General features: G+C 49.6%; 1 protein-coding gene, 1 long non-coding RNA gene and 1 other non-coding gene across 5 annotated transcripts; 2 read left to right on the plus strand and 1 right to left on the minus strand.

Moving 5' to 3' along the window:
* Positions 1-24,314: 24,314 nt before the first annotated feature.
* On the plus strand, positions 24,315-24,387 carry TRNAG-CCC (transfer RNA glycine (anticodon CCC)). The gene has a single exon. It is a non-coding gene; the product is annotated as a tRNA-Gly (tRNA).
* A 5,493-nt stretch (positions 24,388-29,880) lies between these two features.
* KCTD15 (potassium channel tetramerization domain containing 15) lies at positions 29,881-44,884 on the minus strand. Of its 3 annotated transcripts, XM_060130680.1 has the most exons (6): positions 44,746-44,884; positions 43,010-43,105; positions 41,341-41,433; positions 40,516-40,691; positions 35,494-35,638; positions 31,465-32,856 (listed from the first exon to the last, which is right to left on the minus strand). In XM_060130680.1, the coding sequence occupies exons 3-6, from the start codon at positions 41,404-41,406 to the stop codon at positions 32,383-32,385; spliced, it is 861 nt and encodes a 286-aa protein (XP_059986663.1). In that variant the 5' UTR covers positions 41,407-41,433; positions 43,010-43,105; positions 44,746-44,884; the 3' UTR covers positions 31,465-32,382. The 3 variants fall into 3 exon arrangements, with proteins under 3 accessions (XP_059986662.1, XP_059986665.1, XP_059986663.1); XM_060130679.1 differs by lacking the exons at positions 43,010-43,105; positions 44,746-44,884 and adding an exon at positions 29,881-31,426 and having other exon boundaries at positions 32,551-32,856; positions 41,341-41,418; XM_060130682.1 differs by lacking the exon at positions 43,010-43,105 and having other exon boundaries at positions 31,463-32,856.
* A 4,153-nt stretch (positions 44,885-49,037) lies between these two features.
* On the plus strand, positions 49,038-53,076 carry LOC132509316 (uncharacterized). Its single transcript, XR_009536955.1, has 3 exons — positions 49,038-49,213; positions 49,930-50,090; positions 52,897-53,076. It is a non-coding gene; the product is annotated as an uncharacterized LOC132509316 (long non-coding RNA).
* Positions 53,077-65,782: the final 12,706 nt, after the last annotated feature.

The following is a 65,782-nucleotide window of genomic DNA, read 5'->3' on the forward strand; positions in this document are numbered from 1 at the left end:
TGAAGTTGTTTGTTTTGAATTTAATTCTTTCATTTTTCAAATGGAAAAGGCAGCTCTGCGTTGCGGTGAGGCTGGCTCACTGAAGTGTGCCCGTACTCATTCGGGGGTGGATATCTTTGCCATCCCCGGACCTCGGCAGAATTAGCCCTGATAGAACATGACCTATTTCTCTATTGGAAAGTCTGTAAGAATCCTGGGAGACGACTTTAAAAACTAGGAACTAGGGGTCGTCTCCATTTGTATGTCGAGGGAGAAACAGGATACGAGCTGGGTTTTAGCGGAATGTTATACATCCAATCTGTTATGCCTAATGCAGCCTGCATATAATTATTACTACTCTCTGTTTACGACAGCAGCAAAATCAGCTTCCATCCAACAAATGACCCAGCAGCAGTGGGCCAGCCGCCTCTGAAATGACATCTGTTAACTCTTTGTCAAATGCCCTCTCGTTGTCCCTTTCTCCTAAACAGCTCTGTGGTTAATTATGACCTGAGCATATGACACAGTCTTTTCGAGTGGAGAGAACTGCTTAGGGGCAAGGAGAAATCTAGCTCCAAGAAATTGTCTTCTCTCGCCCTTCAAAAAAAAAAAAAAAAAAAAAGCCATAGCAAATTGTTTTAAAATAAACATTCATTTATTGCACCAGAATAGGTTGTTGGACTACGTTTTGATTAAGCACTAAGATTACAGGGTTATTGTATAGCATTGTGTCGAGAGGCCCAGCCATTCATGGAAAAAAGAATCACATCAAATTCTTGTCAAACCATAAAAAAGTTTCCATCAGAGGAACTTGGGCGGCCTTGATGCCTGTGAGCGGGGAGCTGGTATACATTTGTGCCACTGTTATCAACTTCATTAATGGTGAAAGGCAGTTTCATCTTAATTGGTCACTGGAACTTGGAAAGACCAATCTGATAAACCAGAATTTAGGCCCAGCCCCAATGAAGGAAGTATAAAGTGCCTTCTATATCCGGCTGCCCGGGGTTCGTGTGGGCTGGGTTTTCTCCCTGGAGCCTGTGTGGGGTGGCTGGTTTCCGGTACTGGCACTGATGTCCCATCTGGGGGCCTCCTTGCCTTCACCTCCTATGAGATGAGCTCAAGGATGCGAGTCCTAGGCCTTCACTTTGGATCCATACATCAGCGCAGGGCTGAACATGTGCCGATCTGGGTCTCTACTCTCTGCCTGCTCACGGCCCTGGGTTCTTGCAAGTGTCTCCCGCTGTGGTAGCCCCCTAGCTTCTTTGTGTGGAGATCATCAAAGGATTGCCGGGAACTGGGCTGAGCTGCCCCGACACAGGGCCACAGGGCTCAAGCCTGCCCTGGACACCAGTCCTTGAGAAATCCAGAATGGCATCCCTAACCTTGCCTGGGAAGGGCACTCGGGGGTTGAGGGGGGTCCCACCGTGGCTCAGGAGGGTCTCCCAGGCCCTTCTAGCCTGGAGGAAGCTCCTGATAGCCGCCTCCCAGCTGGACCCCTGCCTTGAGATTGAGGGGCGAAGTTAGCAGCCTGGGAGATTCCACAGCTTTCCATCTAAGACCCCAGGGAGCCCTGCCCTGTGTTTGGCCAACCCTGACAAGATAGCCTGGCCACAGACGTGACCAGGGACTGTTCTACAATCTGGAGACAGTAAATGGAAACCCATTCCAGACTGATGTTCTCAGATACTGTTTTCATTTCCTTTGTTGCTTCTGAAGGAAACGCATTTTAGTATAATTCAAAAACCACATTATCTGCCCAAATCCCATCTTTCCAGCAGCATCCTCTGAGTTGCCGCCCACATGGGTTCTCAGGCCTGCTCCTGCCCCTTGCCAGCTGGAGGGTCTGTGGGCTCACCTCTTGGAAACCACAAGGGTGAGAGGGGTCCCTGAGGGTCCCAGGTGTAAGCTTGTGTGAACACAGCAGTGCTGCCTCAGACATCAGTTTCTTTTTACGCAGGCATTTAAATGTGTCTTTGCTTGGAAGCCAAGGCCAGACCAAGTAGATGGCGAGTTTTGGGGTAGAGGGAGCAAGTCCAGAGGTGGCCAGCTTGGGGAAGGAGGAGCGGCATTTCTGCGTGGATTTATTCATTCCCTAAGACCCTGACACGGAAGGTCCTAGACCTTGAATCAAAGTCGGACATTTCGGCTCTGTCCTTCCGTGCTGTGGCTCCAATCCCAATCGGGAATAAGCATCTGTGTGAGAGAGGTCCTGTTTCCTAATTTGTGGCAACTGGTTCCTCCAAGTAATATAATTATATTCAAAGTAAGTTATGTGATGGGAGCAGAATTTGAAGAGTATTGAAATGAATGCTTTGGCTTTGTTCCCTGCTGGCTTTCTGCCAGGGAGGGGGAGCTGCGAAATGAGTTTCCGAAACCATGCCCCACGATGCACAGCCAGATGCTGGGACAGATCTCATGTGGTCTTTTTTTTTTTAATTGAAATATAGTTGATTTACAATGAGTTAGTTTCAGGTGTACAGCAAAGTGATTCAGTTATTCATATACCATACACACACACACACACACATACATATATATATATATATATATATTCTTTTTTAGATTCCTTTCCATTATAGGTTATTACAAGATATTGAGTATAGTTCCCTGTGCTATACAGTAGGTCCTTGTTGGTTATCAATTTAATATATAGTATTGTGTATATTTTAATCCCAAACTCCTAATTTATTCCTCCCCCTTCCCCAACTTTCCCCTTTGGTAACCGTAAGTTTGTTTTCCATGTCTGTGAGTCTATTTCTGTTTTGTAAATACTTTCATTTGTATCATGTTTTCAGATTCCACATATATCTCATGTGGTCTTGTGCCACATCGCAGAACCTTGGCCCTGGCCATCCTGCAGACAGCATGGTCCATCCTGCAGACAGCATCCCTGGTCCATCCTGCACACAGCATCTCCCCTGCGTGATTGGATAAACTGCCTCGTGTCACCCCTGCTTGCTTCGCTCGAGTTTTAAGAACTTGATCCTGGGAAAGGGAGGAGAAGGAGCTGATTAGGAGTCAAACCCCTCATGCCCGGACCTTGTGCCCACGCTGCGTGATAAGGTGCAGGCCATAGAAGCTTCCTTGCAGGTCTCCTTTCCCAAGATGCTCCTCTCCTGCTCGCCCAGGACACAGGTGGGGTGTGGACTCGCTTCAGGAGGGGCCCTGAAAAGTGCATCCGGGTCAGTCCTGAGGCCAGGACCCTTCTCTGCCACATCCACAGGGCTGAGGCTTTGGGCCTGAGACTCAGGACCTGAAGTTTCCTGTTAGACTCTGTCCTGGGGATGCACATGTGGATTAAATTAGAGCAATATGTTTTTCTAACAGCATCTCGGCTGAAAAGCCAAGCAGATAAATGGAGACAAACCCAGCTTTATGTGAATGAAAAGCGGCTGATGGGGGAGCCACTTCTGCCTGAAGCACCACAGCTGGCAGGGCTGCCCTCCTGGGCTTGCGCACCCTCCCACCTCCCCCTCCAGCCGTGACCCCGGAAGCACTCACCGTAGGGCTTCTTCTGCCTCTGAACACCCCTCACCGGGCCTCTGCTCTGGCCAAACCGGCTTCCTGCCCATCTCCAAACCTGCTGTGTGCTGCCCACCCCTTGGCCATGGCCGTCACCCATGCTGTGCTCTCTGTGCAGGATTTTCCCTCAAGATCGTCTGGCACCGTGGTGAAGAGTACACAGTCCACCAGAGTCACCGTGGGCAGGTCGCTTACCTGCTTCGTCTTCAGTTTCCTCACCTGTCAGTGGGGATGATGATGTCTACCCCGCAGAGCTCAGGGAGGACTGAGGGAATGATTCACATGAAGCCCTTAGCACGGCACCTGGGACGCAGCTAACATTTGTTGATCGTCATCATCATCATTATTATTGTTACTACCACCTCTCCAAACACCACCTGGCCTCAGGGCATGGTTCTCTCTCTGCCCCACTGATCAGCTTCCTCGGAGGGATCATTTCCTCCTTAGGGAGGTTCCTTCTGCACCTCCGATGGATGGTTGCATGCTGGCTGAAGGTAGGGAACCCTCAGCGCAGGGGCCTCGTCAGGGTAGCGGCAGAGGTGGAGATGGCAGGTATTTGGGTAACATTTGTTGGTAGCTTGGTTTGTGATTATGGGTTTCGGTGCTGGTTTTAATGAGAAGGAAGAGTGGGCCAAGCTCTCCCACAAAGGCAGCCTGTATCCATCACTCCTGGGCTAGCTCACAGGTCTTTCTTATGGAGCTGGTCCCGAGGCCCCCGGGGGAAACAGGTGGTAACTTCCTAGCAGTTGAACGCTAGTCAGGAACTGATTAGTCCCTGGATGACTCAAGAGTTTAGGAGTAGTGTTTCGTATTATTTGAAGCTGCTCTCTTTTGCAAACACTTTCATGGACTTTCACTAAAGGAGCCCCTTCCTAGTATGACAAAAGCATAAGTGGAATCCCTCCTTCTCCCCCGCCAGTGCCCACTGGCTGCTTCCGCACCATAAATCCTTCCTCATCAGACAGCCCCACTCAGCTGACATCCCCTAGTAGACCGTAATCTTCAAGAGGGAAGGGAAGGGGTTGTTCTCCGATTCGTACACCTGCCCCCAATGCCGAGGCGCTTATACAAGTTACGGGTGAGGCAAGTGCTCCGTAAATCTCGAGTGCCTGATAGTACTACTTGGGAATGCCAAACCCTCCTCTCCTCTTGGCCCTCGCAGCTCTGTATCTGCACTCCTCTTCCGGACGCACAACGTTCTCCGGGAAGGCAGGGACTGCATCCAGCTCCTTACCGGCATCCTCCCAATGCTGAGAACATGGCAGGTATTGCATAAATAGTTGCTGTGAACGAATGAGTAGAAGGAGAGAGAGTGTGAGATAATAGAAAATACATACTAGTCTCTGCCTTCGGTTCCTGGCACGGGGCTCCTGAAACCCTGGTAATTTCCTGGGTGGTAAGAGTGTCTTTTTTTCTAGTGAGGTAACTCTGTGGGGCTCCTGGATGACGGCTGGTCCCCAGAAACACCAAGCCATGATTAGAAGCTTGGAGTTTTCAGTCCCACCCGCGATTCTCTTGAAAAGGAAGAAGGGCTGAAAATGGAGTTAATGATAGATCATGCCTACGTGGTGAGGCCTCCACAAAAATCCCAAAAGTACAGGGTTCAGAAACCTTCAGGTTGGTGAACACATTCACGTACCGGGAGGGTGAACCACCCTGACTCCACGGGCACAGAAGCTCCTGTGCTTGGGACCCTCCCAGACCTCGCCCTATGTATCTCTACATCTGGCTGCGCATCTGTATTCTTTATCGTATCCTTTTATAACGTGGTAAATGTAAGTAACTGTTTTCCTGACTTCTGTGAGCTGCTCTAGCAAATTAATCAAACCCAAGGAGAGGGTCGTGGGAGCCTCTGATTTATAGCTGATCCGTCAGAAGCACAGGTGACAACCTGGACTTGTAACTGGCATCTGAAGGTGGAGGGCAGCCTTGTGAGGCTGAGCCCTTAACCTATGGGATCTGACGAGATCTTCAGGGAGATAGTGGCAGAATTGAGTTAAATTGTGGGACGTCCAGCTGGTGTTGCAGAATTGCTTGCTGTGGGAACCCTCCCACACACATATGGTGACCAGAAGCGTTAGAAGTGAAGTGTTCCATGTGAAAAGTAAAGGAGAGGAAGAAGGAGGAAGGACTGAGTTTTCTTCCTAATACATAGAGAGGGATTGCTAAGAAAATGGCAATGCAGGTTATTGTCACAAGAAGATGGCTGTGAGTGTGAAAGAAAACAAGGGCCGTGTGAGACCCCTCTGGACAATGACCTTCACCGAAGGTGGCCCTGTAGGGAATAAATGCCCTCTCTTACTCTCCTCTCTCATTCCAATCTTGAGCTGGAGAAGCCTGGGGGCTTGACCCCCACTAGAAGCCAGAGGCAAAGAGCCCATTAATGTGGACCCCCTGGGCCAGCCCTGAGGGCGGAGAGGGATCTGGAAGTGCAAAAGGAGCATGCTTGGCTCTCCTGGGAAGCAGGGAAGTGGATCCCATTTCTCAGCACTGTTCTCTGACAGGTACAAAAATGGCCTTCGTCAGCTTTGCCGATTCCATCCAGCTCAGCTTCTGATGCATTTTAAATTCCCCACAGAAGACAGACAAAGATGGACTCAGGTAGGGTCCTGCTCAGAGACAAACCTCTGACATCCCCACCTCCAACCGACTACACCCCAGCCTCAGACAGGGGATCAGGAGTCAGGAGTTTAAAATCACAGCCACGCTCCATCCCCAAGCTGGTTTGGGATTATCCAGGTCAGAGAGCATGGGAAGGAAAAAAGCAGATTTCTTTTTTCTCTTTGAGTTAAAAGTCTGCAGCATATAAGCTACTCTTATATGCACGTCTTTTTGGAGACAAAGGGCAGTTGGAAAATTAGGAAGCAGTTTTTTTTCTTTTCCTTTTCTGATTTGATGCTGGTGTCTTAAGAATCTGAGTTTATATGAAAAATGTGAGAGTGCCAAACCTCAAAGCAAGTCCTTGGAGCCAAAGTGAGTGGAGTGCTAGCGAAGAAGAAAAACGAAGGCAAGGTCGTGATGCGGTGTGGCGCAGGAGGCCCCGTGGGCCCGCTCGTCTGGAATTCTGCAGCGCTCGGGTTGTGTGGGATCACGCTTCCCAGCGCTTGTTCATATCTTATTGCCACAGGTGAGATGGGCGGGCAGCAGCATCCCACACATTCAAATGACCTGTGTTACTGGTGGAGGGCTTGGATTGGGTCTCTGTTGGGAAGTCCGAATCTGGGAGACGCCTTATCACCCAGCAGGTCCCCCTTCTTTCTCCATAAAGTGGGGATGCCCTCTCAGGGTCCCACTAAGCACCTCCCCTTCTGGGTGGTATATATCTTTCTGTAGCTTGCTTTACACTCTCTCCCTCTCTATATATAAACATATGTCATGATGATGTGTATAGATCTAGGTTATTCATTTTAATTACTGAATATATTTCATTATATGACTTACTACATTTTATTTATCCACTGCTCAATTAATGGAAATTTAGGATGGTCCCACTTTGGGGCTAATAAGCAATGCTGCACTTAACACATTTTCATGTCTCTGTGTGCACCTGGACTTGAGGACTCTGGGATATGTCGTTAAATGAGGAACTCTCAGGTGATGAGTAAGTGCATCTTCAACTTTTCTAGCTCTTGCCAGATTCATCTCCAAATTGTGTCGTGAAAGTACACTCCCACTGGGAACACATAACTGGTCCCATTTCCCACATCCTTGCCAACAGTTGATGTTACCAGATGATTACATTTTGCCATTCTTATTCCTATTTCCCTATTTAATAGTGAGCTTGAATATCTTTTCACCTGTTTATGGACTATCTCATTTTTCTCACCTATGATTGCCTGATAATATCTTGACATTTTTCTATTAGATTATTCGTATTTTTCTTATTTATTTATAACAGTTTGTGAAACACTCTGGATATGATTTTTATTTTATTTTCAGTTATATGGGCTGTAAATATCTCCTCCCAGTCTGTGGACTGTTTTTTTGTTTTGTTTTGTTTTAACATTGCTGATGGTATCTTCTGATGTGCAGAATTTTTGAATTTTACTGTAGTAGAAGTCTCCTTTTCTTTTGTGGTTTATAAGTTTTCTATCTTCTTCAAAAAATTCTTCTCTAACCTCAGTGACATAAAAATATTTTCCTATATTTTTTTCTTACTTCAAATTGATTGAAGTATAATTTACACACAATAAAATGCATCCATTTTAAGTGTAGAGCCTGACACATTTTGACAAATGTGTACAACCGAGTAACCCCGCCTCCCAAAGAAAATATAGAATGTTCCCTCACACCTGCCCGGACAAGCTGCCTTCCTACCCTCAGGACCCAGGCAATGACTAATCTGCTTTTTGTCACTATAAATGAGCTTTAACTTTTCTAAATTTCATTTAAATGAAATACACGGCCCATAGGTAGACTTCTGGCTTCTTTTGCCCAGCATGTGGTTTTGAGTTTCATCCATGTTGTCACATACCATTTATTTTTTTATTGCTGAATAGTATTCCATTGTATGGCTATAACACAATTTGTTTTTCCAGTTAATCTGTTACACATTTGAGTTATTTCCAGTGGGGCTATAATGAATAAAGCTGCTATGAACATTTGTGTACAGGTGTTGATCATGTATATATATTTTGCTGTTTCTTGGATAAATATCTAGGTATGGAATCTCTGGTTCACACAGTCAGTATATGTTTAACATTATAAAAACTGCTAAGCTGTTTGCAAAGAAATTGAACTATTTTACACTTCTGAAATGTAAGAGAGTTCTAGTTGCTCCACCAAAACTTGGTATTGTCAGTCTTTTTAATTTTAGCCCATTTTAGTGGGTGTTTAGTGGTATCTTATTGTGGTTTTAATTTATATTTCCCTAATGACTAATAATGTTGAGCATCTGTTTATGTGCTTCTTAGCTTGTGAAATGTCTGTTCAAATCTTTTTCCGATTTTAAAATTGGGCTGTTGGGACTTCCCTGGCAGTCCAGGGGCTAAGACTCTGCCCTTCCACTGCAAGGGGCGTGGGTTTGATCCCTGGTCCGGGAAATAAGATCCCGCATGCTGCGCAGCATGGCAAAAATAAATAAATAAATAAAATAAAATTGGGTTGTTTGTTTTAGTGAGTCCTTTGTAGAGACTATGCAAATCCTTCATAAGATATGTGTTAAGAGTATTTTCTCTCCGTTTATGTCTTGAACTTTTAATTTCTTGATAGTGTCTTTCAGAAAGCAGTTTTTCTTTTCATTTTGATAAAGTCCAGTTTATCAAAACTTTCTTTTATGAAAAGAAAATAAGTGTCTTGTCCAACGCATCTTTGCCTACCCCAAGTTCACAAAGATTTTCTCCTGTATTTAATACTAGAAATTTTATAATTTTATATTTTACATTTATGTCTATTAATCTATTTCAAGTTAATTTTTGTGTAAGTTGTGAGACAGAGTTGAGCTGATTGTTTCCATACAGATGTCCAGTTGTCCTGGCACCATTTGCTCTAAGGACTATCATTTTCCCAATCAAATAACCTTAGCACCTGTGTCAAAAATCAAGTAACCCTCTAAGTGTGGGTCTGATCTGTATTTCAGAATCTATATCCTCTGATCTATATATGTATCCTGACACCAGTACCACATTGTCTTGATTACTATAGTCTTAACAAAAGTCTTGATATCAGTTAGTATACGTCCTCCAACGTTTCTTTCTTTCAAAATTGTTTTGGATGTTCTAGGCCTTTACATTTCCATATAAATTTTAGAGTAAGCTTGTCAGTTTCAACCCAAACAGAAAATCCCACTGACATTTTTGATTGGGATCGCTTTGAAGCTGTGGATCCACTTGGAAAGAATCGATATTTTAGCAATACTGAGTCTTCAGTCAATGAACATGGACTGTTTCTCAACTTATTTAGGTCTTCTTTAATTTGTATCAACAGTGTTTTGTAGTTTTAAGTATAAATGTCTTGAAAATCTATTGTTAAATTTAGTCCTATATAATTTCATGGTTTTAGGTGCCATTGTAAATTTTTAAAAATTTCACTTTTCAATTGTTTGTTGTTATTATGCAGAGAAAAAACTGGGTTTTTTTATATTGAGCTTGAACTCTGAGGCTTTACTAAATTCACTTATAATTTCTAGTAGGCTTTTGGACATTCCTTAAGATTTTTATGTATGATATCATGTCATCTTTGAAGAAAAAAAAATTCTTCTTCCTATACAAGCTGTATATTTTTAAAATTTCATTTACTTGCCTTATTGCATTGACTAGGATATTCAGTACAATGTTGAATAGAAGTGGTGAGAGTAGGGCTTCCTTGGTGGCGCAGGGATTGAGAGTCTGCTGGCCGATGCAGGGGATATGGATTCGTGCTCTGGTCCGGGAAGATCCCACATGCCGCGGAGCGGGTGGGCCCGTGAGCCATGGCCGCTGAGCCTGCGCGTCCGGAGTCTGTGCTCCGCAACAGGAGAGGCCACAACAGTGAGAGGCCGGCGTACCGCAAAAAAAAAAAAAAAAAAAAAAAAGTGGTGAGAGTAGAAATCTTGTTATTCCTGATCTCAGGATGAAAACATTCAATCTTTCATGATTACGTATGATGTTAGGTGTAGCCTCTTCAGAGATGCCCTTTAGTGGGTTGAAGAAGTTCCTTTCAGTCCTTGTTTGCTGAGCTTTCTCTTTTTCATGAATGAATGATGAATTTTGTCAAAAGCTTCTTTTTGCATCTATTCAGATGATCATATGGATTTTTTCCCCTTTATTCTGTTAGTATAGTGAATTACATTGATTGACTTTGAAATGTTAAACCAACCTTACATTCTTCAGTTAAACCTCATTTGGTCATCTATTGTTGGAATTAATTTGCACATATTTTGTTGAAAACTTCCACACTGATGTTAATGAAGTATATCAGCCTGGAGTATTCTTTTCTTGTAATGTCTTTGTTTGGTTTCATTATCAGGTTAATATTGGCTTCATAAAATGAGTTGGGAAGTGGTTCCCTCCTTCTGTTTGTTTGGTTTCATTATCAGGTTAATATTGGCTTCATAAAATGAGTTGGGAAGTGGTTCCCTCCTTCTGTATTTTCTGAAAGAATTTATGTATGCTTCTAAATGATTTCTTCCTTAAGTGTTTCACAGAAATTCTCAGTCAAGCCACCTAGGCCCCATAATTTTCTTTGTCAGAGGTTTTCAAAGTTAGTAATTAACCAAAATTTAAAAACAGATGGAAGACTATTTAGACTTTCCATTTCTTACTGAGTCAGTTTTGATACTTTGTATCTTTCAAGGAGCTTTTCCAGTTCATCTGCATTGTCAGATTTATTGACATAAAGTTGTTTATAATATTTCCTTATTATTCTTTCAATGTTTGTAGGATCTTTAATGATGACTCCTCTTTCATACGTGATGTTGGTAATTGTCTTCACTTTTTTTGTGTGATCAGTTGAACTAGAAGTTTTAAATTTTTTTTTTGATGTTTTCAAGGTTTTGATTTCATTGATTTTTCTCTGTTATTTGTCCATTTTTAATTTTATTGATTTCCACTCTTATTTATATTATTTCTTCACTCCACTTTCTTTTGGTTTGATTTGCTCTTCTTTTTCTAGTTTCTTAATATGGTATCATAGATCATTGACTTTAGACTTTTCTTCTTTTCTAAATATATGTGTTGAAAGATCTTAGTTTTCCTCTAAGCACAATTCAACTGCACTCAACTCCACATTAGCTGTGTACCAATAATTTAGTGTGTCGCATTATTATTATTCAATCAAGATATTTTCTAATTATCTGTGATTTCTTCTTTACTCATTGATTATTTAAAACTGTATTGCTTAATTTCCAAATATTTGGGTATTTAATAGATATCATTGATTTTTAATTTAACATTATGTGGTCAGAAAACATCTATGATTTCAATCCTTTTAAATTTATTGAGGCTTGTGTTATATAACAGCAAATAGTCTATTTTGGTGACTGATTCATGTGCACTTGAAAGGAATGTGTATTCTTCCATTATTAAGTATAGTGTTCTATAAATGTCAGTTATGGCAAGATGGTTGATAATGTTCAAGTTTTCTATATCCTTATTCCATTTATTTTATCAATTATTGAGGGAGGAATGTAGAAATCTCCAACTATGGTTGTAATTTTATCAATTTCTTCTTTTAGGTATGTTAGTTTTTGCTTTATGTATTTTGAAACTTTGTTAGTGAGAAAAATTTTAGATTTTTTTATGTCTTCTTGATGAATTGATCTTTTCATCATTATGTAATGTTCTTGTTTATCTCTAATAATACTCTGTCCTGATGTCCACATTGTATGATACTAATATAGCTACTTCAGGTTTCTTATGAGTATTTAAATGGTATATCTTTTTCTTTCTCTTTTAAAAAAATTTTAACCTATCTGTGTTTTTGTATTTAAAGTGTTTCTTAAACAACATATAATTTCATCTTGCTTTTTTATCCAATCTGACAATCTCTGCCTTATAGTGTTTAGACCATTTATAGTTAAAGTAATTATTGATATGATTAGGTTTAAGTCTACCACCTTGCTGTTTTTCTTATTGTACCATCTTTATCGTTCTCTTGTTCCTCATTCCTGCCTTCTTTTGGATTAAATATTTTTATTATTCCACTTCTATGTTGGCTCATTAGCTATACGTCTTTATTTTCAGTCACGCTCTAGGGTTTATTTTGTGCATCTTTAACTTATTACAGTCTGCCTCCAACCAATGTTATACTACTTCATGTATAATGTAAGAACTATACAGTTTTACATTTTACTGCCTCATGTGCTTTGTACAATTGTTATTATATGGTTTACTTCTATATATGTTATAAACCTCAAATGCATCTTTAGTTTTGCTTTAAAAAATCAAGTATCTTTAAAGAATTTTTTTTAAAAAGCAAGAAAAGTGAGGGCTTATATTTATCAACCTATTTACTATTTCCACGTGTCTTCCCTCCTTTGTGTTGATTCACATTTCCATTTTGTATTGTATTCCTTCAACCTGAAGAACGTCCTTTACCATTTCTTGAGGTGAGGGTCTGCTAGTGACATATTCTCTGAAATGCTGAAAAAAAGGTCAACCTGTAATTCTATATCCTGTAAAGGTAACCTTCAAATTTAAAGCAAAATAAAGACATTTTTCAGACAAATATTTTTGAAGATTACCTTTGCTAAATGTAGAATTACAAATTGACATTTTTTTCTTTCAGCACTTAAAGCTGTTATTCCATTTTCTTCTTTTTTTTTTTCCATTTTCTTCTTGATCGCAGTGTTTCTGACAAGAAGTCAGCATGAATTATCTTTGTAATTCCTGTATGTAATGTTGTAATCTGCCTTTAAAAAATATGTATAGTTGCTTCATCACCTGTTTTCAAGTATGATTTCTTTGTGCTTATCCTATGTGGGGTTTTTGAGATTCTTCTGTCTGTGGGTGGACATTTTTCACCAAAATTGGGAGTTTTGGATCATTATTTCTTGAAAAAAATCCCACCCCCACTTCCTTCTTTGTTTACTTTTATAGTTGTGTTATACTGCTTGATAGTTTTCCACAGACCATTGAGACTGTTCATTTTGTAAAGTCTTTTTTTCTTTCTGCTTCAATTTATTCTATTCTATGTCTTCAAATCCAATGTCTTCATGTTTGCTGATTTTTATCTTCCTCAGTGTCTACTCTGATATTAATCCCATCCAGTGAGATTTTCATTTCAAATGTGAATTCTTCATCTCTAGAGGTTCAATCTGGCTCTTCTCTTTATGCATTCCATTAGTCTCATTATGTTCCCTTTAAATCTTTGAATTAAAAAAATTGCTGATTAAATTTTTGTTTTTGATGTTTTTCTGTAAATTCCTTGGGATTTTACTCATCAACAACATGTCATTTGCAAATAGAGAATGTTTTATTTCTTCCATCCCGATTTGTATGCTTTTAATTTTTTTTTCTAGGTTCTTGAGATGGGAGCATAGTTGATTCATCTGAGACATTTCCTTTTTCTAATGTTAAGCATTTAGTGCTATAAATTTTCCTCTCATCACTTCTTTAGCTGCATCTCACAAATTTTGACATGCTGTGTTTTCATTTTCACTCAGTGATATATATATATATTTTTTTTTTTCTTTTGCGGTATGCGGGCCTCTCACTGTTGTGACCTCTCCCGTTGCGGAGCACAGGTTCCAGATGCGCAGGCTCAGTGGCCATGGCCCACGGGCCCAGCTGCTCTGCAGCATATGGAATCTTCCCAGACCGAGGCACGAACCCATGTCCCCTGCATCAGCAGGCGGACTCTCAACCACTGTGCCACCAGGAAAGCCCAGTGATATATTTTTAAAATTTCTTTTCAGGATTCTTCTTTGATCCGTGGACTATTTAGAAGTAGGCTGTTTAATTTCAAAGTGTTCAGAGATTTTCTTGTTGTCTTTCTGTTACTGATTTCTAGTTTGATTCCCTATGGTCAAAGAACACACTCTATATGATTTCAGTTCTTTTAAATTTGCTAAGATTTGTTTTATAACCCAGGATATGGTCTATCTTGGTTAATGTTTCATGGGTACTTGAAAGTACTGTGTTCTGCTGTTATTGGGTGAAATACTCTATAAATGTCAATTCGATCCTGCTGGTTCATAGTGTTGTTCAGTTCTATGTCTTCCCTAATTTTCTATTTAGTATGTCAATCAGTTGCTGAGAGTGGGCTGTTAAAGTCCCCAATTAGAATTGTGAATTTGCCTATCTCCTTTCAGCTCTATCAGTTTTTGCTTCATATATTTTGAAGCTCTGTTTTTTGGTGCACACACATTAAGGATAACTAGATTTTTTTGGTGGATCAATCCTATTATCATTAAGTAACATCCCTCTTTGTGCCTAGTCATTTTCTTTGTTCTGAAGTCTACTTTATATGATATTAATATAGTCACTCCTGTTTTTTAAAATTATTATTTTTTTTTGTGATATGCAGGCCTCTCACTGTTGTGGCCTCTCCCGTTGCGGAGCACAGGCTCCGGACACGCAGGCTCAGTGGCCATGGCTCACAGGCCCAGCCGCTCCATGGCATGTCGGATCTTCCCGGACTGGGGCATGAACCCATGTCCCCTGCATTGGCAGGCAGACTCTCAACCACTGAGCCACCAGGGAAGCCCTAAAATTAATTTTTGCATGATATATTTCTTCCATCCTTTTATTTCTATTGAGGTATAATTGACATTTAACATTATATTAGTTTCAGGTGTACAACGTGATGATTCAATATTTATATATATTGCAAAATGATCACCACAGTAAGTCTAGTTAACATTTATCACCACACATATTTACAATTTTTTTCCTGTGATGAGAACTTTCAAGATCTACTCTATTAGCAATTTTCAAATATATAATACAGTATTATTAATTATAGTCACCATACTGTACATTACATCTCCCAAGACTTATTTTATAACTAGAAGGTTGTACCTTTTGACTACCTTCACCCATTTCCTCCACCCCCCACTTCCTGCCTCTGACAACCACCAATCTATTCTCTGTATCTATGAATTTGGTGTGCTTTTCTTTGTTTATTTCAGTTTTGTTTTGTGTTTTAGATTCCACATATAAGTGAGATGGTATTTGTCTTTCTCTGTCTGTCTTATTCCACCTAGCATAGTACCCTCAAGTTTCATCCATATTGTTGCAAATGGCAAGATTTCATTCTTTTTATGGCAGAACAATATTCCATTGTATAAATATACCACATATTCTGTATCCATTCATCCATCAATGAACACTTAGGTTGTTTCCATGTCTTGGCTAGTATATGAACATGGCTGCAATGAACACTGGGGCATATTTGAGTTAGTGTTTTCATTTTATGCAGATAAATAACCAGAGGTAGAATTGTTGGATCATATGGCAGTTCTATTTTTAACTTTTTGAGGTGCCTCCATACTGTTTTCCATAGTGGCTGCACCACTTTACATTCTACCAACCGTGCACAATGGTTCCCTTTCTCCATGTCCTCATCAGCATTTATTATCTCTTGTCTTTTTGACAATAGTCATTCTAACAGGTATGAGGTGATATCTCATTGTGCTTTTGATCTGCATTTCCCTGATGATTAGTGATATTGAGTAGCTTTTCATGTACCTGTTGGCCATCTGTATGTCTTCTTTGGAAAAATGTCTGTTTAGATCCTCTGCCCATTTTTAACTTAGACTGATTGATTTTTTACTATTGAGTTGTATGAGTTCTTTATATATTTTGAATATTAACCCTTTATCAAATATATGACTTGCAAGTATTTTGTCCCATTCTGTAGGTTGACTTTTCATTTTGTTGATATTTTCTTTTGCTGTGTGGAAGCTTTTTAGTTTGATGTGGTCCCACTTGTTTATTTTTGCTGTTGTTGCCTTTGCTCGTGGTGTCAAACCTAAAAAATCATTGCCAATTAAAAAAAAATAATGTTTGCATGATATATGTTTTCCATCCTTTTATTTTTAACCTCCTATGTTGTTATGTTTGAAGTGAGTTTCTTGTAGGCAGCATATCCTTGAGTTGTGCTTTTTTACACACTCAGTCAATCTCTGTCTTTTAATTTGTGAATTTAGAACATTCATTTTTAAAGTACTTACTGATATGGCAGAATTTAAGTCTGCCATTTTATTATTTGTTTTCTGTGTGTTGCCTCTGATTCTCATTGCTCTGTTTCTCTTTTTCTTGCCTTTCCATGGGCTATTTGAGCATTTTTAGAGTTTCATTTTGAACTCTTTATGATGTTTGTGAGTATATTGCTTTGTGTAGCTTTCTTAGTGATTCTCTAGGTATTACCATATACGTACATAACATCGCAGTCTATTGGTGTCAGCGTTTGAGCACTTCAAGTGAAGGATAGAAATGATACTTCCATTTAGATCCTTTTACCGTCCCCACACTTTAAACATAATGGACTTCAGAGTTTCCCCTATATACATCAGGTGGTATTATAACTTTTGCTTCAACCACAAAATATGATTAAAGAAATTCATGAGGTGAAGGATAGTCTGTTGAATTTGCTTCTATTTTTACCCATTCCATCGTTTTTCTTTCTTTCCTGAATGACTCAGTCTTCTACTTTTATCATTTTCTTTCTGTTTGAAGAGCTTCCTCTAAGGATAGATCTGCAAGCAACAAATGCTCTTAGTTTTCCTTTATTTGAGAATGGCTTTATTTTCTTTTTATTCCTGAAAAAATAGTTTCACTGGATAGAGGATTTGTAGTTAACGGTTCTTTTCTTCAGCACTTGAAAAACGTTGTGCCACTTCCTTCTGACCTCCATGGTTTCAGATGAGAAATTCATTGTCATTTAAATTGATCTTCCTTTACAGGTAATGTATTGATTCTCTCGACTGTTTTTAAGATTTTTTTTTCATTGTTCTTAGTTTTTAGAGATTTGATTACGATAATATCTTGGTGTAGATTTCTTTTAGTGTTTCTTCTCATACTTTTCAGTCCCACACTCTTTTCTCCTCTCCTTCTGGGACTCTGATTATATGAATGTTACCTCTTTTTTATTGTCTCACAGAATTCTGGAGCTCTGTAATTTTTTTAGTCTGTTTTCTGTCTGTCTGTTGTTTAGATTGAGTAAATTCTATTGATCTGTCTTCAGGTTCATCACTTCTATCCTCTGTCATCTCCATTCTACTACTGAGTCCATCTAGCAAGTTTTTTTTCTTCCAGCTGTTGTATTTTTTAGTTTTGTAATTTCCATTTGGTTGTCTTTTATTACTGCTATTTTTTGCTAAGATTTTTTATTTTTAAATTTGTTTCTAGAGAATTTGTGTCTGTTGAAGCATTTTTATGGCAATGCTTTAAAATTGTTGTCAGGTGGTTCTGACATCTGATTCATCCAGTTATGGGAGTCAATTTTCTTTTCTCATTCAAATTGTAGTTCTTTGGAATGATGAGTGATTTTCAGTTGTATCCCAGATACTTTTGTTTTTATGTTATGATACTCTTGACCTATTTAAATCTATTTTAGCATGTAGGTTCTGGTATATATTCATCATATGTAGATATATATGTATACCAGAATCTATATGTATTAGTTCCAGTGATGGTTTGCCTATCAGAATCCTTTCAATGTGATTCTAGTCTTCTAGCTTCATTCTTCTAGCACTGCTGGGGCTACTGCTCAATCTCTGTTGATGTCATTTGTTGATGTCATTCCTGAGGCCACCTGGTATTGCTGGGCCAACTTCTTCAGCTGGATGGTTGGGAATGGGAGACAGAATCTGCTGGGCCTGGATCTTTTTATGCCACTAGCTGATGCTGCCCCTGCAGGTAGACTGGCTCACCAACCTCACCAGCTCAGACCGCCTGCCAGTGCCTCTGTCACGGAGTAGGCATTGGGAGTCCCCACTAGGTCTAGTCTCTTTGGGGCTTTTCTTTACTTGTCCTTTGTCCAGAAAGAGTGGACTTTCCTTGTCTTTTTGGTTGTTTTTTTTTTTTTTATGCCCGTTGGTGGTTCTGAATTGTAGGAATCTTTGGTACCTAGTCCTCGGTATATGAGAGATAAAAAAGAAAACTGGAGAAATTCACTACGTTATAGTTCCTCAAGTCCTGAATCCCCTAGCTAGTCCACCTTCAGCTTTCTGGCTTTAAGAGTCTTTTAATCGTTGTCTATTAAATAATTTCCAAGCTATTTAGTTAGAATTAGAGGGTAGTGTTTTAACACCTCTTCTTTACTCCATTGGTAAAGGTGGAGGAGGTCTTCCTGCCCTAGGTTTGTGGGGATGGTTGAATACACAACAGCTGAGACTGGGCAAATGAGATCAACAGCGTTTTAATAGTCACATATAGTCATAGCCTGAGGGAGGACACCACATGCCATGCAGGGTCACATGGGGGTTTCACTTGGGAACAGAGTGAACAAAGAGGGGCTGTAGGAGGCAGGCTGCATAGTATCAAGAGGGTGGGGTGCCCCCTGGTTCCCACAGGAGAATGTGATTAGCTTATTTGAATAATTCCATGGGCTGGTATGGCACTGAAACCCGATACTCAGGAATAAACTGGAGCTGTGCCTGGTCCCTTTGATACGGAGGTTGTTTGGCTAGGCGACCTCATCTGCGGGAGCAGAGTGAGGAGGGAACTTACAGTTATGCCATTTGAGGGCCTCCTGATTTTACCAGATGTCAAGGCAGCACACAATAGTGAGTCTTACAGCACAGAGAGAAGCAGGGAAAAGTACCATCTTTCTCCAGAACTGGAACTCAAGTTTTATTTTAAAAGTTATGAGAACTTGGTATTCTGATCCAGGTTTGTTTTGATATAAAACTGCTTTTCTCCAGATCTTCTATTAAAATTGTGGGTATATTCTTGGGCCATCAGCATGAATCCTGAGCACACAGTATGCAGCTTGGGGTGATTTAGAAAGTGCTATTTAAGTTATGTTTTTCTTGAAGTATTTTAATTGAAAAGTGATACAACCATATTACAGATAATTTGGGAAATATGGAAAAGGAAAAGAACCTTCATAATTTTAACCTACCATCATATCAATTATAATTTTAGTATAATTTCTACAGTCTTTTTTCCACCCAAAATTTAAAACTGTAAGTATAGAATGTATATAGTTTGTTCATCTGCTTTTTATGCTTGATGGTCTATCAGAGTCTTCTATTCCTCTTTCTTTCCTTAACAATTCAGGCCAACATTTATGAGGTGGGGCTGAGCAAGGGAGGAAGCTGTGGAGGTCCAAAGTAGAGCTTGCACCCTGAGGGGTGCAAGGTTGGGGGGGTGTCTGAACCCACGCTGGATGAGGAGAACATCTGCACAGTGGTGTGGCCTAGCACATGTGTCAGAGCCCAAGGAGGATGAAGAAGGCATCTGAGGATTTGGGGGGAAGGCAGTGACTGGATACTTTAAGCCTAGGGGAGCCGTGTTTCTCACTGTTGGAAAAGGGAGAACACTAGACTGGAATGTGGGGTGTTTGTTAGACTGGAATTAGAATTATTGGTAAGAACTCATGATTTTCTATATATATAGAAATATATACATAATGTGCATAAAAGCATGAGTATATCTGTGTACACACACACTTACATTCCCTGGCGTTGTCCACTAAGAAGGTTTGGGAGAAGTGATACCCCAATAGCAATGAGTACACATAGCCCTATATCTTGGTTTCTAAACGGTATTCTCCATTAAAAGGAACCAGTGTTCCTTGCAGGAAGGGCTGACTCCAGGACTGGAGCAGGAAAAATACAAGATGACTTTGTTATGCCAGGAAGCAAGGAGGTACTAAAAATGATGAGGATATGTCAAAGGAATATGAAAGCCAGCATAAAGAAGCTCCCACTGGCCAAGTCTGGGGTAACTGGAGCACCAAAATAAATAAGGTAACAGATTATGACCCAATGAATAGAATAGAAATGGATGAATAAACAGATAAACAAATAGATAGAAAATTCCATGAAGAACGGGGTATTACAAAGTTTCAAAGTACTATTAATTACAAAGAGGAAAGGAGTAACTTTAAGGAGGAGAAACCTGGTAGATACCACCTTAATCTAATGATCAAAGTGAACATCGTCAGTAATGGGACAAATAGAAATCATGTGCCACCTGATAGGATGCAATGAGAAAAACAGGAATACCCTTCTGGGATATTCTGGCCCAAGATGCATAACCTGAATCTTTATTTCTTAATTAAGGTGAAATTCACATAACATAAACATCATCTTTTTAAAGTGAACAATTCAGTGCCATTTAGTACACTCACAATGTTGTAGGACTACCACCTCTATCTAGTTAAATATGTTCATTACTCCAGAAAAAGCCCCTACTCATTAAGCAGTTACTCCCTGTTACCCCCTCCCCCCAGCCCCTGGAAACCAATAATCTGCTTTCTGTCTCTATGGCTTTACCTGTTCTGGATATTTCATATAAATGGAATCTCATGCAATACGTGATCTTCTGTGTCTGCCTTCTTTCATCTTACATAATGCTTTTGAAGTTCATCCATGTTGCAGCATATATCAGTATCTCATTCCTTTTCATGGCTGAATAATATTCCACTGTATGGATATACCACCTTTTGTTTATCTGTTCATCCACTGGTGGACGTTTGGGTTGTTTCCACCTATCGGCTATTGTGAACAGTGCTATACAAGTATTTGTTTGGTCATCTGTTTACAATTCTTTTGAATATATAAGTGGAATTGCTGAATCACATATCCTGCTCGTATCATGAGACAGTATCGGCAAGCCAAAACTGAGGGACATTCTCTAAAATAACTGGCTTGTAATCATCAAAAACGTTAAGGATATGAAAGTTAGGGAAAGATGGGGGAAATTTCCCAGATGCAGGAACTAAAGAGACAGGACTGCTAAATGCAACACATGATCCTGGACTGGTTGCCTTACTATTAAGGAAGCTACCAGAACAGTTGGTGAAACCGAATGGGTCAGAGGAGTAGATAGATGTTGGTAACGTATCGGTGTACTTTCCTGATGTTGGAGACCGTTTGGTGGTTATATAGGAAAATGTCCCTGTTTGTGAAAAACACACACCAGTATTTGGGGGTGATGGAGCATCATGCCAACAAGTTACTGTAAAACGGCTCATAAAAAAATCGTTTTGCCTGGTGCTTACAAATTTTCTGTGGGTTTGGGATTGTTTCAAAATGAAACAAAATTAATTGAAAATATTTGATGTATTTTCCCTCAAGGGCTCTCCATATTTGTTTCCCATTTCCTCCTCTTGTCTCTTGAATATTCTCCATTTAGAGTCTTGCCTCCTCATTCCCACTTGATAGGGCGAGTGTTAAAGTCACCGATGAGCTCTATGCTCCTGAATCCAGTAGTCAAGCCCCAGGCTGCACCTTACTCTTGCCTCATCAGTGGCATCTGGCAGGTGGATGTCGTCTTCCTCACTCAGCCTCCTGACCTTCCTCCCACCTTGCTGGCTGCTCCTTCTCGGACATCTCTCTGCTAATCCCTTCTTATCTCTCCTAAATTCTAGATGTTGGGTGCCCAAAACTCAGTTCCGGGGCCTCTTCCCTATGCTTTCTACCCTCACTCCCTTGGAGACCTCATCCAGCCTTTACCTACTACCTATCTACAGATGACCCTCTAACTTCTACCTGCAGCCTGGACTCCTCCTGAGTTCCCCACTTGTGTACCTGACCATCTGCCTGCTCACCATCTCTGCCCCTATGCCTAACAGACATCTCAGCTCAACATGTCCAAACCTGAGCTCCCAGCCTTCCGTGTTTTGCTCTCCCCCCAATAGTCTTCCTCATCCCAGTAAAAGGCAACTCCATCCTTCCTTTGCTCAAGGGAAAAACCTTGAAATCACCCTAGACACCTTACTGTCTCTCATATCCCATATCTGAACAGGCAGCTATCACAAGGATCCTTCCTTCAAAGCGTGTCTAGAATCTAACCATCTCTGACCACCTCCACTCCTTCTACCCTGCTCCTTCCCCACTCCTCGGAACTATGACAGTAGCATCTAACTGGTCTCTCTGCCTCTCCCTTTGCCCCCTCAGTCCCTGTCGCTCCTCTAATGACCGCTGTTCAGCGGATGCTCATCTCACTCTCTTCAAAGCCTAAGTCCTGATAATGGCCCACAGTCTATCTTAGATTGGATGCTCCAGAGGCTGATGCTGAGACAAGAGCTGGAGTACAAGTGGTTCACTGGGGAGGTGATTCCCAGGAGCAGGGGGAGATAAACAGGGAAGTGAGACAGGAAAGGAAGGAAGCCAACACGAGGTGTGTTAATCAGTGGGTTACCGCTGTAAGCACCAGAGTTCCATGCTTCTGGGGACCTCTGGGAGGCTGCCTAGGGCAGGCCTCATAATTGTCAAAGGCAAGCAGCAAGGTACCTGGGTATTTATTCACCAGCTCCACATTGGTTGGGGGCTACTCCCAGGGAACTAACTCCCTGGCCTGCCCTGCTGCACTCCTGTGGCCAGAAGAGGCCCTCAGACAGAGAGCTGCAGGGGCAGTAGGAAGCCAGAGGGTTTGCGTGCCTCCCATGGACAGTGCTGAAGGGATATAGGTGGGGCACTGGCAGCACTTTCTTCAAAGGCCCTACATGCTCCGACTTCTGTCCTATACCAGGTACCCCTGTGACCTCACCTCCTCTCACTTCTCACTCCTTTACTTACTCCAGCCACACAAGCTTCCTTCCTGCTGTTTCTCAAACACGTCATGCATGGTTCTACCACAGGACCTTTGCACTTGCAGCCACCTTGCCCAAAGTGCTCTTCTACCAGGTATCTGCCTGTCTCTCACCTTACCTTCTTTAGAGGCTTTATCTAAATGTTACCAGCCCAGCAAGGCCTTCCTGAGAAAACAGGTGGCACCCTCCAGTTCGGACAATCTGAAGAGAGTTTAATAAAGTACTATTTACAAAGGGTAGACAGGGTATAGGGAAACTGGAAGGGGTGGTAATTTGCCCTGGGGCTAATGAAGGCAGCCATAGTTACCATAGCTAGGCCTGAAACGGCAAGGAAAGGATGTGTTCTTGGAGCTTGGTGGACTGTATGAGAAGACTCTTAATAGGGGGTGAGGCCTTTGGAGGAGGGATGAGGGAGGCTGACCTCAGTTGCCTTCTGCCCTCCAGCCTCCTGAAGGTGTTTCCCATCAGCCATGACCAAAAGGAAGCCAGAGGGTAAGGGAACCCCTTCATGCTGTTCACAGATGTCAGCCCACAAGGAACAAGGTAGAAAAAGAGGGACAAATGGTAGGTGTCCAGCACACCAGGCAAAATAGCAATACACACATACTGCCTATCCCCTTCTCTGCTTAATTTTTCCCCTTCACTTAGTACCACCTAACCTATGATATATTTTGCTTATTTATTTATTTTTTGTCCATCTCCCTCTACAGGAGCATAAACTCCACAAGGTCAGGGCTTTTTGCCTTCTTCATTCACTACTGTATGCTGACAGCACCTAAACTAATGCTAGGCATATAGTCGGTGTTCAATGAATAGTTTTTGATTGGATAAGGTGGCTACCTAGCTGTGGCAGACAGAGTAATGCCCCCAAATATGTCCACATCCTAAACCTAGGAATCTGTAGATATGTTAGGTTATGTGGCAAAGGGGAAGTAAGGTTGCAAATGGAATTAAGGTTAATCAGTTGACCTTGAAATAATCAGATTACCCTGGATAATCTGGGTGAGCCCAATGTAATCGTGAGTCCAGAAGAGTCAGAGTCAGAGATATTTAAAGATGCTACACTGCTGGCTTTGAAGATGGAGGAAGAGGCCACAAGCCAAAGAATGTGGGCAGCCTCTAGAAGCTGGAAAAGTCAAGGAAACAGATTCTCCCCTAGAGTCACCAGAAAAGAACGTGGTTCTGCTGACACCTTGAATTTAGCCTGGTAAACCCATTTCAGACTTCTGATCTCTAGAATTGCATGATGATAAACCTGTGTTGTTTTAAGCCACTCAGTTTGTGGTAATATGTCACAGCAGCAATACGAAACGAATACACTAGCTGTTGTTTTTAACGGCTGGAGCATGGGTTCTGGAGCCAGTTATCTGGGGGATCTTGCACCTTTCCTTTTCTCTGTAAATAAGCCTATTGATTGCTCCTTCATCCCAGCTGTGGTTTAAGGATTTGGTGAGCTCATGCATGACATGCACATGGCTTAGAGCCTGGCCTCCAGTCGCCCCTCCACTTGACCACAGACCCTACAAGTGCCTGGTAGACTGCAGACAGTACATATTTATGGAAGGATGAATACATTTCATCAAATGCTGTTCCATAATAGACTTCATCTTCCCTCTGCTTTTAGAACACTGGGTTTTCTCCCTATTTTCATTTTTACTCTTGTTAATAAAACTGAGAATCTTGGGACTTCCCTGGTGGTCCAGTGGGTAAGACTCTGCACTCCCAATGCAGGGGACCCAGGTTCAATCCCTGGTTGGGGAACTAGATCCTGTATTCCACAACTAAGAAGACCGCATGCTGCAACTAAGAAGTCCGCATGCTGCAACTAGAAGATCCCATGTGCCGCAACTAAGACCCGGTGCAGCCAAAATAAATAAATTAATTAATTAATTAAATATTTTTTAAAATGGAGAATCTTCGTGCACAGTTTTTTTGTTTTTGTTTTTTTGAAATTAGTCTTCTACTTCTTCAAAACAAGGGGCCCTGCTGGCTGCAAGGCTGGTGCTCACCACACAAAAGCAGATGGCTGCCTTCAGCGCAGGGTGGCTCAGCTCACCCGGCAGCTAAGCACCTCCCAGGACAGTGAGGCCCACGTGGTCAGCCCAGCTGGAGATGGAAGGTGCGAGGGGGGAGAAGGCAGACTAGAGGCTGTGTCTGAAGTCACTTTGATGAATTCCATTCCTGGGCTGGGCTTCCACTGGGCTCCTCCACCAGGGCATGGGAAAGTAGGGGAGGCAAGGGGATGGAGAACCAAGAGAGTGAGTGATGGTGCTGCAGTCATCTGAGCCAAGGAAGCCTCTCTGTGAGGCAAGAGAAGTGTCAGGGGCCAGTTCAGCAGCTCTGGGCGGTGCCGGCCAGGGTGAGCGCATCCAAACTGCCCTCCCTTCTGGTACTCTTCCATGATCGGCGCTCCTGAGGCTGCACACCCACTGCCTGGGCAGGGAGGTGGGGGCTTCCCCAGATGTCTGGGACAGTGAGAGAGGCTGAGCTCTGAGCGAGCAGGGGACAGAGGAAGCAGGGAAGCGAGCTCCAGCCCTCTGCAGACCACTTTCCATGTGTCTAGCTCTGTGCTGCCCACAGCTGGTGCCCCTATAACCCACAGAACCTGAGTTTGTAACTCAGAGGGGAGGAAAGGGTTGTGAAGTGAAGCCAGCAGGAGAACAAAGGAGGCTTTGCTTGAGAGGAAGGCACCTTCAAGTGAGGCCCCCAGGGCCTGGGGAAGTGACTCACAGGCCCCGGGGATGGACCCACCCAGGAGGGCTCTGTGGGACTGAGAATGCAGCCCAGCTGCCCACGGGGTGGGGAAAGGGTTGTCAGGCTCCTGCTTTAGTTGGGTAGCCCTCACCCAGTGCGCCCCCTACTGCCCTCCCTCAGGATCTGGTGTGCATCCAGACTGGGGGTTTGGGGGCGGCCCTGTGCTCACTGGGCACTGCCAGGCCGGGCTGTTGCCACTGCTTTGGCTTCTGCCGCCTTGGCTGCGGGCACGGTCCCCTCTGCCTAAGCTTCACTCCCATTGGCCCAGCAGGGACCTGGGCTCCCCAACTCTCAGCAGAGCCATACTGCTGCCCTGCCGGAGCGAGGCCATCAGCGCCACCAAAGGTGGCACTGTTAGCGTTTGGCTCCGTCCCGGGCTCCCTGGATGCCTGTGATGAGAACTTGGAGAGCCCTGGCAGCGCCCCTCGGGCAGTTGCATAACCTTCCCCAGTTATGCTCCTTATACTGTGTGGCAACCGGGCGAGAATTCCAGGACCTTGCACATACTCGTACAAATCTGCCTTCACGCTGTTTGGCTGCAGGGAGAGGCGTGTCTCTGTGGGCCCCGGGAAATGGGGGTGTGTTCGCGTCCAAGAGGGCGTGGCCCGCGTCCGGAGTGGGAACAACCGCCTCGCCCAGTTGGTGCAGGCTGTTTGCCCCAAACCGCAGCTTCCGCGGGAGCCCTGGACCGGGTCCAGGACGCAGAGGAGGAAGCTCTGGTGACAGTCTAGACATGGGCTTTGAACAGCAGCCTTGGCCCGCCCCCCCCCCACCCCAAGCAGCTCAAGCCCGTGGCAGGTGGCGCACCTCCCGCCCCATCCAGCCAGGGATGTAGGGACCCCTGTTTTCCTAGGAGCAGGGCCGGCATCCTCCCAGGGGCTTGGCTTGGGCGTCCCAGCGCTTCCCTGGCTCCGGCCCTGCTCTTCTAAGGCTGTATCGCAGTTTGTGATGCCTGTGTGAGGAGGTCCTGGGAGTCAAGGCCTGGATGACCCAGCTGTTGTCATCCTAGAGCCATGACTCAGTCGAGCAAGAGTGCTGTCCAGCTCAGCAGCGAGGCCCAGAGATGGCTGTCAGGATTGGCTGTTCTGTGTAATGGAAACAAAGAGGAGAATCCAAATGCAGCTGACCTCCAGCCATCTCCTTTGTATTCCCCCTGGGGAGTGTGCCTGCCTCTGTCCCTGGATCTCTCATTAGAATTTCAGAGAAGCCTTGTTCACTATGGAGGTGCCAGTCATTGAGGCCGCAGAGGTTGCCGGCTCTACTTGCGAGTCAAGGGATTTGCGGGTCATCTATATTCGATGTTACGACAAACTTGAAAACTGTACTATGGAAAGGTCTTTTCCAGATAACTTTACAGGACCTCAAGTAAACAATTCTTGTGGATAAACAGACGTCTTCTCTTAGCCCTGTGGGCTGTCTTGTCCTCCAAGTACCTGCAGTGGCTGGTACATGCTGGCTGTCAAACAATCAATGGCACAGGTGGCCAGGAAGATAAAGATCTTTGCAGTAAGCAGGACCCTTTTGCTGACCGAGGTCCAAAGCCCCTGCAGCCACCTAGCCCACTGTTCAAGCCAAAGTTACACGACCCCAAAATAGCACAAATACTGTCCAAGACATCCTTCCACTGGGGGTAAGAGGGTGAGATTGGAAACACAGGGGGCCTCCTCCCTGTGAATAAACAACTACCTACAGGCAGCAACGCCTGGATACATATCCCAGGATTGGCCCCCCACTCTGCCTGAGGCTCTGAGGTTTGAAGAGCTCCCCACGGGTCAAGCAGGTGTCTTGTTTTTCCAGCTCTGGGGCTTGGGAGAAGAGAGCTGCCATCTGGTGTTCCCAAACAAGATCAACCAGGGGCAGGGGGTGAGGCTGGGGGGCTTCCCAGGGGCTGGGCTCTCCTTCCACTAACAGCTCTCAGAGCCATGCCCCTGGACTTACCGAGGACTTGAGGGCAGGGACTGAGGCAGGGGTTGTGAAATCCTTTTCTGACCCACAGCCCTCCCTGGGGTTGGGTTCCATTTGGGTCACTCTGATTCTTCTGAGAGAATGTCACTGCTAGTCTGGCTCCTGGCAGGAAGCTGCCCTTAGCTGCCACGCATACTCTTTTCTTTCTCTTGGTCCACAAAGGGCTGCCTCATGAGCCTCAATCTTCAGGTAGGGCAAGGCTTCTCTCTACATGGAGCCGCCTCCTTTGGGTGGCATGGGGGTGAGCAGAACGACAGTCAGCCACGTCTCATCACATCTGAGCCAAGGCCAGCGTTACGTGGCTGTCTTTGTGCTAAACACATTTGCCCACCCACCTTAAAGTCAACAGAAGTCGAGGCCATCAAACTGCGACATCACAGTTCTCACAACATCCCTCATCAGCCCAGATATCAGGCTCAAGGGCAGCAGCTGTGCTCTCTAGCCAAGAGCTGGCCCTCCAGCTCTGTCTAGAACTCCCCATTGGCTTGAACCAAGTGCCCTGCCTCGAACTGAAAATCCTCTGGCAGCTCCTGCATCTGAACGTTCCGTCTTGTCATCCACTTAGGAGGAACTCCAGTCTTGTGGGTCCTGCAGGGCCCCTGCAGCTGTCGTCCTGTCTCTGGGGAGTCAGGAGGGTGGACAGGGCCTGATGGGATGGGGCCATCTTGGCAGGTCTGCCTCCTGGATGGGAAGAAGGGTAATCTCCAACCCCGTGCTCTAATTAGGCTCTGCTGGATTCAACCAAATGGGTATTCTCTTGGTCAGGGGCTCAACGGAGCCATTTCTCACATCCATGCTTCTCTGCCCCTCTGTCAAATGTGTTAGTGGTTTGGTTTACATATACACGTGCACAAAATGAATATAGTGCAAAAGGGCCCAACCCTCCACGGCAACTCCTCACCTAGATCAGGAAGGTTCAGTATTTGGGACTAGGGCTACTCAAGGTGCTTATTCAGTGGTCAAGCCAAGTCCCAAGTGGGGGGAGCAGCGGCTTAAGAGTCACTCAAGCCAGAGCACCTTCTTGCGGCTGCCTCGGTAGATTAGAAACGAAGCGCTAGAGCTGGGTGTATAATTCATAAAATATCCTTTATTTATTCTACGGAACACAGTCAAGTGGTAGCTTTAAATTAAAAAAAAAAAAGCTTTTTAAAAGATATTAGTGTCGTGACCTGACTTTGAGCTCCGTGTCATTAGGACAGTGGCCAAAGCCACCTGTTGTAGCTTTGCAGCGTTCCTGCACGGGCAGAGGTCTGGTGGGGAAGAGGGAAGTGTTGGCACAGCTATCTGTCCAGTTGCTTATAATCAAGAATAATTTATGAAGAGCAGAAGTAACACTTATATTGCTGGCAACTGATCAAGAGATTACTTACAATATAGTACATCCATTCCAGGAAGCATAAAGATGTTTGTACTTACTGTTTATAGGGACTATCTTAGAATTTTTGCATCACTTTGGGAACATGGTACTTCTCTACAAATTTAGAAATTCCCTAAATCATACTTCCTGGTTTGTCTTAATTAGTAAGGAGATAAGAGTAACATTCAGTAAGGTAGTTACTCTTTTTTTTTTTTTTTAGCACAATGGTTTAATCAAAATGATAGTTTGCTTGAAAATGTTAGGGAATCTCCACCGACCGGCAACCATGCTGGTTATCATACTATAAAAATCCATAAACACACGCGCGGCACTGAGCCTTTTCCACAAGACTTCCTTTCTAATAAACACAACACTTTCTCCTCCTCTCAGGTGTGAACCTCAGATGCCACAATGCCCGTGTGCCAACTGTAGGCATGTTGCTGAGCAAAGGAGAAGGTTGTCAAGTCTGTCCAGCAAATTCGATTGTACAGTGGGATGGCGACTGCTTTGCGGCCTCAGACAGCACATGGCTGTGGCCCGTCCCCCAGGCAGGGAGAGGCTGGTGGCCCTTACTGGCATGGGAAAGGGTCCTGTCAGTTAGAACATAAGGACTTTGAGGAGAAATACAAAAAGGCTCATTAAAATTGGAGGCCTGCGTAAGTACATTCAAACTCCTCGGAAAGAGACGCCTCGAGGTCCTGTGCAGAGCTAGGGTGACCTGTCCTCATGTGAAGGGCTGCGTGTCCCCTGGCTGGCCTGAGCCATGCGTGGACCGCCTGCCACCTTCTCCTACTGCTCTGCGGCGCTCTAAAGAGGACGTCAACCTCAACCAAAAACCAGAGGGAGGGAAAAATCACAAATATTGAAGACTGGGTTCAAAAGTCCCTGGACACTTTGGGTCTGCCTTTCCCCAGCCTGCATCTGGTTAGGGGCTGTGAATCAGAATTCCGAATCTGCGCTGCCCAGGGGGGACAGGCACAGCAGTGAGGAAACACCCAAATGCAATTAACAACAGCAAGCTCAGGACCCTTGTTCCTGCCCCTCCCCCAGTTACGGCTGTTGGTTCTTCCTCATCTGAACTGAAGGAACCGAGGGAGGAATTCCATCCCCAAACCTCCCTGCACAGCACGGAATGCTGGAATCTGGCTGCCGCTTCTGCACAGGATGGAGCCTCAGTCTTTCGCTTTATAGCATCATTTATGGCATGAACTAGGAACATAATGTGTTTACACAAACACGCAACAATTGTACATCAGCATCTTTACAATATTAAAGGAGTCATATACAAGTCTACAGGCATCGTACAAGGGGCAGTGCTGGCCAGGACGCCCCGCCCACCCAGCAGTTCTCTGCGGTTTCTCCAACCTGGGAAAGAGCCGGGAGGGGAGGGGAGGGGAACTGTGTGTGACAAGGCAGGTGGTATCCATCTTTGGGCCTGTCATCTGAGAGGCAGCAGGTCTGTGAGGACCCCTCAGAGGCAGTCCTCGTTGGAATCCGGGGCCAAGAACCCAAGGTATGACTCTGTCCGGGTCTTACTGGCAAGCTAGTGTAACAGTCTAATTAAAATTCAGTGTGCATATGAGTGTGGGAAAATCAGAGTGGGGGACGGCTTCCTGAGCTGGGGACCCAGAGGATGCTGCTGACAGATGGGCCCCTTCACCGTGGGGCCCATTCCTGAGGTAAGGATGTGGTGTGGCCCCATGGCTGGTCCCGATGGGGAGATGACTTCTATGGGAGCCCAGGTGTGCGCACGCATAGACAGGAATCGAAGGCCCTGGGCATTAGTTGGTCAGGTGGCTCTCAAGTGTGGCCTGTGCCCCAGGTGGCAGCAAAGGTAGGGTCTCAAGTGGCTCCACAGCTATCCATCCCCCACACCCTTACCACCCTCCTCCCAGCAGCCCCACCCCGTGGGAGCCCAGTTTCAGCCCCTGTGGCACTGCCATCCCTGCATCTGCTCCTAGAGCAGGAACCAGAAGTTTCCAAGCCCTGCTCTGCGGGCACCTGGGCCCGAGTGTCCAGCAGCTCTTCCACCCCCCATGCAGACATGCTGCGCGTCCGACTGAGCTGAGCACCAGATAAAGAAGCATTGGTCCTTGTCGGCCTCTCTGACTTGTGCACTTACAGTTACTTCCGTCTTAAATACTGTAGAAAAATAAGCCATCTCTGACGCAAGGAGACCCACTGGAGTCTGCCGTGTGGTGAAGGATGGACAGCTCCTCGGCGTGCACTGGGGAGGCCTCTGCTGACCCTGCCTTGGCACATGTAGAGCCCCGAGGACCGGACTGGGAGCTGAGGGGCCCAGACAACTGGTGGCCGAGTTCTCCCACCTCGGCATCTTTGGGTCACATCAACAGTCCTTCAGTGGACATGCCTCCAGCATCCCACATTCTGTTGCCATGACACATGGGGCCTTGGGGCTCTCTGGGCAGGCTTTGGACCCTCCAGCCCCACCCTCAGTCTCATGGCCACCGCTAAGCAGGCATAGGCAGAACTCCCCAGCACTGTTTCCTGGTCCCTGGGGTGTCCCCAGGGCCCAAAGGCCTCAGGTGGGCACTGAGGCAGGGCCTAGTCCAGGGGCTCCTGCTTTATTCGGACAGCAGTGGGCGTGGGCTGTGGTCGCCGCTCCTCCCGGCAAAGCACATATTCACTGAACTGGGACGAGTCCACGCCACCCCCGCAGGACGCAGCCATGCTGAAACCCCTCTGGAACAGCCTCTCCAGGACCTGCCGGGGAAGAAACAGGGGTCAGTCCCGCCCAGCTGTAAGAGTCTGCCTGCCCTGCCTGGTGGGCAAGTGGGCACTAGCCCAGGGCAAGCTACCTTCTCCTGTTAAGACACGTCTTGCTTCCTGACAGAAGTCCCTGCAGAACATCCAGTGGGGCAGCCACAGAAGGGACAGGGGCGGCCAGGCCCCAGGGCCCCTCAAACAGCCAAACCCTGCTGCCCTCAGGGGTCCACAACCTTGATTGGGCCCCTCTCTCTCCAGACACATGGTCCCAGGTCCCTCTCCCTCACTGAGGCCCCAGTAATAGAGACCCTGCCCCCAGCCTCTGGGCAGCCACCTGCTTCCCTGAGCTGCGAGTCCCAGATGGTTTGATGCCTGGGGGCCCATCAGCTCAAGGGAGCTTGGGGTGGAGAGGAGGCGTCCTCCTGATGTTTGAGTCTCTGCAGGTCTCCGTGTCCACGTGGGCGGGCTTGCGCCTCTGTGAGGGCAGGGCCTGGTCACTGTGTCTGACACCTGGGTCCTGCACCTAGCAAGTTCTGACAGACAGCTTGTGGAATTTTCCCCACAAAGTCCACTCTGCCCCAAGCCTGAAATAGGAGTCTGCTCTTGGGTCTGGAAGAGCTGATGGAAAATAGGCCTCCACTCCACGTGGGGCTTCCCAGCTCTTAGACCCATCTGGGGAAAGCCAGTCCAAACACGCACGGGGCGGCTGTTTGGGTGCTGGTGGCCCCGGGCAGCATGACGAGTAGGGGGGCTCCAGGCCGCCGCCACTCTCAGCCTCTGACCTGCTGCTCCCACTGCCTGGGTTTAATTTGAATCCAAAGTCAGACTCTGGGTGTCAAATGAAGCACACTTTGTTGAAAATACTCTAGGCCATTTTTATAGAACATCCTTTCGGGAAAGAAAAAAAAAAGCATAGATCAATTTTTTTAAGTCCATCCCCCAGGCGCCATCATTTAATTATGAGCGGGACATAAATTATGCATCGACACATTGTTGCCTTTTCTGTAAGACGGCACGGAGGGCCTCGCCATTGCCGGGACCGAGCCTCCCTCCATCTCCCTCTGCCGCCGGAGGGCGTCGGCGAGGCACGGGGGAGGCGGCGGCGGCCGGCCAGCCCTCACCTGCACCGAGTTGAGCCGGCAGTAGCCGTTGAGCGGGAAGCGGATGACGTGCGTGGGGTCCTGGTTCCAGCCGGCGTTGACCGAGTTGCACATGACGTCCCCGGTCTCGGGGAAGACCTCCTCGATGAGAGCCTTCTCGCCGCTGAGCGCGATCCGCTCACCCAGGTCCGGCGTGACCCGCACCACCAGGCAGTCGCAGGCCCGGCTGCGGCGCCGCTGCGCCTGCTCCTGCTGCCAGCGCTCCAGCTCGCGCACCATGGGCTGCAGCTGGTAGTAGCGCGCCTCCTCGTACAGCAGGCTGAAGTCCTGTGGGCATGCGCACACGGCTGGGGGTGGTGGGGATCTGACGGGCCGGCTCCAGGGGGCCCCCCCTCACACACCCCGCACCCCCAGGGCACAGTGTGGTCTGGGATGGTTTGTCCCCATTGTAGGGATGGGGAAAACGAGTCTCGGCCTAATGTGTGCCCCCCCAAAAAGGTGTTGCCTCCATGCAGGCAACGGCTGGTGTGCACCTGTCCCAAGATCCCATGAGCTCTTCCATCTGGCCCCAAGCACTGGGGGTGGCTTCATCCCCCTGAAGCAGAGAGAAGCCTCTGGATAGACCCGGAGGCTAGGTTAGAGGAGCCAGAGGCTGTGCGGATGCCTGGAAACCTACTGATTTGTCAGCAAGGCACGGGGCAGCCCCGTCCTCACCTGCCCTGGAGGAGCTCACTGCGGGGCAGGGAGGCGAAACAGACCTGTCTGGGTTGGATTTTCGGCATCCTTATCTACCAGACCTTCTCTGAGCCTCCGTTTCCTCATCTATAAAATGGATGTAAACACCCAGCTCAAAGACGGGGTGAAGCTTAAAGGACAAGGTCGGCCCCTGCCCTTGCAGGCAGTGTGAGGAGGTGTCTGGGGGACACCCACCTCTCACCAGCAGCCCACTCCCGGGCTGGCGGGCTCGCACCAACCACCCCTCAGGCGCTGATGATCAGACCACTGCCCCGGTCAAACACACGTCCACCCACACCCACCCCAGCCCTGAGTAGCTGAGGACCCATGACCACACCACTCAGCTCAAGTCCGGCTGGTGAGCCTGAGGACCCCTGGGGGGAGTCAAGGAAGCCCAACCCCCAAAGCCAGGCCCACCCCACTGTCCCTAAGTCCGTTCCTCCTGCTGACTGACCCCAGCTTTCGGAGTCACCCCAGGGGTGATCAGTCAAGAACCCATCCTGTGGAGCTAGAGACTGTCTTACAGAGTGAATTAAGTCAGAGAGAGAGAAACAAATATCGTATATTAACACATGTATGTGGAACCTAGAAAAATGGTACAGATGAACCGGTCTGCAGGGCAGAAATAGAGACACAGATGTAGAGAACAAAACGTATGGACACCGAGGGGGGAAAGTGGTGGGCGGTAGGATGGTGGTGGGATGAATTGGGAAATTGGGATTGACATGTGTACACTAGTATGTATAAAATAGGCAACTCATAAGAACTGCTGTATAAAAAATAAATAAAATAAAATTCAAACATTTAAAAGAACCCATCCTGTCCCTCCACAGGGGTTCCTCAGGGCACCATGCTGGGCCTTTGCTCTCATCCATGCAAGGTTTGAAATGATGTCTGCAAACCAACAACCCCACTTCCTTCCTCATAGCTCAGAACATCTCCCCCGGATGCCCCACCAGCTCTTCCACACAGGAGTGTGGTGCCACTCCCCCACAGCCTGTTCTTCCCTGGGCCTCCACACAGCCACTCAGGACACAAGCTGCAGGCCAGAGGCACCCTCGAGAGCCCCCGACCCTCGCCATCCACGCCCGTGGTTCCTGCATCTTCTTCCTAAGCGTGAATCTGATCTACCGACTCTGTTCCACCTTCACTGCCTCCACCCTCCTGCTCCCCTGCGTATCCTTTTCCACACAACAGATCTGACGGTCATGCCCTACTCACAACCCTTCCACTGCATTCAGGGTAAAAAGCCGAATGCTGAGCCGGCCACCAAGGTCCTGACACCAAGCAGCAGCCTTCCTTCCTGCTCTTTCCTTCCCCGTTCATACGGTCCCAGGCTGCCACCCATCCGGCTCCTTGCCCTCCCCTCTCCCCTCCCCACCAAGGCCCTCACACCTGTCTGCCCCCGTTCCTCCGCCATCACCCAGAGAAACAGCCTTGCCTCCAAACCCACCCGGGCCCGCTCTCCGCGTGGTTCCCTCTCACAGTGCGCTCTGCTTCTCTGAAGTGTTTGCCCCTGTGGAAGTCAAGTGTTTTTTGGTTCATCGTCTGTCTTCCCACTAGACCGTAACCGCTATGGGGACAGGACCCACGTCTGCCTTGTCTTTCACTGCATTTTCAGCCGGAGTTCGGCTGTTGGCACCCAGGAACTGAACTGAATGAGGGATAAAACAGCCCCAGGGCCACTGGGTCCTCTGGGTGCCGGCAGGAAGAAAGAAAGGAAGGACATTTGCTGGTTGGAGCTGGAGTAGCCCAGGCATGGGCTTCCTGCCTCCGGGATCCCCGTGCCGTGAGGGGCCCAGCACCGGAGGCAGGACTCTCAGAACCAGGTCGGCTGCCGCAGACAGGCTCGCCCGGAGACCTGGGGGTAAGCTTTTGTTTAAGGGTGTTTGGACTGGATCAGTTTTCCCCCTGCCAAGTGCCTACGAGGAACAGATCTGGGAACCTCTAACTCCTGTAACTCCGGCACACGACAGTCGTTCAACACGACAAACATGAAACCGGGGTAAGCGCCACTGCCGCTGCTTAACTGCTGTTACACCCTGATAAATAAGCTAAAAATGTGAGAAAACAAAATTAGTTTAGGAAAACTGATTTAGCCCTCGGCTTCATCGTTTAAGTTTTTATGGTTGCCGTGACAACTGTGGGTCCATTTATGAAGTCACAGCCTACCCTGTGGAACGCCACCGCACAGGCAGTGTGCCACGCAGCTGCCAGCTGCGGACTGACCTTGAAGTCATCTGGGAGCAGCAGTTTCGACGTCCGCAGGAAGCTCAGGACATAGCGGAAAATCTCCCCATCCCGGTCGATGAAATAATGTTGCTTCAAACTGTCCAGGACGATGGGCTCGGTGCCATTGAAGAGGCGGCTTATTCTGGGAGAGATGGGGGCGGAGATGTGGGATGGAAGGGCGGGTCCACCTGCCCCACCCCGACTCCTTAGAGCTCGCCCTGCTGGAGGGGCGAGGCGCCTTACATGGTGACTCTGGGCTGCGCCAGGACTGAACAGGATGTCTGCACACGCCAGCGGCAGCCGGGACACCAGCGCGGCAACCAGCACATGCACACGCCCCGCCTACACTCACAGGCCACAGCCAGAGAGAGGCACACCCAGCTCTGTACGCCCGCCTGCCCGCTGACACAGGTTACAGGCCTGGAAAACCACAGCGAGACACAGACACAGCCACCCCGCCCCACGCACACAAACCCTTGCCGGACAGAACTGCCCAGAAAACCCCCACTGACCACCAGACACGCCAGCGCACGGCCGCCCGCCCAGTGAACACATGTAAACCAGCTGCCATGCTCCCGGGTCACACACATCCACCTCGCCCAACCTGCGTGAACGAGCAGCGGACAGGACACACCCGGGCAGCAGGCACGGCGTCACACGGTCCCCTCGCTCACAACACACAAATCACAGGCAGACCCAGACACATCCCGGTGCGGGACACACCAGGCAGCACGGGTCCACCAGAGACACAGCTACGTACGCTCAACAAACTCACAGACGAACCACCCACAGCCCTGCGCTCAGGGAACCCTAGGGGAGAACAGAGGCAGGCACCGGGGACAGCACGTGTGTGTGCAGCTACAGTGCACGCACGTACACACACACACACACACACACGCATACCCCAGTGTGTACACACATACCAGTGTGGATGCACACAGAACAGTGCACACACGTGCTCCAATGCGTGCACGTGTGCTACAGCGAGTGCGCACTGGGGAGGGGACCGCGAGGGGAGGCCAGGTCCCAGCACCCCACCTTCTGAAGGGCAGTGACTCTGACAGAAGCACAGGACCTGCAGGAGGCTCTCGGGGCGCCTTGATGCCTGGCCCTCTCCACTCCAGGGAGGAGGAACCAGGCCTCCCCACTTCCCAGGGCGGCAGGCTCTGGTTTGGCTAACTTCTCCTACAGACCCCAGGCCCCGGTGGGGAGAGTTAGGATACCCCGAAGAGGGGTGGGGACAGCCAAGAGCTTGAGTCGGGAACCGCAGGGAGGTCGGCGGCGTCTCCCCAGGGGCAGCATCTCCAGACATCCTTCGGCAGACAGGCAGGGCCACATACATGTTCCCAGCTGGACCCTGCACAGCCCGGGAGAAGGGTGGCCCCGACCTGGGCCCCAGGCCTTCCAGCCCAACCTGTACAAGCCTCCCAGGAAGGCTCCCCTCTCCCCAGCAGCCCCCTCCGCAGGCCCTGCCCCACTCCTGCCACTGTGTACCAGGGCAACGAGCTGGGGGTCACGGCACCAAAGCCTCTCTCGGGGCCTCCCATTGACACCAGCCGCTCTGGTGGCCTGGCACACTTCAGGCATTGGCCAGGAGGGTCCGCCCAGGGGTAGAGTGACTAACCTGTTCTCACTCTGGGGACACGGCCCAGCGGGGCCATACAAAGGGCAAGGCTGCCTCGCAGAAGGGCATGAGCAGGCCAGAGCCCATGGGGAGGTGTGGAGAGGCCCGAGCCTGTGGAACCAGTGCTGCGGTCACCCAGATACAGCTCAACTCAGAGCTCCAAAGGCCACGGAGCCCCATCACCCCCCAGGCCTGATGACAATGATACTGGAGCACACAGCCCCGCTGCACAGCTCTGTGGGCTCCAAGGCCTATTCCAGGCCTCAAACTCCCCAAGACCTAACCTCAGCAGAGCCTGGGCATCCAGGTATCAGAATAAGGGCCACCCAGCAGCCCTGGAGACAGACAGGACTGAGCGAGGCGCCAGGTGCCACGGGCAGTCATCCGCAGACTGCTGAGGGACCCCACGCGGCACCAGCAGGAAGAAGTGAGAGCCGTTTCCAAGGTGAGCCAGCACCTGCGAAGCCTCCGTCTCCCTGCAGAATTTGCTCCACCCTCCCTGGCTGAGCTCAAGCTCTGTGCAGCAAGCAATGTCCCACGGCTGCTTGTGCTGCAAACCCTCCTGACATCAGGCTGTGAAGCGCCAGACCTGCTGGTCTGGACGACTCCCAATCCACCACATTCCAGGGCTTCCTGGGTTCTAGGTTGTCTTATGGGTCCCAGGCTAGAAGGCTCTCAATCTGCCTTATTTCAGGACTGGCTGCTTCTAGGTCTTTCCAGGTTCGGTGTCTCTTCACAGACTAAGGCCTTTCATGCCCTCAGGGTCTGAAGCTATCAAGGACATGAGCAGCTTGAGGGAAGGTTAGTCACTTCAAAGGGAGCTCCCGACACGTGCGTGTGGTCTTAAGAGTCCATTGCCACCGCAGGCCACTCTCTGAGGGAGGCTGCAGGTTCGGGGTACCAACTTCAGAAGTCTTCCACAGAATAAGCTGGCCGGTTCTGACCCCAGCTGATAGGGGTTGTTTTCTTTTTCTTCTTTCCTCCTTTTTTTTTTTAAGCCTCGGCTCCAATTTCCTGCATGTTTCAGTGGCAGGTTTTATTAGTTCTAAAGTTCCTGGACATCTTAATTTGTTGCTTCCCACAGTGAGGATGAACGCAAGCGTGGGGCTGCCATGGCAGGAGCTAACGATGTTCCAAGTGCGCTGGCAGACACAGGAGTCCACTCCCAGCCCCGGGCAGCTGGGCGGGGCCGGCTCTGGGCGAGGACCCGTTGGCGCTCCCTGCCTTGCCAAGAACCAGAAGCCCAGGCACAGCTCTGGGGGCACCGGGACCTGAGGGGCTGGGGGGGGGGGCTCCCGGCATTGCCCAGGGTGGGGCTTTGCTGACATCCAGAACCCCCTCCACCCTCGGTGACCTTAACACAATTCTCCATCTCCAGGTGACTTATACATCGGTGACCCTGGATGAGGGACGGATCTTTGTTTCCAGAATTAGTGAAAAACAGTTTTTTAATTTTAATAATTTACTCAAAGAAGGATGAGAGAGAGCTGAGGGGCTCTGGCCAGCAGAGCTGCCCAACCCACTTCTCAGACCTGGCCTGACCCACTGTCCTGACTGTCCTACAGGTCACACCACCCTCCACTGGCCTCTAGGCCCAAGCTTCAGGCCTGAGGAGCAGCTCTCCTGTGAGCCGGAAGCCATCCAGGCAGGACAGATTCATCCTGAGGCCCCAGGAAAGAATGCAGACCGCCACCCGCTCTGGGCACATCCTGCTGGCCCGCGGGTCCCACAGGTCACGGGCCAGCAAGATGGCCCGCCCCACGTCGGAGCAGGACAATGGGTGAGGATGGGCTGTGGGTCTGGGAGGGGAGGACCACCCCCTGCCCGCCCTGTTCCAGGCAGCAGCCTGGAGACAGAATGAGGAGGCCGTTCCCCTCAGGCCTGGGCCATGATTACTCCAGAAAGGCAAGTGTCTGATTTCAGGGAACACTCTTCAGAGACGTCGTGGGCAAGGGTTTCATGAATTTCACTCGCAAACGTCGTCGACCGATTAAGGGATGATCTATCTCAAACAAGGCGCGCATGCCGCAGAAGGCTAAATGGAAATTAAATAAGTGGAATCCATCTCCCATCCTCGACAGGGCTCTGCCAGAGAGCGCCAGGCCGACACGGCTGACATGGCCTCCCAGGTGCTGCCCCCTCCGAGACCCCCAGGTAACAAGCGCCCCAGGCCTAGCCTCTGTCTGCTGAGGGAGCGAAGCTCCAACCGTCACCTGCACCCGATGCCCCCAATTCTGAACGACACACCGCATCCACCTCCAGCACTCCCCCCTGGAGGGCGCCACCCTGGCCTCCAACGAGCTCCCAAAGCCGCCACTTCCACACGCTATGAATCCTCCGTGCTCGACGAGGCAGCCGGATCCGAAAGCTTCCCGGAGCCGCTCCCCCTCGGTGTCTGGGGGATTAATTAACTCCTCTTTTTATTTTAAATGTCTAAAACAGAGGTGATGCCCTGCAGCCGTGGCCCTCCCGCCACCAGCCCTCAGTGGTGGCCGCCTCACTGTACCAGGAGCAAGCGGTCCCCGGCTCAGCAAGTAGCGTGCGGCATCATCTCCAGGAGATGCTCAGAGACCCGTCCCACCTCTGGCCAGCCCTGCTGTTACAGGCGGAAACCAGGTCTGCCCCTAGGAGAGAAATGCCTGAGAGGCAAAAGCAGGAGAGTCAGCAGTGCCCGGCGCCTCCCACAGATGAGTCCAGGAGTCCGGAGCACCGGGGAGCTGGGCAGAGTGTAAAGCTCCCTGCAGGGAGGGTCCGGGTCGGAGACGCTTTGCCCGCTGATGGCGGTATGTGGCCCATGCTTGTCCACAGCTGTGGATACTCCCGAACATCACGGAATTCCTAGCCAGTCGCTGCAACCCCGCCAAATCCAAGGGAGCCTGCTGCTAGCCCTTAGGGTCCAGCAGTGGCCACCCAAACAGGCAAAGAGGACAAATTGCAGCTGCCCCTCACCCTTCCCCTTACGCTCTATCCCAAGGGTTAGGCTCGGAAATAGGATGAACTATTTCTCCCCAGCATGACGCCAAGAATTGCTCACGCAGCGTTGCTCACGAATGGTCCCCTTCAAAGGCCGGGCTTGAGTCTCACTCAAGAGTAACCTGAAGGAACATGAGATTCCCCAGCCAGCTGCTGGCCAGCTGCAGGTGGGGCTGGCTCTGAAAAGTGGCCTCTGCCAGTGAGTCAGGAACTCCCCCTAACACTACCAATGCCACCAGCTCAGGGTCACAAGTCCCTGTGCAAAGCAGCCGTTGACAGGGGCACTCAGCTTCCTGAACCCTAGTTCCCCAGGTCTAGGAGCAGGGGGGCCTTGGAGAGCCCTGCGTGTTGGCTGGTAGCAGGCTACAGATGCTGCCTGTCACCACTGCACGCCCCGGTGCCATGAGGGGCTCGGCTCTTACCTGGAGTCAGGGTACTTGGTGAGCGTGGCCAGGCTGCTGGTGTACATGTGGCCGCCCACGTCGATGTGCACAGGCGCGTTGGACTTAGTGAGCTGGGCTGGCAGTGGGATCCCCTGGGCGGCCAGGGGAGACACAGGCGACCGGGTGAGAGACAACCGAGACATGCTTCCTCCCTCCTGGAGATGGAAACAAGGCACAGAACAAGGGTTTCTCCACGACGGAGCTATGCACTCCTTTTATTGCCAATGTGATCACAGATCTAATCAGATCACTTCTGCCTGTGCCTGATCACATATTCAGCTGACAAATTGTGGCCACCACTGTAATTAAGTGTATTCGCATCATTTTCTTCAAAGTACCAGAGGGAAAAAAGAAAGATGCTTATTAGCAATAAGAAATCAAGAAAAAAAAATTTTGTTCAAGGTGTCAGCCTCCAGGGGCATAAAACAAACTGCAAAATTCTAATTAAAGGTCGTGGGCTTCTGTATTAGATGTGAAATATCCCCTGACAAACGAATCACCAATTTGTGAATTGGGATTCAGGGGTTTTTGCAAGTTTGTCTCAGTAACGAGACACCTCTAAATTAGGGACTTCCTCAGCACCTAAGGCATTGAGTTTTATACATGTAGTAAATTTCACATCAAATTAAGAGCATTTTTGTTTCCAAAAAAAATACATAATCGTGCGGCCAGTCAACAGCCGTCTCTTGAATGCCACCGCTGTGACTGCAGCTGCGAGGAAGGGCAGCCAGTGAGCTGGCGCTTGGGAAGACGGCAAATAGGAGGACACCAGCCTTTGACCCAGCCCACCCTGCTGGCTCTCACCGCGGGGCCAGTGCTGCCGTGGGCGTGAAGCGAGGACCCGCTCGGCCGCTCCTTGCGGTGAGGCATCTAGGCTTCCATCGCTGCCCAGAGTATCTGTGGGAAGCACCAACACAACCAGACAGGACTTACTCCTCAGTGGTCCTGGGCGCCGTGTCTCCCAGTCAAAGATGCTTACAATTGTCCTTTATGAACATGCGTCCCAGGACCCCATGCCCTACCACACTGCCCGCTACTATCCTGTCCCCACACCCCAAAGCAAGCCTCCGGGCCGTAGGAGATTACTTACACACACACATACACACACACACACACACACACACACACACACACACACACACTCACTCACACATGTGCTTTCAGGGCAGCTCCATGTCTGCTAATTCAGCTAATGACAGTACTGAAACATATGCTCACCATTATTGCCCCCAAAATGTTTCAGAACAAATCTGATTTTCTTGGTATTTTGGTTTTGAGACACGTTACCAAGCATGTCTCCTCTTACTTCAGAGAGAACCCTGGGAACCACAGCTCAGAGAGGATCCCCCCCCACCCTCCATGGGCTTCGGAGCCCCAGGACCTCTTTGAACACCATCTCTGCAGTGTTAAGATGCAGTTTGCAACTGGCTGGACACAGAGAAGCCAGGGAAGAGCGAAAGTCACTTAGGAAGCCACCGCTCCCCCTGTGGCTCCTTAGAGAAGAAAACTTCTCTTTGTTTGCCCAGCCTGCACCTCTGCAGTTTCTCCCCAGACCCCGGGAATGGTCTTGTCTGTGCCTAATATATTCCAGATCCCTTTGGGATCACAGCCCCAAGGCATTAGAGAAAGCTGGCCAGAAGGAGACAGCAGCTCAGCTAATGAACACTCTCTCCTGCCTCTCCTCTCAGCCGCAACCACCTGAAATAAGCCTGTCCCACAGTCTCTAGAAGCTGTCTGAGAACACTTGCAGGCCCCATGCAGGAGAGCTGGAGGAGAGCAGGTTTAAGCAGACCCCTTCCACTGACCCGGGGCTGGGGGAGACGGGCACAGTGACTATCACCCCCCCGCCCCCACTGGCTTCCATATACCTAAACCTGGACTTATCCGTTGCAGGTTTAATCCGAACCTCTCTCAAGGATTGACTTTGTGCCTTGAAATTCAACATCCAGTTTTAATACATGAACCAAGGTCCAATGAGAATCAAATCCTGCAAATTTAAGCCGGGCCACTCTCCCAGGATTTGTCCTGCCCTCGGTGTCCCAGCAAGTCCTCTGACAGGAAACCGGTGGGGGGTGGCTATTAGCAGACAGTCATGTTTAACTTCTAGCTGTCCAGGGTCTGCTGCTTTGGGCATTCCTGAGTTCCCGCAAGCTTCAAAAAGAAAACCAGGTCACTTATCTCAAGGAAGTTCTGAGAAACCAAAACATATCTCAGGAATGGGCTATCCTGCCCTGGGAGGCTCTGCTAGGGAGGAGTCAGAAGGAAAGCCACACTGAGGATAAACTGTGCTGGAAGGAATTCCGATGGAACGTCTATCAAAGCAGACTGCACAATGCCGGCCCTACTGCCAGGACACTACTCAGAAGTGACATTTAACACCAAGTACCCATCACAAAAGCTGCTCGATCCTGTTCTCACCCAGACTTTTCCATCGCAGGCACCACCTGATGTTCATGGCACACCAGAAACTCACCATTGGAAGCCCCAGGCTGTACGCCTTGCCGCGAACCTCCACTGCTCCCTCCGACAAACGCATCTGTGCTGGACAACGACCCTTTCCCCGAGACCACTGCCAAGGTCAGAAGCATAAAGTGGGTGCAGGAAGAGACACAAGTTCATTCCGCCAGCACCAGCATCAAACTCACGACCAGCCCCAGCTCGCCACGCCCCTCCCGAGGCTCAGCCAAACCGCCTGTTGCAGGGGCCTCGGCGGTCGTGTGCTGCACGGCCCGCGGGTTTCCAAACCGGCTGGGTACTGACCCGCTTCTCCAAGCTGCGGCGGGAGCCCGGGGTCCCGCGCCCGCCCGCCACCGAGCCCCGCCCGCCCGAGCAGAGGGAAGCGAGCAGAATGCCACGCTCATTTACACACAAAATGATTTTGTGTCCTATTGTGCTCGCAGTTGTTCAGCTCTCTGGGGGTGATTAAACTGGCTGAGCTGCGGCAGCTTGAGACGATTTCACTAAATCGCTTCTTCGTGAAGTCGCTTCTTTGCTAAGCTGTTATTTTAACCATAAAAGGTAAACAGAAGGCGGCTCGAGAACTCCCTTCAGGTCTGCGCCCAGGGCGCCAGCCCCGGGCAAGAGGGCCAGGGGCCTGCAGAATTGTCCAGGGGGCGGGCCGGAAGGGAGGCAGGCGGGCCACCTGGCGCGCGCCAGCCCGGCCGCGGAACCCGCCGGCCGGTGTGAACTTCGTTCGGGGCGGCCGGAGCCGGCTGGGTGCAGGCCGGCGGCGCCGCGGGCGGCGGTGGCCGCGGCACCCAAAGTGCCTTGCAGGACCGCGAGGGTGTGCGGCACGGGCGGGGCGGAAGACAAAGTTAAATCAAGAGGCAGATACTTAGAGACCACAGATGGGAAGCTCGCCTAATTAAGGACGTAAAAGCGCTTTTGTTCTCAAAGTTTATTGTTGCCGGGATTTAAAAAAAAATTAATTGAAACTAATGCTGTTATTCACTCGTGCACTTAAATTCCTTCATGCACATTTGAGACGCAGAGTGAAAACTTGAAGCTGATCTTTCTGCAGCCGGAGGTGGGGGGCGCGGGAAGACTGAAACGCGCTCCAGCTACGGGGGAGGGGGGCTGTTTGAGAGTGTGCCGGTGCGCGCGTCCAGGTCAGGGGGTACCGGCGGGAATCGGGGATCCGGAGGCGGCGATCGCATCTCCGCGCGGCCCGCCTGGGGCTCCAGACCCCGCGCGCTTGGGACGACCACCAGACCGCCAGCCCCTCCCGCTCCGTTTCGGACTCGCGGGTGGGCGTCAGAGGACACACATCTGTCCCGTTGGAGACTTTTTCTCTCTCTGATTTGTACACCAAGCCGGGCCCAGTCAGCCGAAGCCCCGGCTGCGTGAGCCAGGTTCTGACCCCGGAAACACGCCGGCCCCGCAGGGCGCTCGGCCCGGCACCGAGGCCCAAGTGCCGGGACGTGAACACCCCCTCACCCCCACCTCCCCGTGCGGCAGGAAGCTCGGTGCCCGCCCGCGTGGGGAGGGTCCACCCGGGGCCAGGGCCGGCCCACGTGGGCAGTCCCCCCCTCTCGCACCAGGCCTTTGTGCTGGGTGCCCCCGTGCCGCCAGCCCCCGCCGCCCTGCACCGGGACAAAGCAGCCGCCCCTCCCACGTCCGAATCACGGCCGGGCGACTTTCTGGGTATCGCAGCCACTTTAGGGACAGGGGTGCGCGTCGCTGAGCGGTGGCCGCCCGCGCGAGGCTTACCTCGGAGCCGGAGCGGCGGATCGGACTCGGGCGCAGCCCCCGCCCCGCGCAGCCGCTGGTCTCGGGCGCCGGGCGCAGCCTCGCCGCCTCTGCTTGCTGCGCGGGTCGCTCCGGTCTCGTCCTGGAGTTACTTTCTCTCTCGCCCCCAACCCTCCCCCCACCCACCCCTCCCGCCCCGGCCCCCGCTTCGCGCGGCCCCTCGCGGCGCGGCGCGCCGGGGCCTCCCCTCCCCGCCCTCCCCTCGCCTCCTCCCCTCCTCGCGGCCGCCGCCGCCGCCGCCTCCTCTTCGCGCCGCTCTCCGGCTGCCCTCCCGCCGCTCCCACCTCCTCTCCTCCCTCCTCTCTCTCCAGCGGCCTTCCCCGATTGCTGGCGAGAAAGCCAGCCCCCCACCTTAGCCCGTAGCCCGCGTCCCGTCGCGGCCGAGCCCGGACGCAAAGGGCAGCGATCCGGCTCCAAATTACCCAGCGCTGCGAGCGCGAGCGGGAGCGCGCGGCGACTCCTGGCTCGGGGCTCGGCTGCGCCGCGGGGCAGAGGATTAGAGTCGCAATTAGCTCCGCGCGCCCGCGCCTGGCGACAAAAACGCGCCGTTTCCCTTCCTTCAGCCGGGCGATCACCACCCGCCTCCCCCGGAGTCCGCGCCTTCCCGCCGGGGCCTCCGCCAGGACCCTCCCGGGAGCGGTGCGCCCAGGCCCCCGCGCCCTCCGCCGCCCAGCCCCCCGCCCCCCGCCGGCCAGCCACGCGGCGCCCGGGCCTCCTCCGGGCTCGGGAGGGGGCGGGGGAGAAGCTGATTTTAATCATTGTCATTTCATCTGATGTAATATTTCCCCGGGCGCTTTCAGCTGGGCATAAATTTTCGGCTCCCAAATAAGTAACACAGGGCACGTTTCTCACATTTCTTGACTCCTCGGTTACAAAGAGGAGAGCAGCCGCCGCCGCGGCGCCCGAGGGTAGGGGCGGGACTTGGGAAGAAACTGGGCTGCGAGTCGGCCGGGGCTGCAGAGGAGCCGGGGGCCGGTGCCGCCCCTCCCCCTCCCTCGCCTTCCTCCCCGGGTCTCTGCCCCGGCTGCCCCTCTACCGGGGAGCAGCGCCGCCCGTGACGTCTGCGGACACGCGGTCGGCCACCGCGGGGGAGGGGCGCACGGGGGGCGCCCGGCCGGCCCCCCGCCGCCAGACGCGCCATTTCCTTTACGCGCGCGGCGCGATGGAGACGTCTACCGCCAAGACTCCCCGCGGCGCTGAGGCCTGCGCCCGGGGCGTCCCTCCTGGTACTCGAGTCGGCTGCCCCTTCCTCCTCCTCTTCTACCTCCTCCTCCCCTTCCTCTTTCTCCTGTTTCCCTTGCGCCCCGCCCGTCCCCCCCCTCCTCCTGGACCATTTCCCGGCTCCTAGGAAACGGAGCGCGGAGCCTCCGGTGCACTGCGCCCGGCCTGCACTGCGCCCCCGTCCGGCTGCGGGGACGCCCGGGCCAGAGCCAGGCTCGAGCTGGAGGACCGGTGCGCTCCGGCCGGGAACGGCGCGGGGGCCCCCACCCCGAGCTCCAGCCGGACCTGGACGCCCTCTAGCGGCTTCACTCACGGGAGGGGCGCTGGTGAATAGAGGACAAGGTGGGGGGCCTGCCTCCCTTGACCAGGAGACCTCGCGCGTGGAAAGAGGGCCCGCACCGCCGTACTGTAACTTCTCCACGCGGGAATAAGGAGAAACTTTCCTCCTAAGGGAAGGTTTTATTTATTTATTTACTTTAGAGCTCGAACTACAGGAGAAGGGGGAAATTTTCTCATTAAAGTTACATCCCTGCAGTTAGTTCAATTACTTGATATATGCAGAAGATGTTGTTAATTTATAGATTTAAATAGCTTACAAAGATGCCGCAGGCCCCATCAGTTAATTTCCTTAATTTATGGATTCTTAGCTGCTCCTTGAAGAGAAAGGGGCCCTGGAAGTAGGTCAGGGATCTGTGCAGCGGCTCCCGCACGGCCCATGGGCTGCCCACTCAGCTCCCCACGCCCTGGCGCCCCCGGGGCTTTTGGCTCCCAGCTCGGGCCTGACAGCACCACTGTCTGCTCTCTACATCTCGGCCAGGCCCAGCAGATCTGCTTTGCTCCTTGGTGACTGCCCCAGTCTCTCCAGAGCTACGCAAGGCCAAGGAGCAGCAAAGCTCCCATCAACACCCACCCCACCCGGCACTGCTGAAGGGATGGGCCCAAATAAGAAGTGAAACAAGTATCCAAATACTTTGATCTCCTGTGTCCTCCCTTAAATGCTGGCTGGGATCACACATGGAGAAAGGCGTGTGTGGATACCCCAAACTTCTTCAGGGAAAGAAACTTCCCCCTTCTCAAGCCTTGGAGTGCTTGGGGGTGGGGGCGGGGAAGAGGGAGGCATGAGGAAGAGTGCTCCAGGCTCCCATTTGAGCAGAGACCCCCTGAAAACTTGCTTGTCATGGGGCCACCCCTGTGACCCCATCGCCCCTCACCCCTCTCCCCTCGCCCGCTAGGTGCCTGCTAGAGCTTCTTTGTTTTGTGTTCAATATGGATGAATATATACATATAAATTAATACTTAGATGGGTATAAACTAAACTGTTTTAGGAATCCACATGGCGATGTGATTAGTATTGGTATTCATGATTTAACATTTCTTTTCCCACTAGATGAAGTTTCTAAGATTTGCAAGGTACATGTCAAGGACGGGTGTATAAATGGATTTTTATTTATTCACAACTCCAAGACTAATTGCTTCTCTTTGCCTCAAGGCCATGAGATTGGTTTTAATATGACACTTCAAAAGTATTCATGGAACTACAGAGATACTAAGTGTCATTGTTTAAGAGACAAATCTCACTGTGGTACTGGTGACCCTGCAAAGAGGATGTCCCATTTCATTTTAAATTCCTCGATGTTTTTTTAAGCGTTTCACTTTATACCAACTATATTAAAAATGCACAATTTAATTGAAACAAGAACTGACCATTTTGAAAGACCTTTATTTCCTTAATATTGCTGGGAACTTTGTTTTCATATTCCTGAATCCTTTTATTAAAGAGCTGAACTTTTTACGTGTCATTAAGAAGAGTAAGTTTGGGCCATAATTTATACTCAAGTGTTTTAAAAGTTCCCGGCTAAATGTCAACCATCTTTTACATTGAGAGACTTGGACGTGGGCTGTGATAGGCATTTAATGATCTGTGGTATATAAGGCAGTGGTGAGGTTTTGTTTTTTTTAATTGAAGATGTATAATTAGGACTGAAAACATACTGAAACATCTTGTGAAACACATCTTGTTTCATTACTATAGTCCAAGAGATGAAATGGGATGTGAGTCTAATCAGAATGGAACTTGCTTCGTCAGTAGATTTGACGAGCACTTGAGCCATTATGGTTCACGTATTTTAAAAAGTGGGTTCAGACCTGAGCTTGCTTTGAGGCTGCTCTGCATGAGCTCACATGAAGCCGATGTGGGTCAGGCCCTGCATCAAGGTGTTGTGGACAAGACCTCAGTCTCTGGATATTTCAAAGCGGCTTCCAGTGTGACTTTGTATTTTGTTGTTGCTGTGTGCAGACTATATTTTAAGATCGAGACCTTAATAAGAAGATGAGGTCCCAAAGTCTGCTGAACTCAACCTTCTCAGGAAGTCTGTGACCAGATAGCAGATGTACAGACTGAGACACAGCTGCTGCCCTCCGAGAGGGGAGAGTGTGAGGGTAGGGGGATGGGGAGAGGCTGGGGTGTTAGGGCTGTCTGCTCCACCACCCCCAGGCTCGCTGGGGTGAAAGCCAGGCCCTCCCAGGTCTGTGCCCACCTCCAGACGCAGAGATGGCCCCTGACCAGGCTAGGACAGAGCCAGCCTGGCCCAGAGATCACAGTCTGACATCCGCTTGGCCTCTGCCTCCATTCCAGGAATCCCCCAGTCTTCCCTGTAGGACCCCAGTGAATCTGGAAACTAAAGGGAGTGATAAAATGTGGGACTGTTAGCGCCGCGCCCTGCAAACAGGGCCTCCTGACTGTCAGCCAGGTGACGGGCTCCCTGGAGAGCAGCGGTCCAAACCTGACTGAGGGATGGCAGGTGGGGGCCCACTGCCTGTCCTTGAAGTTAATAAAACAAGACCAGCCGGCTCCCACAGAGCTCTGCTCAGTCCCCAGCACCATGCTCAGTGGGATTTCTGGTTTCTGATGGGAGAGAAAGCAGGGCCTGTCTCCAGGGGCTACAGACCACCCCCTCCTTCTTGCCTGCTGCCTGCAGCCCAGGTATGCTGCTCAGAACCAAACCAACCTGCCCTCCCCGGCAGCCAGCATCAGGGTGATAGCGATGAGACAAGACTGAGATCTCCTGACCAGGAATCCTAACATGGTGGTGGCCTGTGGATGACCTCTGGGGGACCAGGGCCCCTCCCCCAACTTGATCAATATTCTGCATCTGAGCCTTCTTCCCAAGAGAAGTTTCAGCACATTTACCAGATTTTCAGAGTCTGTGTGAGTTGGGTACAAGTAACAAAACCTACCTCACAATGGGATTCGTGATAAGGAAGGTGGATTCTTTTGCATAATGGCACGTGGGAGGCAGAGTGGTCCTGGAGTCCATTCAGAGACTCAGCGGAGGATTCAAGGACCCAGGCTCTCTCCACATTCCCCTGCCACCCTCTGCATGTTCTCCTGCCCTTACGCCAGGTCCTCTCTGGTCTCAAGATATTGTAGCTCAAACCTTGCTATCTTCCTGGACATGCGTGGAGACCAGGGAAGTGATCCAGTGGCCCTCACAGCCCTCTTTGGCACACCACTGGCCAACTTGCAAGCCAGTCCCGGGGAAAGCGTGGACCAATCAGGTCTAGCCCTGACCTCTGAGGAGCTGGGGTTGCTGCCCTGGGCCGTGGGGTAGAAGGTAGACCCTGGGCACAGTCAGGATGTGCCTTGGGAGAAGGAGGAGAGGATGGGCTTTGTGCTGGGGGCCCCAAAGGTGAAGAGCTGTTGACCAGAACCCTGAGCTGGAAGGAAGGTAGAAGCTGAACAGGAAAGAGAGTCCCCAAACCCCAAAGGGCACCTCCAGAGAGGCTGCAACAGAGATGATGCTCTAGATCCTTCTAGGGTCCCAGGAGACCCCCTGACCTGGCAGAGTAGGGCTGCCCTCAGGCAACCAAGCCAGGCCACTGACCCCAGGCCCTCTGACCTCCTCACCTCTGGCTTCTTCTCAGGGCTCCTTCTCTCGAGCTGCATCAGTGAAGTCCCAAGGTCCTCCCAGCAGCCCTTCAAGGTATGGAGACGAGGCTGTTCCCTGCAAAAGCACCTGGCGTTCATCAGGGCAATCAACACGTGCTGCCTCCCCATGCAACACACAGAAAAGAATTCCAGAAAGGTGAGGCTATCGCAGTTGCTGGGGGCCAGTGAGGCCCTCTCTAGGGTCCTCCAGGTCTCTCAATCAATGTCAGGCTGGCTCGGATCCCTGGGAGGACAGCCTTCAATACCAAGTCCTGTCCCTAAATGACTGTGTGGCTGCCTCTCTGGCTCCAGGTGACCATCAAAGTGGCCCTGGGGTCACAGGACTAGGGGCCCTGCAGATGCATTTACATGGGCCTGAGGGAGAGCAAGAGCTGAGACAGTGAGGCAGCCTTTGATCAGTCATCAACCCTGCCTGGGGCTCCTTCCTCTGGCCAGAGGTCCGTACACTGACCCTCTTCCATGTCACAGGCAATTCATTTGCCTTGGGCCTAGGCTTTAGGGAGACCGTCTATGCGTGGCATGAACTTGGAAGTCTGAGTACAACTGGGTGACCTTGGGTTTCATCTCGCAGAGTCCCAGTATCCTCCCGTGTAACGTGAGAATAGTAATGACGAGGAGCTGATGCCCTCGCTGGGAGGATTCATGGTGAGAGCAGATGCAGAGAACTCGGCTCAGGCCGGTGTGAGAGCTCTTGGAAGGGTGATGGTTGCTTCCTTCCAACTGACCTTCCTAGAATCTCTGGTGGGGCTGTAGTTACACCTCCGGATCCTACTCCAGGTGCTGTTGGCCCAACACCCACCTACAGGAGACACACAGAAGCTGGGGAAGATGAGAGGGATGGAGGCCCCTTGACTCCAAGATTTGGGGGTTGAAACCTTGTGATTGTATAATTAAGACAAACATGTATACGTTAAAGGGGAGAATGTAAAAGTTGCCTAACATTTAAAGATAAAACACAAAACTTCAGAGAAATCTCATGCTTGCTGTGGGCCATGCCTCTGGGGTGGGGCTAGGAAGTGTCCTCAGGCTCCTCTGAGCTCAGGGCGCTTGGGGGTGGATGGAATCACAGGTTGGGACCCAGGGGGCAAAGAGGAGCCCCAGAGGCCAACAAGGGTCTGCTGATAAATTCTTCTCATTTTTCAAACTGTGAAACTCTTTACTGTCTTTTTAAAAGTAATTTTAAGTTTCAGTAAACACTGGATGATCATTGTAAAACACACACACACACACACACACACACACACACACACACACACACACAGTGAGATGTACAAAGGAGAAACGAAAATTGGTTTCTCCTTCCCCGAGAGCATTGAGTCAGTAATTTGGTGTTTGTCCAGCCATTCGTCTTCCTGTTCACGTACACACACAGAGACACAATTACATAGACTAGCACAGATATGCACACACGTACACACACTCAAGGACACACAAACACAGTCACAGACACATACAGCCACAGAGACACATACAGTTGCACAGAGACACACACACGGATATGCAGGTACACACACGATCACATGCAAGTGGCAAACACAAAGGGACACGCACACACACATAGTGTTGCACAGGCACAGATACACATGGAGCCTCATAGAACCACAGACACGTCGTGTGCACACCGTCCAAGCAGGTGTGCAAACATGCACATGTGCACATGGTTTTTAAACTATGGCATCAAACTACTCATACTAATCCGCAGTCTGTCTTCCCCCTTCTGTGTATTTCAAAATATAGAAAATAATCTAACAAATATCTATACACTCACCACCCAGGCATGGCAAATATTAACAGCTCAAATATTTGCTTCAGATTCCTATTTAAAAATCAGATGAAACGATACAGACCAGTTAAAACCTCTCCCTTCTTCCCCCACCCTGTAATTGCTGCCCAGAAGTTGCCACATTCCTGCGCACCTTTTTATACTTTTTGCGACACATGAATGTATTCATAAACAATGATGACATCTGTGTCTGCTTTAAACTTTCACATAACTGGTATCCAACGGGTGCCTCCTCTTGCATTGTGTTTTGGCCACTTGCTCTTCTCACATCCCTGGGCCTGGTAGGTGCCCCTCCTTGTCACCCCTCTGATCCATGCAGTGGCCTCTGCCTCCTGCCCTGGCCCCCATCCCTCAGTCAGCTCTTCTGTGTATATAGGCCAAGGGCCCCCAAAGGCCTCTCCCATTGGAATTGGGTGTTTGATGCTGAAAACAGTGGTTTCTGGCCACTGTGGTGTCAGAGGTAAGGAACGGCCCCTCCTCCAGCTCCCACCTCCCAGCAGGCTGCTTTTGGAAGAGGTGTTTGGATGTGGTGTTTGCTGTTTGGATCCTCCTCCCCTCCCCCTCCTCCCTTTCCCCATCCTCCTCCTCCCTCTCTCCTCTCCCCCCCCTTCTCCCCCTCCCTCCACCTCTCTCTCTCCCTCTCTCCCTCCATCTCCTTCCACCCCTAGGCGATGCAAGCCTCTGGCTGAAAAGCTGGAAGGTCACCCAAGGAAGTGCAAAAAGAAAAGGCATCTTGATATATCTCAAAATATTATCTCCAGACTAATTTTGACAGTTCTGTTTCTGCATTCAGGTCTCTTACCCTTTTAGAATTAACTTCTGTTTGTGGTTTGAGGTCAGGATCTAAAAAAGAATTTGTTTTCCAAAATGTCTAGCCAGTCTTTCGGGTGAATCAACTAGGAAAAATTTTATATTAGGCTTTTGACTGGGACTGGGGATAATCGAGGTCTTATTTTTGCTTTCTAATAGAGGAATGTGGGATTACAGGTAAACTGTAAAAAATTAAATCATTTGGTATTTTCGTAATTAGAATTAGTTACAAATTAGCCCCCCTCCCCTCCACACACACCCTGGCAATCTCATATTCCTCTTCCTAGGGAACCTCAGTTTGGTATGTGATAGATTAAATTATTGATACCAGTTTTTCCCTGCCCTGTAGTGGCTTTAGACATCTATACCCTTGCCATGGCACCATGCTCGGCAGAACGTACTCCTCCACTCCCCAATCCTGGGCTTCACCAAAGGGAAGTTAGCAGATGCAGCACAAGGAGCAGAGGCTTGAAGTATACTCCCGCAGCTGAGCTTGCCTCTCGAGCTTCTGCCATTGCAGTAGGAAGAAAATGCCCCAGGCAACTGCTGGCCCTCCAGGTTGAGCCCCAGAATGAGACACGTGGGGTGGGGCTGCACCAGCAACCATGACACATGAGAAATAAATGCTTATTGTTGTATGCCACTGATATTATGTGTTTCTTTGTCACACAGCAAAAGCTGACTGATACAAACTGTATCCTTTTGTGTGTGTGTGTGTGTACAATCCCAATCCAATTTGAGTGGGAATGTATATACTATACATATATATGATACATTTTATTCTATGATTTATAATTATATATTTATTATAGATTATATATAACATAGATAGTATATAAAATTATATATGTGTGTATATTATATATGTTTGTTTATTTATTATACACCTTGGCCCACCCCTAACATTTGCAGGGACCAGAACAAGAGCATAAATGGAGATCCACCTTTTTTATTAATTTTATTAATTTTTTATTAGAGAATAGTTGATTAAAAATGTTGTGTTAGTTTCTGCTGTACAGCAAAGTGAATCAGTTATACATATACACATATCCATTCTTTCTTAGATTTTTTTCCCATATAAGTCATTACAGAGTTTTGAGTAGAGTTCCCTGTGCTATACAGTAGGTTCTTATTAGTTATCTATTTTATATATAGTAGTGTGTATATATCAATCCCAATCTCTCAGTTTATCGCCCCCCTCTTACCCCCTGGTAATCATAAATTTGTTTTCTACATCTGTGATTCTATTTCTGTTTTGTAAATAAGTTCACTTGTACCATTTTTTTAGATTCCACACACAAGCGATAACATATGGTATTTGTCTTTCTCTGTCTGACTTACGTCAGTTAGTATGATCATCTCTAGGTCCATCCATGTTGCTGCAACGGCCTTATTTCATTCTTTTTTATGGCTGAGTAATATTCCATTGTCTCTAGGTACCACATCTTCTTTACCTATTCATCCATCTGTGGACATTTAGATTGCTTCCATGTCCTGGCTATTGTAAACAGCACTGCGATGAACATTGGGATGCATGTATCTTTTCGGATTATGGTTTTCTCCAGATATATGCCCAGGAGTGGGATGCTTCTGTCCTTTAATCCCTTAAAGCCACCACAGAGCTCTTTCTCAGGTCACCAAGGACCTACATCACCTCCATTTCCCAGCCCTCACGTCACTCCACCTCTCAGCAGCCTTTCGCTCAGCCAGCCACTCCTCCCCTCCCTCAGCTTGACGGTGATGTGTGCCGCCCAAGAGCTCCCAGCTCTCTTCCTCTGTGAACTCCCTCCCTGCCCCCTCTGAGGTTAGGGGAGGCCCCCAAAATGTGAGACGAGCCCGAGGAGCTGTGTGCCACGCCACACGCCTTCCCTGCCTGGGCGGCTGTGGAAGCTGGTTTTGAGATGGAGCCTCTGTCAACCCAGTTCCCAAGGGACCACGATGAGCAGAGACCCTGCTAACCCACGTTGGCCCCATAGAGTGAGGGAGAAATAAACTTCAGTCTTTTGCAGCCTTTGAGATCTTAGGGATATTCGTTTATGCAGCATAACTGCCCCTGGACTGGCTGCTGCACTTGACATCTGCAGAGCAAACCTCGCACGTGTTTCTTTCCCCTCTTACTCAGCCCACTGCTGTTCAGTTTTGTTTGCTGGCTCAGCCCCCCTATCTGGCCATTCCCAGGCCTCCTCCTCCTCTCCTCTCACAGGTTATCCTTCCGTAATCTCACTCACAGCACTTCTGCATGACAATGACTCACAGATTTACACCTCCTCCCACCTGCAGGTCCCGCTGCCTCCCCACTAGATGCCTCCCAGGGGATGTCTCAGAGGTTCCTCAGACTCAACATATCCTGACTCAGACTCATGATCTTGCCCCCCCCACTTCAAACCTGGCCTCCCCCTGGTTTCCCCATCTTCCCTGCCACTCACTTGTGCAAGCTAGAACCTGGGAGTCATCCAGGAACCTCCTTCTCCTTGATCGTCTTCTCCATTTCCCATCTCCGTCCATCACCAGGGACTATCTAATTACCCATCCACGTTTCTCTATCACCACCTGCACCACCCTGGTCCAGCCACCTTCTCATCTCATCTGGATGCTTGAAGGACTATCTTTCTGTCCTCATTGCTGTCAGTCTTGCCCTCACAATTTATTTTCCTCATGCCAGCCAGAAGGATCTTTTCAAAAGATCGTGTAACCGCTTGCTTAAACCTTGCCAAGGCTTCCCTTGCTCTAAGAGAAGATAACACCACCCTCAGTGGTGCATGCGGACTGGCCCACCTCAGGGTCCCACTTCCCTGCTCCCCCTCAGGTAGGGCTCCTCCCTGGAAGCAGGCTCTGAGGTGGAGATTATCAAAGGAGGTTTCTTACAGAGTGCTTTTGCATCCACATTCGTGAAAGGGAGGGCAAGGAAGGAGTGGGCAGAGGGAGAAGCTGAGCTCTTATCAATCTCTACAGAGGTCTCAGCTGACCCCACAAGGAGCGCAGAGTCGTCCCCCACATGGGGCAAGTGTGCTGTGCTTCTGTGCCGCCATATTGGTGGCTGGATGTGTCTTTGGATGTGGGGTGTAACCTTGGGCAAGGCGTCTCTCTTCACCCGAGGCATTCTCTGAAGGGAGCTGATGGCTAAAGGCTTTCTGCAGGCAACACTCCCAGAAGTTGGGGGAATAAGTTCTTTCGTACTGAAGGGGGATTTGGTGGTGCAAGAAATGTCCGACACAGTCCATCCCTTGCATGACCAGGCTCTACTTTTTCATAAATATGCAGGGAGCAGCTCCTCCAGGATTCTGGTGTGCCTCTGCCTGGGGGAATTTAGAAGAGAGGGTTAGTGAGGTTAACTACAGCCTCCACTGCTGCAGTTGGTCTTGAGGCTACAATCGATATTCATCTTCCCTTGCCTTCGTTATCACTTCTGGATTCCCCCCACAACTGTTCTGGTCTCAGTGGCTTACCTGGTGGAGTAACCAGACCCTCATCCCTGAGGGGTCTGAGACCCTGGCAAACATGACCTTCTCAGGCCAGAGCTGCTGCCCTTGCCCATTTACTGTCAAAACTGGGCTGGGAAATACCACCAAGCAAGTGGATTAACCAGGCACCGAATCTCTCTCTCCGTGCTCCCTACTGTATAACAAAAGTGCTCCCTCTTTCTGATGATCAGGGTCCATTACCCCTGCCAAGATGGTGAATCTTCTTTCTTGCTGGTCCCTTGGCACGAGGAGCCTCAGGTGTCCTCCAGTGTCCAGGCAGCATCTATAGCCATAGTTCACAGAACTCTTACTGTGGTCCTTGACAGAAGCATTCTTTATGAGAACCAGGCTCTCTAAACCCTTAGAGCCCAAGATTGTGGGAAGCACAAATTTCCCAAGTGGGTGGCTAGGAGTGACGGCAAGCAGGACACTCTTACTTCCACTCCTTGGTTCCCAGACCCATCTTACCTGCAACATAGTGTATTCATTGCCGATCGCTGTTGTCATAAATTACCCCAAACTTGGTGAGTTAGAACAAAATTAATTTATTATCTTACAGTTCAGGACATCAGAGTCTGAAACGTATCTCATTGGGCTAAAAACCAAGCTGCATTCTTTCTGGAGATTCTAGGGGAAAAGCCATCTCCTCGCCTTTTCCAGCCCCTAGAGCCTGGCTCATTCCTAGTCTCACGGTCCTTTCCATTATCAAAGCCAGCTGTGGCTGGTTGAATCTTCCTCACACTGCATCGCTCTGACACTCTCTTGCTTCCCTCTTTCACTTAGAAGGACATTGTCCCCACCCAGATAATTCAGGATAATCTCCCCATCTCAAGATCCTTAATTTAATCACACCTGCAAAGTCCCTTTTGCCAAGTAAAGGGAACATATTCACAGGTTCTGGGAATTAGGACATGGACTGTCTGGGGGAACGGGTGGTTATTCTGCTGACCACACACAAGTAGACCCGTGTCGACCTATTGTTGATTTAAAGTGTACCCTTTGCTCTGGAAAATGGCACCCCATCTTTGCAAAATATTAACTCCGAGCTGGTGCTTTGGTGTGCTTGTAACAGGCTCTTCCGTTGCTTTATGAGATTGGCAGATTCAGGGTGATATAGGAAGTGTTATGACCAGTGCAAATTACAGTCGTTTGCCTCCCCTCGTACCTCCATTGCTGACACAGTGTTTTGCGGGACCCTGTGTGGGTGCATCAAATACTCTGTAAGCCATTGTATAGTTGTCTGGCTTAGGCCCTGTGGGCAGGAAAAGCAAATCTGTACCCAGAATATATGTGTACTCCTAAGAAAATGAACCACTGCTCCTTTCAGGATGAAAGGGTTGCAGTGTGGTCAACTTGGATCTGTAGGTTGGTGTCCTCAAGGAATGGCACTGTGTGTAGGACTTAGCTTTGGCCTCTGTTGCTGGAAGGTTGAACATTCAGCAGCAGCAGCAGCTGGATCAGCCTTGCTGGGTGAGATCCCATGCTGTTAGACTTCTTCATAGCCTCCGCCCTGCCACTTGCGCCGGCAGTGAAGAGGTCAATGACAGGAGCTGGTTGATGTCACTTGGCCAAGTCATTCTGTTGACTTGGTTGTTCAGTGCCTCTTCTATGATGGATGCTTTCCAGTGAGAAAGAAAGCTTCACACTTTGTGCCATGTCCCATCCACATGATTGCCCCAGATAGCCTAGCTTCTAATCAGTCTCCTTCTAGTCTCCCAACTAGAAACCCTGTTAGGTTTCTATTGGGCTTCTATTTCCATCAGAGAGGATCGCAGGTGCTCTGCCCAAAGGTCTACAGCTCTACCCATTGGAAGGATTTCAGTCTCCAGTGCTCTCTCAGGGTCAATCCTGAGTGGGGCTGCAGTGCAGGCGCCACTTATTTTCTTAACTTGCTTCCACATACCAAGCCAACACCTCTGTGAACAAAGCTGTTCTTTCATCAGCTGGTCATACCCCTCACCATGTGGCCATAGGTGTGAATCAATGGAGAGGGCTCAGTGCAACAGTGGTGGATAACAAGGTATTCTAGGCTACCTGCTCGCACACCTTGCTTCTGGCTTCTCATCCTGCTCATACTTGGTCTTAGATGTTCCACTTCTGTCTTATGATGGATGCTGCTGGGTCCACTTGACCTTCTGACTTGGTGGGTCTGACAGAACTCAGCTCATGATGGGCAGCGCTACAGTCTGAATGTTTATGTCCCACCAAATTCATATGTTGAAACCTTGACCCCCAAATATGATGTCATTCGGAGGTGGGATCTCTGGGAGATTCTTAAGTCATAAGGGTGGGGCCCTCATGAATGAGATTAGTGCCTTATAAAAGAGGCTCCAGAAAGATCCCTGGCCCCTTCCACCACATAAGGACATGGTGAGAAAATGCTGGTTATGAACTAGAAAGAGTGTCTTCACCCAGGCATGCTGGTGCCATGATCTTGGACTTCCCAGCCTCTAGAACTGTGAGACATAAATATTTGCTGTTTATAAACTATCCAGTTTATGGTATTTTATTATAGCAACCCGGACAGACTAAGACAGGCAGTTATGGCTGCATTTTCACTTGGTGTCCCATGGTTGGTCTATACCAGGGCCCATAGCATGCTGGGAACAGCTTTTCAAAGGATTTATAATTTTCCATATGGCATGGCCTTGTGACAGAACCTTAAGAGTCTGCATCGTAATCCTCCGCTTGGGGCTTGCCAAAAACTCTACATGGTATCTTTTCCCAGTGCTGATAACCTCCAATACCATAGGATCCTCTGGGTCGCACAGCCTGAGTTGGCACCTCTTGCATCATAGCCTGGACCTGCTGCAAAGTCCTTTCCATCTCTGAACTGAATCAAAGCCAGCAGCGTTTCATGTCTCCTGGTATGTGGTCTGGAGTAGTCCAGACCACATGTATGTGGACGGTGACTTCAGGACCCAAGGAGGCCTACCGAGAATTATACTTCCTTCTTTGAGGTGGAAGGTGCAAGATGCCATTATTTGTCCTATGCTTTGGTTGCCCTGGCATGCTCCAGACCATTGCAGCTCCTAACAGTTTTATTGTTATGACAGGCTCCTCAAACCTCACTGGGTTCACCCTCCTAATCTTTGGAGTGCATGGGTCTTACTCAGGCCCACGGTGTGCTAGCCACTTCTCGTTCATTCATTCTGATGAGCACGAGGTTATTGATATGGCAGACCAATATATTTTGCAGCATGTGGGGCCAATCCAGATCTTCGGGGCCTATAATTGGACAGAGGCCTGGAGAGTTGATGTATTTCTGGGGCAAGACTGTGAATGTACACTGTTATCCATTCCAACTGTCTCGTTTTTGCAGGGGCAAACTGGTCAGTTCAACAGAGCTATAATGAGGACCACTACCCTTAGATCCTTTAGCTTTTAAAAGGTAGCACCATGGGAATTCCCTGGCGGTCCAGTGGTTAGGACTCTGTGCTTTCACTGCCGAGGGCCTGGGTTCAATCCCTAGTCGGGGAACTCTTGTAAGCCCCACAGTGCGGCCAAAAAAAAGGTAGCTCCAATATCTGCCACCACCCTCCCCCTCCCCCAACTGGGATGCGATATTGTTTCTGTTTGTTTTTTTTAAACATCATTATTGGAGTATAGTTGCTTTACAATGGTGTGTTAGTTTCTGCTGTATAACAAAGTGAATCAGCTCTACATAAACATATATCCCCATATCTCCTCCCTCTTGCATGCAATATTGTTTTTTATATACTGTCTTGGAAGCGGACAGAGGGCAGTTTCAGAGGCTTCCTCTCTGCCTGCCCCACTACAAAAGCTCTCACCCCACAGGCCAAGGAGTCAAAGTGGGGCTTGTGACAATTACTAAGTCTCTAATTACACTTTGGGGAGTGGGGAAATGACCACTGGGTGAATCTGTGGGTCCAGTGGATCCACTGTAAGCCAGGCTTGGGCCAGCATTCCATCTGTTCCCTGGCCTGTACGTCCCCACTCTAATGGAGGGCCGCCATGACACATCAGAGCTCAGCATATCTATATCAAGGTGGACCCTGTCCAATGTCTTAGACTTACTTGGGTAGCCTCTTTCCCCAGGGTATCTTTGGAGAAGGACTGGGGGGATGATTACTAGATATTCTTGCTTTATGTTACAGGCTCATCCTGGAGGCTTGAATTCTCCTTCAGTCATTGGGTTCCTGGTCTGAAAACTGACTTACCTCCAGAAACTGGGCAAGGAATCAGGACATTTTTTTTGGTTGGGAGGATTGCCCTTAGGCTCCTGATTATCCATTCTTGATTTCTTTGATTGTACAGATTGAGCGTAACATTTGTTGGCTGCCCATCTATTTTGCCTCCAGGGAACCCCTTGTTCTCGAGGACCTGCTGTAGGCCAGGTCACCTGGGGCCACCCTGACCGGACCACCCGTTATAACAAGTGCATCCACCTCTCTTCAGATGGGCAAATGTCACCACTAGACCTCTATTTCTTTTGGGTTCTCCTGCCCTCATTGCTGTCAGTGACCCTTGTGCCACAAGAGCTGATCCTACCAGCAGCCCGGTGCCCAGAGGGGGGCCGTCACCCATCATCTCAGTGATGCTGGAGCTCCTCTCATGCACACATTCCCTGCTGCTTGGGTAAGTGGTGTGTCCGCCCCTTACCCAACATAGTCCTCCACCGGTTTTCCCCGCCTTGGGGCTTTAGCACGTTCACTCTAGCTTGCCCACTTTGCAGAGCCCTTTAAGTCCCCTTTCCACCATGACTTTTTCCATGCTTCTAGCAGAATTTCTGCACCATCTCTCGTGGTCCTTGCTAGGGAATCTCGCATCCCAGGAAAGTGCTCTCACATTGATAAGCTCTCCAATCGTTCCAACCTCACGTGTCTCTCCCTGCTCCCCCGTGGACTTTGGATGACGCACCTTCAAACTCCAGTCCCACCTGTGCTCTCCTGGCTCCTGCCAGGACCCAAGGGCTATAGTTCCTTTCCTTCCTTATCAAGTCCAGCACTGCCTTGGCCCAGTCATGGTGTGACTTGACCCCTAATTAATAGGTCTAGTGGCCAGAAGGGGAGGTGGGGGCAGATCCTGGAGGGGCTGTATAATGTCTTGCAGAGCAGAGATCTCTGCATTTCTTCAAGTAATAGTGGAGCATTAGTTCCTAATAGGGAAGAATGGGTCACTTCTGCAGGCTCAGAGCGTTCAAGACAATCCAGGGGTTTCAGATTCGGGGTGCATCAACTCAGATGTCCCATCTGAAACGTCAGGGTGCCATCCTCTCCCCATCAGAGTATGATCTTGACACAGAGCTACTTAGGTTGAGTTTAATCTTCTTTGCTGTAGCCTTGATCATGTCAAGGCTTTTTTTTTTTTGGTAGCGCCATGCGGCTTGTGGGATCCTAGTTCCCCGACCAGGGATCAACCGGGAATCGAACCCGGGCCCTTGGCAGTGAAAGCGCGGAATCCTAACCACTGGATCGCTAGGGAATTCCCCAAGTTTAATCTTCTTTGGAACTTGGCTGCTCTGAGATTCTCCACCTTGTCTGCCTTCCTGCTACAGGACTCAGGGACCTCCTTTCGGCACAATATTGTAAATCAACTATACTTCAATTATTTCACACTTAACTCTTTTTATTTTTTTTTTAAAGATGTTGGGGGTAGGAGTTTATTAATTAATTAATTTTTGGCTGTGTTGGGTCTTCGTTTCTGTGCGAGGGCTTTCTCTAGTTGTGGCAAGCGGGGGCCACTCTTCATCGCGGTGCGCGGGCCTCTCACTATCGCGGCCTCTCTTGTTGCAGAGCAGAGGCTCCAGACGCGCAGGCTCAGTAGTTGTGGCTCACGGGCCTGGTTGCTCCGCGGCATGTGGGATCCTCCCAGACCAGGGCTCGAACCCGTGTCCCCTGCATTAGCAGGCAGATTCTCAACCACTGCGCCACCAGGGAAGCCTCCCCCCCCCCCACCCCCGCTTAACTCTTAATTGCTCGCAGCCTTTGGTTATCTTTTTTCAAAGTGTTAGTCAAGTTTGGCAACAGCCACCTAATTCCACCGAATTTGCTTTCCCCTGATATTTCTCAGGTGTCTGAACAGTTGCCCTCAGCTGTTGCATTTCCTTCCACAGGTAAACGATCTCAATTCATCAAAGGTGAAAGTGATAACAATTGCACTGTCACCTTGTTGTAAGAGGAGCTACCCCCCTACCACTGTCACCAGGCAGGCGAGATGGGTGAATCTGCTCCCGAATCCCACCCCGGCACCTGCTTTCTCAGCCTCCTCAGCCCTCGCTGCTGTAGGTGGGGTTCTCCGGGAAGCAGAACTCATTAGCATGCAAGAGGTTTATAAGGGAGAGTTCCTGGGATCAGCACTTGTGGAATGGAGGGGAAGAAAGCAGGATTAGATGGAGGGAGAAGTTGGGCTCTCACGCTGTGTCAGTTTCCTGTTGCTGTTATGCGAAAGTGCCACAAATATTGTGCCTTAAAGCAACACAAATGTATTATCTTGCAGTTCCAGAGTTCAGAAGTTGAAAATGGGTCAACAGGGCTGTATTCCTTCCGTAGGCTTTAGGAAGTATGTGTATCCTTGCCCTTCCCAGTTTCTGGAGGCTTCCTGCATTCCTTGGTTTGTGGTTTCTTCCTTCCATCGCTCTGACCGCTGATTCCATCGTTTCCTTTCCTCCCTGACTCTGACCCTCTGCCTCACTTTATAAGGACACTTGTGACTACATTGTGCCCACCTGGATGAGCCAGGATCTTCTCCCCATCTCATGATCCTTAATCGTAGTGGAAAAAATCCCTTTTGCCCTGTAAGCTAACATATTCACAAATTCTGGGGGTTACCACGTGGACATCTTTGGGGGCTGTTATTCTGTCCAGGCATGTGGAGCTTTGAGTCTGGATGACCCTTCATAATTGTTGGGTGAGGACGCTGGGCCTTTCTATTTCCATGTTGATTAGATATTGGGTGTGCTGTGACCCCAGGCAAGCAGCTGTCTTTAGCCTAGACAATCCCTTAAGAGGACTGCCTGCCAGCAGCACTGCTGACACTGGAGGGTCTTTACTCCTGAAGGGGATCTGGGGGGCTCATCATGGCATCCACCACAGCCCCTCTGCTCCAGCCCCAGCAACCGTCTTCCCTCCCTCACCTGGCCACACAATCTTTCACCCCAGGACATTCGCACATGCTCTTTCCTTGCTCTGCCACCTGTCTAGATCTTGGCTCCATCACCACTTCCTCCAGGAAGCCTTCCGTGACTTCTCTGTCTAGGTCATCTCCACCGTAGCCCTCCGAAGCTCATGATGCTACCCCTGCAGCATTACTCCTTCGTTAGCATCAGACTCCCCAGGTAGAGCGAGCTCTGCAAGGCAAGGATGGGGTTTGCTTTTGCTCACTATTGTGTCCCCTTCACTGAGCACAGTGGGCCTCACGTAACAAGTGCTCAGAAGGTATTTATTGAATAGGTGAATGAGAGGACCTACTGCTTTCTTCATTAGGTGGATCCATCATATTTGGCAACACGAGTGGATCGCATTTGGTCCTTCTACTTCCCTACTGATGAATATTCAGGCTGTTTCCAGCCCTTTGGTAGTTCACATCATGCTGCAATGAACATTTTTCACGCATATTCTCATCTCCCTACTGGAGTTTCTGCAGCACAGATTTCTAGAGATGGAACTGCTGGGCCCATCAGAGTGTCCCTGAGGCTGGGACTGGGAGTCAAGGGGCCTGTCCCTCCCTGGGCAGCAGTCCCTCCCCTGGTGAGTCCCCTGCTTGAGTTTCTGCCATGGGCACAGAAAGAGCAGGGGAAGTGGGTTCACAATGGGACAGAGAAGCATGAAACAGCCCACCGAGGGAGTGGAGGTAAGCCCGACAGAGAGAGCCTTGGTGGCACTCAGGGTCCCAGGCCCTGGGCTTCTGCAGTCCTGCTGTTAAGTCCCCGTCTTACTGGACCCCTCATCAGTCCTCCTTCACCTGAGATTGGTGCCAACAGGTTTCTTATACTTGCTAGCAAAAGGTCCCAGCTCTTATAAGATCCAATTCTTGTCACTGTTGTCTACATATGTGGCTTTTACATTTTACATTCCTTCCTTGGGAGATGAGGGGTGTGTGTGTGTGTGTGTGTGTGTGTGTGTGTGAGAGAGAGAGAGAGAGAGAGAGAGAGAGAGAGAGACGGAGGGATCTGTGATAAACTTTTGTATATATTCCAGAGGTCTCTGAAAAGATGATGCATTCTCTGGGGGGTGCAAAGTTATATTTATGCTAACTATGGGCATGTCAGCGTGAGCCCCTTGTTGGCCCTGGCAGGGGGCCGGGCTGGGTCTCCGGGCCTGGCTCTGGGTCAGGGGTGGAAGGAGGGTGACATGGCCAAGCACACTCTCAGACCTGGTGCCGGATCCTGTGTGCAGGGCCCGCGGGGTCAGCGGCTCCGGCGGGGTGGGGGCCTGGGGTGAGGGGCTGAGGGGGGCTACATCAGAGTCTGCGCAGCTTCCGGGGTTTGTGGCAGGGGCTGGCAGCACGCTGGTCCGGGAGATGCTTTTGTGCCCCGTGGGCCGCCCCCCGCAGCGTTCCTGCAGGGGCAGCGGAAGCTCGAGTGACCCGTCTGCAGCGGAAGCTCGAGCGACCCGTCCGAGTGGCTGAGGATCTATGTGGGGATCCCCACTCCCACTGTCATCCCACACGCTGGGCCCTGGTTCCAGGCGGGAGCACACGGGCCATCACCACATGTCCCTAGCACGGCGCCTGGCACGTGTGGCCATTCAGGAAACGTGGAGTGCATGGGCGCCGACGGCCTTTGCCTTATCATGGATCTTTTTTTTGACACAGAGAACCTGTCGCATCTCCCCGTCTCAAAGCCTGGCTCCAGCACAAAATCCAATCTCCTTCTCGCGGCCAAGAGGTTCTGCCCTCCGCACCCCGCACGGACTCCAGCGCTCTCTGCCTCGGGGGTGGCACCAATTCCTGTCCTTGGGGGCAGCCCTGCGGGGTCACATGCCCTCTCAGCCCTCGGGCTCCAGAGGCCTGTGACTGCGCGCCAGGCCGGGCGCAACCCTGCCGGGGCTGGGCCCTCAGCCCCACCCTGGCTCCTCCCACCTTAGTTCACTCCGCACAGACCCCCATCAGGCCGCCAACCCTGGCTGCAACCCCACGGAAAGCCCAAGCCCTGAAAAATGATGGCGAATTTGTCCCTGTGCCATTAATTCTCCTGGGACTGAGGCCTCCCCCCAGGGCGGGTGCGGGGCTGGGGGACGGATGGCATCTGCTCGGCCTGCCAGGACTTTGCCAGTGGGTGGTGTGGATGGAGTTTCTCAAGTGAAATGCCGCGTGGAGATGAATGACCCCTGAGCTGTGGGCTCTGGGCGCGCAAGGCCTTGGTGGAGCTGGTGGGGGAGCTCCGGGGCCTGGACAACCCCCTTCCCCCCTTCCCCCCGCCCCGCGCCCGCCCCTTCAAGGAGGAGGGCTGCGGGCTCTTCACCTTCACCCAGGTTCCCAGGATCTCCCAGAAATGCTGCCTCGGCTTCATGCCTGAAACCTCAAACACAAATAATTTCCAATTTGCCTGGGAGTTCAATCGCACAATCCAATGTTAAATAATAGATTAGATGCCTCGGGGAGAGAAACAGGATTTAAACAGAAGAAGTAAATAAAAGGAAAAGTAAAATTCAGCACATCGGCTTGGAGGGTGAGAACGCGAGCTTTCCCTGCTGACCTGCATGCGCTGCCCCGGCCCTTCCTGCCAGGCCGGGTCCTCTTCCCCGCGTCTGCCGGGGCTGCCCTTGGCGCTCCTGCGTCTCCCCTTGAGCTGGTGCTGGCTCCACCCCTCAA

This window comes from Lagenorhynchus albirostris, chromosome 19 (assembly GCF_949774975.1).
Source record: "Lagenorhynchus albirostris chromosome 19, mLagAlb1.1, whole genome shotgun sequence".
Lineage (NCBI taxonomy): Eukaryota > Metazoa > Chordata > Mammalia > Artiodactyla > Delphinidae > Lagenorhynchus > Lagenorhynchus albirostris.

Coding starts and splice junctions, on each gene's coding strand:
- KCTD15 (XM_060130682.1), bottom strand. CDS start 41,406: ATGCCTCACCGCAAGGAGCGGCCGAGCGGGTCCTCGCTTCACGCCCAC. Junction 40,692..41,340: donor ACGGCAGCACTGGCCCCGCG/GTGAGAGCCAGC, acceptor TTCCATCTCCAG/GAGGGAGGAAGCATGTCTCG. Junction 35,639..40,515: donor ACCAAGTACCCTGACTCCAG/GTAAGAGCCGAG, acceptor CATCTCTCCCAG/AATAAGCCGCCTCTTCAATG.